We start from the raw sequence: 72,089 nt of genomic DNA on the forward strand, positions 1-72,089 counted from the left end.
ATTAGGTTATTGGGTTATTGGGTTATTGGGTTATTGGGTTATTGGGTTATTGGGTTATTAGGTTATTAGGTTATTAGGTTATTAGGTTATTGAGTTATTAGGTTATTAGGTTATTAGGTTATTGGGTTATTAGGTTATTAGGTTATTAGGTTATTAGGTTATTGAGTTATTAGGTTATTAGGTTATTGAGTTAATAGGTTATTGGGTTATTGGGTTATTGGGTTATTGGGTTATTAGGTTATTAGGTTATTAGGTTATTAGGTTATTGAGTTATTAGGTTATTAGGTTATTAGGTTATTGGGTTATTAGGTTATTAGGTTATTAGGTTATTGAGTTATTAGGTTATTAGGTTATTGAGTTAATAGGTTATTAGGTTATTGAGTTATTAGGTTATTAGGTTATTGAGTTAATAGGTTATTAGGTTATTGAGTTATTAGGGTATTGGGTTATTGGGTTATTAGGTTATTAGGTTATTGGGTTATTGGGTTATTGGGTTATTGGGTTATTGGGTTATTAGGTTATTAGGTTATTAGGTTATTGAGTTATTAGGTTATTAGGTTATTAGGTTATTGGGTTATTAGGTTATTAGGTTATTAGGTTATTAGGTTATTGAGTTATTAGGTTATTAGGTTATTGAGTTAATAGGTTATTAGGTTATTGAGTTATTAGGTTATTAGGTTATTGAGTTAATAGGTTATTAGGTTATTGAGTTATTAGGGTATTGGGTTATTGGGTTATTAGGTTATTAGGGTATTAGTTTATTAGGTTATTGAGTTAATAGGTTATTAGGTTATTGAGTTAATAGGTTATTAGGGTATTGGGTTATTGGGTTATTAGGTTATTAGGGTATTAGTTTATTAGGGTATTAGTTTATTAGGGTGTTGGGTTATTATGTTATTGGGTTATTAGTTTATTAGGGTATATATATACTATTTATAAATAAATATATAAATATATATATATAGGACATCTGAATGCAGATTTGAAAATGTGAACTCTTTATTTATATGAATTTAGCTCCATGAATGTCTTTAAATGAGTTTAAAGTGATTATTATTGAAGATTATTATTGAAGATCATCCACAGTTTGTGCAACAGAGCACCTGATGGCTCTTTGTTGTTGTTGTTGTTGTTATCATGGCTTGAACTAAATAATTAACAAAACTGTCACGGGGCGCTACAACAACAATTTAGAGGATGGCTTAGCGAGGAGTTCATTTTCACCACAGTGTGTACGAATAGGAGGTGAAACAAGGTGTGTGTGTGTGTGTGTGTGTGTGTGTGTGTGTGTGTGTTGATTCAAATATGTGCACAAGACTGAGAACTTTAATAAGTTTGGAGGAAAAGTTTCAGGTTCTGAGGGTTAAAGAAAGAAGGACGAATAGGAGGGGAAACAAGGTGTGTGTGTGTGTATACGTGTGTGTGTATATAAGTGTGTGTGTGTGTGTGTGTGTGGAGCTAGCTACCAGAGAGTGCAGCACCCAGTTCCAGGAAGTGGAGACGGTGAAAGCTTTTCTTTTATTGATCTTGTCTGAGAGTGTGTGTGTGTGCGTGTGTGTGTGTGTGTGTGTGTGTGTGTGTGTGTGTGTGTACGTGTGTGTGTGTGTGTTATTAGCCTTTTGAGTAACTGCCAATGTACCAAATCCTCACTTATACATCCCGCATGACCAGAAACAAAACGTGTTTCATATTTATTAATTATTAATCACTCATGACCAGTCATGATGCGCGTGCAGTTGAAGCGTCTCTCCACTAGAGGTGCTCTTCTCTCCGCAGAGCTTCAGCACCTTCTGGGGGCGGGGCTCTGTGACACAGACGGCCAGCTGAGCCCAATCACAGCACAGCTCTATGCCGCCTCTTCCCTGTGGGCCAATCGCAACGGGCCAGAGGAAGCCAATGGGAATGAGGCGGGTCTGCTGTTAGCCAATCAGGAGAGAGGAGTGGCGGAGAGCGACAGTTCAGGGGGTAAACCATTTTTAATACGACAAAAGAAGTGCACACTTTGGGGCGGCAGTGTACTCCAAAATAAATAAAAATGTGCTTTTATCTGATTTATGTCACATTTACAGTTGTTAGACACCTAGTTATGGGAATAAAATTAGTTATTAAATGGAAATAAGACAAAAAATACGCAGCAGGCAACCAATAACATCTCACCAAGAGGCGGTGCTTCTGTCATATTCAAAGTCATTTGGAGTACATTGTTGGCCCTAATACACACACTAAATACACACAAACACACACACACTAGTGTTGATATAACTGACATCATAACCAGCAAAAACCATATTATTTTTGCTCAACTACAAAACGTACAATTTATTTTTCTTAATTAAAGTAGCACTAAAATATATATATAAATATATATATACCTATATATTTTTATATATATATATTTATATTTATATATATATATATATGTATATATATATATATATTTATATATATTTATATATATATATATATATATATATATATATATATATATATATATATATATATATATATATATATATATATAAATATATATATATTTATATATATATATATATATATAGCTCCATGTTTGTCGGATGACATAAGTTCATTCGTCTGTCGGCTCGTTTCCGATCTCTAGTCAACACAACGGGATGAAAGCAGCTTCAGGGTTCTTTAAGCATTCAACAAAAAGATACGAGTTAAAGCTTAAAATATGGCCTTAAAAGTTAATTACATCTACAACTTTCTGAAAAACACACACACACACACACACACTTCTAATATGTGCTCATTTCCATAATAATATTCTGTACATCTCCTAACAGCACTAACTCCTCTCTCCTCCCTCTCTTGTGGCTTTTGCATGATCTCTTCAATCACCCCCCCCCCCCCCTCCTCCCTCCCTCCCCCTCCTCCTCCCCCCCCCCCCTCTTTCTCAGACTTGTCATGTGACCACAAAAAGGAAGCTTCCAGTCCCGACTCCGTCTCCCGATAGCCACCGTTTGTCTCTCGATAACCAAACTCCTCCCCTTTTACTCATCTGATCACAAATACTGTGTTTCCATTGGTCAACAGCTCTCCCTTTCACTCACTCACTCACTCACTCACACACACACACACACACAAGATTTTAGTTCAACGTACCAAATCAATCAAAACCTGAATTCCCGTTAGGTGAGGCTTCGCTGTGAATAAAGATGAATTATATTGAACCGTTGGCTGAATGTTGAGTATTCTTCATCCTCGAGGGGTTTTAAATCATCGATTTTTAAGAGTTTTGTATAATTTGGTGGGTTTTCTTCTTCTATACGCGTTTATGGAACAGAGCTTGATTAATTTTTTTATTTTTTAGAGTAAAAAACAGCATGAGAAGTGAACACTGACACACTTTTTAAAGAGTTTGAGAGTTTCGATGTCACACCATCTGAACACTGAGTCCATTTATTTGAATTCCAGGAAAACCTTGAAATATTTCGGATTAAAGATATGAACTTCTAACGTCAACGGCGTGTTGAACGTTCCTTCTCCGTCCTTCAGTGCCCCAAAAAAACTAAAACAACAATAAAAAAAAAGTGTTTTTGTTTGTGCGGCATGTGGCCACAGAGGGTATTGCACCAGAGACCGTCATGGGGTTGTTTATCCATCCATCAATACCTTTTTTAAATCATATTTAAAGTAAATAAACTCACGCGTTTACTTTCCTGATCTTTGGCGTTAGCATTTCCTGCTAATTCGATGCGCGTTGGACCTTCTAACTGCTTTACTTTTTATCTGTAAACGTTTTAGGATTTAGTGTTTAGTTTAACGTGTTCACTACGATTTGATTTGTTCAGAAAGGCATTTAAATGTACGTGAATATTTACTGAATTACAACACAATTTAAAAGGGGCTTTTTTTAAATGTGTGATAACAGTTAAGAGAACTTTTTATAAACAATTTATTAGCAAAGACACCTGAAGCGCCCTGATGGGAAATTAAAAAGGAGAAAGGGCAAATTACTCGTGGAATAATTAAGGACGTGAGCCACGAGGTGAGTCCTTCATGGAGTGTTTCTGGCATACAAATAGTTTAATTAACTGTCTATTTACAAACGTTTGAGTTTACAGAAAAGCGCTATATCAATTCAAAGTATTATTATAATATATATATATATAAATCATTAATCCATTCATTCATTTTAGTCCCGTCTGTGTGCGTAGGGAAGCTGAAGAGTGCCGTACCCGAGGAAGACGAGGAGGAAGCCGACCTTCAGGACGACTGATTCGGCACAAAATGGCGGCCGATCTTTTGACGATCTCGACAACAACAAAAACAACGTTCCCTCTGGCGTCCATCTCGAGCGGAGAACCTCCCAAGACCCCCGGCAGCCACCAGGGGGGCGCGTTTCTGGAGCCCGACGTTTAGTTCTAGAGGGCGTGAAGAAACCAGCAGGAAGCGGCGTAACGACGCACGTTCAACGTCAACGTGACTCCGCCTTTAAATATCAAACTCGTCACAATAAAAACCTTTTGTTAGTTTAAATATGGCGGAAGCATATAACTTCACCTTTAAATGTATTACGACTCGCCGTCACGACAGTTTAACCTCCGAATGGACTTTAACACAACGCACGCTGAACCTGAAAGTTACATTTCATATTTGGTCTACGAGCTACTAGTTTAGCCAGGAACAGCTAGTTAGCATAGGCTAACCGATGGTTAGCTAGTTAACTGAAACCAGGACCAGCGCAAGCTAATTCAGTCACAGATAAACAGCTAATTCCTTGTTTACTCTACATTAAAAATGCAATAAAACAGTAATATTGACAGTTAAAAAAACGATATACTTAAACTAGCTGATTGCTAACTACTTACATGACTGTTACTGCGACGGCTCACCGGAAGAAATATATCGCAGGTTTTTTCTAGAAGTCTGGATCCAGGATCTAAACCAGATGATTGTGAGTCAACAGCGTATTTTCAAGGTCGTTTCTCTCCCCAGATTTTCATAAACGTCCCCTCTGAAATTCAGGAATTTGCAGGCGAACGCCAAAAAAAAAATACTTTTTGATGAAAATAAGTAATGCAATAAATACAATAGCTAATTAATGTCCATTCATTTTTCAACTAATTGTTATAGCAGTTATGAGTCGCACACGTCGTTGTCCTGAGGTCAAAAGCATCTGCTGTGAAAAAGGTTTTAATGATCATAAACGTGTTCTCGTTACTTGTTTTTCCTCCCCAACATTTTTTGTTTCTCAACTTTTAAATATGCAACGTGAAATATCAGTTTTCAGTTGACCAGCACAGGGTTTTACTCATTTTTACTGAATTTTATAAATCGATTACTTCAATGTATTTGTGTTTGTTTCTCCAGCTTCTGTTCATCTGCACGCATGTAATCTCGTTTGTCGCAATAAAATGTCAGCGTTGATTTCTACACATAACTGATATAAAATGTAGGATGCATTAAGTTTTCGTGTGGTGCCCCCTGGTGGTGGTTCTTTATAATTCTATCAGACAAATTCAGTTGCAGCTGCCAGCGGAACAAAACTATTTAGTGTAATGAATTAAATAAATAGGTGATATTGAAGTAATGAAATCCTCCCTTACATGCTTAGAAATTAAGAATAATGTATTGTATTAATATTGCATCCTATTAAAAAATACTCCAGTAGACAATTGAATGTATTAAATATTTTTTAGGGAACAGAGAGAAGATAGATTCTCAATAAAGAGGAAAATAGGAGAAAGTTGAAATAATCTTCCTGGAAAGAAAGTTTTTCCAGGACATTTTCTTTGACTAGAAAAAGGTATAAACAGTTTTCCAGGTTTTCAAGGACCCCTTTGCACTTCTTACAATCCTCTTATTAATATCTCAAGACACACAAGCTCAGGTCCAAACAGCCATAAAGTTTAACTTTTTATTCATTAATTTAAGTTACAGAGGAAATCGGGGACACAAAAAAAAAAAAGGATAAAAGAGAAGAAGAGGTTAGAAAGACAAACAGCTATCGTTCCACGTCAAATGGCAGAATGTGTGCGCGGGTCTGTCCGTGCACGACGCGCACGGCCGACTTCGATACGCCGCAGGAATCAGACCTGGGATCTGCTGTAAAGTGCAGACGCGTCTCTTCGGATGTTACCGGTGCTGAAGAGGACGACCGTACGAGCCTTCAGACGAGCGCCCTGGTGTTAGTGACCCACGAGCAGAGGGGCGGGCCCAGGGTGTGTGTGTGTGTGTGTGTGTGTGTGTGTGTGTGTGTCATTACGGGAAAAAAAATAGATAGATGTATAGAACTCAGACCGCACTTTGTAAAAGTCATCCGCCGGCCCTAAAAAGGTCCCCGTACAACCACTGAATATGGAACGTGTATTGAAGGATGTGTGTGTGTGTGTGTGTGTGTGTGTGTGTGTGTGTGTGTATATACATTTATTTAGTGGTCTTATTGTGCAGACTTTCACAGGTCTGAGATCAGTTAGGATTTACTTGTTTGGTCATTTGAAATGCTCCTTTTTTTTAACGTTAAATACCGAGACATTTATGGAGGTGTTGGACCGCCAACCGCTGCTGTTACGGTGCCTTTGAGCAAGGCACTACCCCCCCACCCACCCACCCACCCTGCCAGCACTACACGACTGCAACTAAAAAAAAATAAAAAAAAATAAATGTAACAGAGAAGCAACATTTCCCAACTATAAAGATATAAATGTCGTCTTCTTTCTGCAAGAGATCCTATAAATTAATGTCGTGTTTACACCAATAAGAGAATAGCACCTACTGGACCTTCACTTAAACAACAGCTGTGAGGAATATTTGCAGACTGTAGTATTAATGCAGTACTTGGTGTTTTGACCCCCCCCCCCCCTTCTGTTCACCAGTCAGACCGTCCCACACTTAAAAAAATGGCATTTCATCCATTAACATCCATTAATACCCAAACACTCCACCACTTCCTGATTACACAACTTTTTAGTGTCAACACATTTGGCAAATAGTCGTCATCGATGTCGTCGCCGTGAAAAAAAATAAAACATTGAGTTCACAGATACAGATATTATATCTTTACCCACGAAAAAATTCAAGTTACGACAAGCTTGAAAAAAAAAAAAGTAAAACATCACCATGTCATACAAAGTGTGTGTGTGTGTGTGTTGAAAGGTTAGCTTAGCGCGTAGTTTATCCGTCTGTGTGTAGAGAAAAGTCTGTAAACTTACGAGGACACGCAACACGTCTTTCATCATCAACACAGGAATCCTCCTCCGTAAAAGAAATAAAAACATTTAAAAAAATTATAATCCACATCACATCATTTTTTGCATTCCCAAAATAAAACAAAGTAAGCATCCAAATAAATCCGTCACCACATAGAAGTTTGTCAGCTGGCCATTCATTGGAAAAAGAAAAGAATATTTTAGTGTCAACTATATATATACTATATATTTATATTTTTGTTCTTTTATACCAATCAAAACATATGGTATATCACGTGTTGCTATGGTAATGGTCCCCGGCAACGTCAATGAAAAAGTACAATGATTAAAATAAAAAGATCCCCCAACTTCACCCAGCTCGTGTTTGTTTGTTTGTTTGTGTTTTTGTTTGTTTTTTTACTTCAGCGTCTTGGTGCTCTGAATTCTGGGAGTCTTTCTACGTCGTTTAGTGTTTTCTTTCGGTTTTATTTTAGCGCGTCAACATTTTATTTTAGTGTACAAGTCGCTCCGATGCCTTTTTTAAATTTTTTTTTATTGTCGGAATATTAACATTGAGGCATTGTAGGCGTGGTTTAGTGTGTTTTTAGTGTGCGTTGCAGTGTGTTGTTTGTGTCCACGTGGCGTCGTCTACGCGTTGGCGCTGATGCTCTGTTTGTAGACGGCGTGGTAGGCGTTCCGGAGCAGCACGTAAGGGAAGCAGGACTCCAGCAGGTCCATCGTCAGGAAGGGCGACTCCTGCACGATCTGAGACACACGAGGCTTCATGATTATATGAATATGAATGAGTCAAGAACTCAGACTCAGTTTTAGTTCCACTCTTTTGGAACAAGAGGAGAAAACAACATGGCCGTCGTTTCTCTCGGGCACTCATTTCAACGACAGCTCGTCTTTTAGTTTATCTTCAGACGAGATAAATATACAGAAGATATTAAAGTGACGCATGAACCAGCGTTAGATTCACCCGAATGGGTCCAAGTGAAGTCTGTGGAACATCGTCGGTTCTCCTCTAATAAGGAAACGCAAACTGGACCACAACCAAAAGGGCAATAATGTATATTTTCTCCCTCTAGTTTGGACAACATTACCAGAATATAGATATATGAATATGTATATATAAATATATACAAATATATATAAATATATATGAATATATATAAATATGTATACATAGGAATATATATATGAAAATATATATATATATATGTCTAAATAAATATATATATGAATATGTATATATAAATATATACAAACATATATAAATATATATATATATATCTAAATATGTATACATAGGAATATATATATGAAAATATATATAAATATGAATATAAATAAATATATATATACATATGTCTAAATAAATATATATATATATATATGAATATATAAATATATACAAATATATATATGAATATATATATAAATATGTATACATAGGAATATATGAAAATATATATAAATATGAATATAAATAAATATATATATATATGTCTAAATAAATATAAATATATATATATGTGAATATATAAATATGTATACATATGAATATATATATGAATACATATTCATATATGAATATATTCCTCTCTCTTTCTCTCACCATGTCCAGAAGCAGGTAGACAGACTCTCTGTTACGCGTCGTCATCTTGTCCGTCTCCTGGCCGATCTTCAACAGGCTGGATGAAGCCAGCTGCACACACACACACACACACACACACACACACACACACACACACACACACACACACACACACACACACACACGTTACATTTCCAAAATGTCTCCAACCACTTTTATGCAAACGCAGTAAAAAAGGGGTGTGACTTGATTATAACGTTGACGGCGCAGCAGTAGCTCCGATACATCCTGGCATTTCATTACCGGCTGCCATTTAAAAAAATATATAAACAACATCATAAAGCATAGAAAAATAAATCTTTTCATCTTACAGCCAGGAACTCCTTGAGGCGGTCCTCGATGCTCCCCTTGTGGATGGTGAAGAGAGCAGCGGCGATCTGGTTGATGGCCTTGGCCAGGCAGTGGATGTTGTTACAGTGGCCTGTAGGGGGCAGCAAACACACGCCGGTGGTGATATTGCATAATCAATTAACTCCGGTTTAAATCGTGTGTGTGGAAGGAAGACCCCCACAATTAAAAATAAATGGATTTCCTCTTTTCGTATTTCATGCAAATCAACGCCATTAAGTGTGTGTGTGTGTGTGTGTGTGTGTGTGTGAGATGCACGTGAACATTAAGTGTGTAATTATAAGTTCACACTTTGGATGGCGTGACTGCACCGGCGCCATATTTTAGAGACGCGCTGCCGGAAAAAGAAAAACCCTGGCCAATACGCAGTGTGCATACTAACAATGGTGGAGCACATTGCAACTCATTATGTATCTTATTAACAATGGTGGAGCACATTGCTACTCATTATGTATCTTATTAACAATGGTGGAGCACATTGCTACTCATTATGTATCTTATTAACAATGGTGGAGCACATTGCAACTCATTATGTATCTTATTAACAATGGTGGAGCACATTGCAACTCATTATGTATCTTATTAACAATGGTGGAGCACATTGCAACTCATTATGTATCTTATTAACAATGGTGGAGCACATTGCAACTCATTATGTATCTTACTAACAATGGTGAAGCACATTGCAACTCATTATGTATCTTATTAACAATGGTGGAGCACATTGCTACTCATTATGTATCTTATTAACAATGGTGGAGCACATTGCAACTCATTATGTATCTTATTAACAATGGTGGAGCACATTGCTACTCATTATGTATCTTATTAACAATGGTGGAGCACATTGCTACTCATTATGTATCTTATTAACAATGGTGGAGCACATTGCTACTCATTATGTATTTTATTAACAATGGTGGAGCACATTGCAACTCATTATGTATCTTATTAACAATGGTGGAGCACATTGCTACTCATTATGTATCTTATTAACAATGGTGGAGCACATTGCAACTCATTATGTATCTTATTAACAATGGCGCCTCTCATTTCAAGGTCCGTTAAGAGGAAGCGTCTTGATAATCCTCGAGTGACGAATCAAAAAGCCTCCATTACCTTGAACACCGTGTCGGGGTTATTTCCCCCAACGCGTGTTCTTAAGGTTCAAACTGTTCACAAAAAGGTAAACCGACCTTTAAAAAAAATAAAAATAAAATGACGATGTAGCTCTCGAGCGCACAAATGAATCCATCCGAGGGCGTTTTATAGTTTCAAGTTGGTAAAAAGAGAGCAGAGGAGCCTACCTTCGATGGCCGGGCTGTACTGTGACATCACGTTGCTGGCGAGCGTCGGCAAGGAAACGGCCACGAACACCATCAGCAGACAGGCGATCTTGTACTCCTCCTCCGGGCTGATGTTCTCTGCACAGACGAGCTCTTTTCAGACATGGATTACGTAACATTGCTTCCATCTGTCACAGTGATGTCGTCACGACACCGAAAATTATGACTCCTAAATATCTTGACACCAATAGTGAAACTCATAACAACAACAAAAAAACGGAATAATAGATGACAGAAGATGGGAACCTGTGAAAATGTAAACATCTATTAATTAGCAGCGATCTGATGTTTCTATACGAGAAATAAATGTGATTTCGTTGACAGTTCGTTTGATATTTGCAACGAAATATCACTTGTCTAATAAATAATAATAAAAAATAAATAAAATAAAAAATAAAAAATAAAATAAATAAAATAAATAAAATAAATAAAATAAATAAAATAAATAAAATAAATAAATAAAATAAATAAAATAAATAAAATAAATAAAATAAATAAAATAAATAAAATAAATAAAATAAATAAAATAAAAAATAAAAAATAAAATAAATAAAATAAATAAAATAAATAAAATAAATAAAATAAATAAAATAAATAAATAAAATAAATAAAATAAATAAAATAAATAAAATAAATAAAATAAATAAAATAAAATAAATAAAATAAATAAAATAAATAAAATAATTATTAAATGCAATATTTTCTGCCCGGCTTTATTATATTGTATATATATAAATAAATATGTATTGTATATATGTAAACATGTTTACTGCTGCTTCACTAAATTTCACCCTGGGGGATGAATAAAGTAATATCCTATCCTATGCTTATTTTTGTAAAACAGCGCCCCCGCAGTTCAGGCAGAGGGTGGTACTGCAGAACAAATGACAGTAAAATTAGATGAAGTTCTGTGAGAAAAATCAGGAAGTGACTCAAGACATTTACTTTTTAATGCGTGCGTTTGTGCCTCACCGCTTTTCTGCGAGGACAGAGCCACCACCAGAGCCGGGTCGATCTCGCAGGGCAAACCCGCCGCTGACGACAGCTCGTAGACGTTCATGGCCACCTGGAACCAGACAGACTCATACATAAGCATGGGGGAGGGGGGGGTTAAGAGGTCGGGTTAAGAGGTCGTTATATTTTCACCTTCATGTCCGTCTCTCTGGGGATGTGGTCCTTGAAGTCCTCCACCGAACTGACCAGGAAGGGAATGTGACAGGACAGCACCTGGAGAGAGAGAGAGAGAGAGAGAGAGAGAGAGAGAGAGAGAGAGAGAGAGAGAGAGAGAGACACGGTCGAGTGAGCAGGTGGTGCAGCATCGGAGCTCGGGAAGAAATATCCTAAAATATACAACAGTGTGACATTTATGGTGCTTTTATGTCCAAAATCAGACGAGAACAAGTTCATTTTCCGTACGTTTTTTTTTTTTTTCCTGAACTGAATCCATCTACATTTTATTTATTTAGATTGTGTGTGTGTGTCTGTGTGTGTGTGTGTGTCTTACATCTCTGAGGGCCTCCTGAGCCAGGGAGCGGAAGGACAAGATGACTCCAATGATGGTCATTCTCTTCAGCACGCTGTCCACAGCTACAAACACACACACAGTAAATATCACACAAAGGAAACACTGTGCAATGGTACTAAGCAGGTGTGTGTGTGTGTGCGTGTGTGTGTGTGTGTGTGTGTGTGTGTGTGTGTGTGTGTGTGTGTGTGTGTGTGTGTGTGTGTGTGTGTGTGTGTGTGTGTGTGTGTGTGTGTGTGTGCGCGCGCTCACAGGTGAGTTTCTTGAAGAGGGCGGCCATGTGTTCTGGTTTGTCAAAGCTCGTCCTCATCTGGGTCAACACCTCCATGTTTTCTACCACCAGTTTCTACACGGAGACAAACATCATTTTATAATGTTCATACATAAAGATTATTATATCATTATTCCGTGTACATGTTCCTCGATTTAAAAAAAAAAAAAAAATTGTGCGTGAACACACCTTCAGCTCAGCCACCTGTGACGAGATGTGCCACATCAGACTCTCGCTGAGGAACTTCATGCCGTACGGACCCAGAAGCTCAGACAGCGAACGCATCTCTGCGGAAGAAAAACAAAATCACTCCATTTAAGCAGACGAGCTAAAAGAATAGCGACGAGCGATTAGCATTAACGAGCGGGCCGAGGCCGCGCTGCGGGTACCGGAGATGTCGGAGTACTCCTCGGCGTTGAAGGTCAGCTCGTTCTCCGTGGGCAGGTTGACGAAGGCCTTCATGGCGGGGAAGTAGGCGATGTGTCCGTTGCTGACCTGACGGAGCAACGTCTCCAGGTACCTACACACACACACACGCACACACACACACACACATTACTTCCTCAGTATCACAAGTCCTCCATTTGATTAGCGATAATCATCTTTCATAAATAAATTGTAATCATGTTGCCAGATGACTTTAAACCATCTGTGGCAAAACTAAGCTCAGTGAACACACACACACACACACACACACACACACACACACACACACACACACACACACGTGTATATATATATTTACATATGTATATTTACATATATAATAAAAATATATCCATATATATTTGTTGTGTTCAATCCAGAAAGAGATTTTCCTTTTTCTCCCCCAATAGTTAAGCGATAAAAGACCACCAATGGATACAAGACATTCATTTTATGTTTATTATATAATTTTTATTGCGTCTGGATAACGAGACTTTCATAGTGTTTTATTCGACCGCCATCGTAGTTTTTTTTTTTCCGGGTCAGTAACGTTTACAACGGATAAAGTTTGTGTGTGTGAGCTGTTCCTTTAAACACGATGCAAACAGGTTTTAATGTTTGTCTGTTATTTAAATAGTCAGAATTATGGCTGTTACCGAGAAGCATAAACTCGCCCCCCAAATAAAGAAATATCATTAAAAAAAATTTAAAAAAAACTCTAAATCGTATAACAATAAAAATTATCTCCTTCTGTACGGCGCAAAAATGTACGAATGTGCTGGTTTCTCCACGTACCAGTTGGTGTACAGACTGGTGATGGTGGGCTCCCCGTGGCTGTCCAGGTGCTGCGTCTGCTGCAGCAGGACGTTGTTGAAGACCCGGGTGATGTCGATGGTGACGTAGTTCTCGATGGACTGGAGCACCGTCATGTAGGCGCGCACGCTGGTCAGCAGCTCGCTGGGCTTGGCGATCTCCTGGGTCGCCTGGTTGTACATCGTCATGCCGACGATGGACCTGCGGACGGGGGGGTCAGTTTAAAAACCCTGTTTTAACAGTTTTAATCTCTTTTAACTTTGCATATAGATTAGAAAATAAAAGCTCAGCAACTAGGACTGTCCTCCACCAAAAGAATCAAAAGAGAGTCAGAATTTCTTGGAAATGAGTCATTCAGCATGAAAAAGAAGAGAGCATAAAACCCTAATAATTGACCGAATTAATCTTTTTATCTGAATTGCACCACGATAAGCCGACGGTAACTCTGCGTGTGCCGGTGCTCACTTGGTGAACCGGATCTCCAGGTGCGAGGTGAGGTACTCTCTGGGTGTGAAGGTGTGCTCCCAGACCGCCAGGTTGGGAACGTAGTTGATGGAGAAGCAGAGTTCAGAAAGTGCTGTGTGGAGTTTATCCAGACTGTGGAGGAGGGGAGAGAAGAACAAGAAAAAGTTAATAAGATGTGATGGAACTTATGAGTGTCTGACAAACGGAAAGTTTACACACAAAAAAGGAGAAAAAAAACTCCACTTGTTAAAAAGAAACCAAAGATTTAATAGCTATTGTAGATATTCACGTAGTAGAAAGTCATCACAATACCCTGCAGTTAAAAATACCCTTTTTCTTTATTACTTGTACATTACAGTACACAGTGTCCTCATGAGAGGTGTATTCATGAGTTGACTAACTGGTCACAAGTTAAACATAAATATATATATATATACACACATACACACACACATATCTACATATATATATATATATATATACATACACACACACATATCTACATATATATATATACACACACACACACACACATATCTACATATACACATATATATATATATATATATATATACACACACAAAAAAATATATATATGTATATACATATATAAATATACAAATATATATAAAGAAATATATATAAAGAAATATATATAAAAAGAACAAAAAAATGATATATATATATATATATATATATAAATATTTAAAAACAAAATATATAATTATACAAATATATATAAATATAAATATATAACCACCGAAGCACATGTGCAACAGTGATAACAGTTTATAAGACGATAAACTATCGCTGACATCCGCAGGAACAAAGATGGACGTTTAATGGCGTGAATTCGTAATTCAGTCAAACCAACAATTAAAACAAGGCTATTAATCCATCATTAATGATTCTAAAAGAAAAATCATTAGTGACTACTTATTGACGTCAGCGTGAAAATAAAAAATGGAGGAGCAGAAACTAACTTGGTGACCAGGAGTCGGTTCTTCCTCATGCTCTCCACGCCCGGCTTCTCTCGCTCCGGCTCGCCCTTCTTCCCCGTCGCCTTCTTGCTCTTCTTGTTCACCGCCTGGCTGATGGTTTTCGCACAGTGCTTCGGAAGCAGCTAGCGAAACGAAAGAGAGGAAGAGAATTATTAGACAGACGGAGGAGAAAGAAAAAGAGATAAACAAGAGATGGAGGGAAAGGAAAAGACAGATGGAGAAAGAGCGATTATCTCCGGTCTGGCTGATGTTCTTAGAGAGAAGTGGAACCAGCAGACTGATAGAGATCAATTTAAGAGGCTTTTAACTACACGCATCAACAAAAGGACTCACAGCATCAATGTGACAGCAGGGAATATTATGCAAATGGACGGTTGTTTCCGCCAAATATTCTGGCATTAGAAAGTTTGTGAGCATAAGAAAACTTTTAAGGACTCTAATAAAACAAAATACTTTTTTTTTTTTTAAAGAGCCGTTTGCTCTTCTTTGTGATAATCGGTACAATAAGCCGGAGAGTTAGATGGATCTTCTCACCCAGCTCTCTGCGAGAAAGCCTGGGTGTGTGTGTGTGTGTGTGTGTGTGTGTGTGTGTGTGTGCGCCCACCTGGTCGCTGAGTGTACATTGTTCAGTGCAGATGTCAGTGATCAGGTTTCTGGCCTGTTTGGCCATTTCATCCAGAAACATGTTGCACAACGAGAGGCTCCGATCCCCGATGTGGTGACGCTGTGGAGGAGAAAAGTCATTATTCTGATGGACGAGACGAGATTTCACACGTTTCTGTCTATGTGTGTGTGTGTGTGTGTGTGTGCTTACCTCCTCAGGACAGAGCTCGTGTGTGCAGGACATGAAGTGTGTGCAGAGCAGAGGGAAGCAGATGGAGTGTCGGCTCTGGGATGGCAGCTCCAAACACTGCTGGAACATCTTTTCAAACGCACGGCTGTAGAAGCTGCTACCACAAATACACACAAACGGACACAAAAACACACACACGCACACACACGCACACGCACGCACACAAGGGGGATGGATTAAATACGGGGTACACGCACACTTCATGAATATATAAAAACGCATTCAAAGTGAGCGCATCTCACCAGAAGATGGACAGGTCCGACGTCTCCACCAGCATCTCCACCAGAGAGTCCACCATCTTTGTGTGGAAGATGATGGTGTTCATCATTTTGCCGAGCTCCTTGTGATCGGCGATACCGAGGCTGGCCTTGGAGACGCTGGTGTAGGCCTACGGGCAGGGACAGTATCCTAATTATATTACTCCACCACGTTTGAAACATTTAGGGGGACATGCAGACTCCCGGTTACCCCCCCCAGTGTGAGATCAAGACTTAAACTACTGGATTTGTTTGCACACCTGCAGTCTGAACCAGTCCAGCCTCAGGCCTCTGAAGTCAAACACCTCTCCGTCCTCCACTAGGATACAAGAGGTACGAATAAAGTCACCATTGTGAAAAGATAACAGAAAAATAAGTACAAATATAAACACATCTTTACACAACATTATATATAGTACAATAAGTATTGAGTGTAAGAAGTAACACCGATACCAGAGCAAAATAGAATAGCCATAGGAGTAAGTAATAAAAAGAAACTACATCAAAAGATTACAAATATAAAGTGTATAAGAAGTACTAATGATCTTGTAAAGTTATATTGTAAATGCTATACTAAAAGTAATATTTAAAGCACAACATTGATAACCAACCAACTGTGTTACAAGCGCTTGTTAAATTACTGCAACGACCCCCTTTACTATCAATACAGCCACAACGATGCTGCTTCACCTTGTTTGACACTCAGAGACGTCATCGTGTTGACAAACGAAGACATGATGATGGACTCGTCCTCCGGACACACAGACAGGTTCTATCAGATAAAGACGGGAGAGGAAACGGGTTAGAAACACATTCTCTCTCCTGACCACCAGGGGGCGACTCCTCTGGTTGTATAGAAGTCTATGCTTCATGTGTTAAAGCTGCATTCTCTCTCCTGACCACCAGGGGGCGACTCCTCTGGTTGTATAGAAGTCTATGCTTCATGTGTTAAAGCTGCATTCTCTCTCCTGACCACCAGGGGGCGACTCCTCTGGTTGTATAGAAGTCTATGCTTCATGTGTTAAAGCTGCATTCTCTCTCCTGACCACCAGGGGGCGACTCCTCTGGTTGTATAGAAGTCTATGCTTCATGTGTTAAAGCTGCATTCTCTCTCCTGACCACCAGGGGGCGACTCCTCTGGTTGTATAGAAGTCTATGCTTCATGTGTTAAAGCTGCATTCTCTCTCCTGACCACCAGGGGGCGACTCCTCTGGTTGTATAGAAGTCTATGCTGCATGTGTTAAAGCTGTATTCTCTGTCCTGCCTTTATATTTTGTGTAACAGCATACTTTGTCTGTGCACCTGGAGCGTGCACACATGTTCATACCTGCACCAGCTCGTTCAGCACCACGGCATCAAACCCCGACAGGTACTGGACGTAGTAGCGCTGCATCACCGGGCCGTACTTCCTGACGTGCGCTCTGAGCTCCTCCATGTAGAAGATCAGCTCTGCTATGTGTCTGTAAAAACACACGCAGCCACATATCAGCAAGGCAGAGGAAACAAGCATGTTATGGTTGTGTTGCTGGAGGTGTGAACAGGTGTGTGTGTGTGTGTGTGTGTGTGTGTGTGTGTGTGTGTGCGTACTTGTCTATGAAGTCATCTGTGCTTTTCTTCTGGATGTTGTCAGCGTGCCGAAGCAGCCAGATGATCTCGTCGCGTGCGAACGACAGCGCCATGAACACGAACAACGCCTGGCGGGAGCGAAGGAGGCCAAAGGAGAGACTTTTTAAAAAAAATGTTTGTTAAACTCCCAAAGATAAATAAATCCCAGATAAATCACAAAGAGCACGTCAATCTCACAATATGTTCACCGAGTCGGTTATACATGTATGAGGGTCTCCATCTGGCCAGAGGAACCTACAAGAGGCTTTAAGGTGGTAGAGATCTGTCAATCCTTATTTAAGGTGGTATTGCATGTTACATTAGCATTTATATGTCCATACAGGAGCTAATTCCCACAACAGAGCTGCATCTTATTTAAAAAAAGGGAACATTTAAATTGAGACCATGAATGTTTTAAGGTGGCATTTAACTGGATATTGTGCACAACATAATCCTGTGGGGTCTGACGGTTGTCCTACATCTGTTTTTGTTGTTTTAAATGGAGCGGGAAATTGCTGAAAATAATAGATTAAATATAATTTTAGGTGCCAGTGGTGAGTTAAAACTGTAGCCAACTCTGTGGGAGCTAAACTGAGAGACTGAAAGCTGCTTACGTGGTAATTTAGTGTCGAGGCACTGTAATCTCCTCTAGGCCCGACCTGTGTTTCTATTTGAGCATGTGAAGTTATACATTTGTATTTGTAAATAAGGTGGTATTTTTACTTGTTACGATGATACTACCTTAGGTATTGCTCACCCAGGTAATTTAGTAGTGTTCATCTACTACTAAAACTGAATATAGGGTTATTTAAGGTGGTATTTTGTATTACCTTAGGGCCCAGTAGGCCCGGCTGATCGGCTAAAACAGTGGCCAACTCCTTCAGAGCCGATCGGAGGAACTTGCGCCTCTCTCTGTGCATCGAGCCTCTGCGGAGACGAGAGCAGAGCATCGAAACACCGGCATCACGATTTAAATGGTATTTTGACATTTGAGGATAAAAGTACGTAGACGACGGCAGGAGAATGAGAATGAAGATGAAAGCGGGGGGGGGGGGGGGGGTGGGGGTGGAATACGTGACGAGGATAAAAGCAGAGAGAAGAGACAAAGACGCGAGGATGAAACGGGGAGAATGAAATGAAAAACTGAATGAGGGATAGAGAGAGGAATTAAGTGAAGTGAGTGAAGCTTTTGAGAGAGAGAGAGAGACTAAAGGCAGCAGAGCAGCTCTGACATTAAGGTTGAAGATGGGAAGTAGGAACATGAATCAATAAAACAGAGAATCTGGGAAGAGTGAAATAATTCATTAAATGTGAACTATCGGCGGAACGATGCGAAGGAGGGGTCGGCGAGAACGCGCTGTACGTACGCATGAGACAGAGCCTGCTCTTTGCACTCTCGGATGTCGTTGATGCGTTTGTTGTACCTGGAAAACAACAAGAAAACACAAGCAGAGAGGACGTGTTAAAAGAGCAAAGACGTACAGCGTATAATGTAATATAAGATCTGGGATCTGAGAATATGGCCTCATGTCGGGTGGAAACTTCTTCAACTTCCTGGTTTAGCCTAAAAAGCTAAAAAGATATTTAACTAACAAATGTATGAAACTAATAAAGAAGCAAAGCTTCATTTCTTGGAGTATCTTTAAAGTGCTTCATATCCCAAAAATCTGTACATCCGAAGCTATAAGTTCACGCAAATCACTGTAAATAACCCATAAATATTTATAAAAGTATTTGAAATTGAGTCATAATACAAAACGATTACAAAAATAATAATCTTATTTTTTTTGTTTTGACTAAATAAAAGAAAAATTAATTGATGCAAATATATTTCTAAATGGATAAACATGAAAAAAAATATTTCTTTTAAAAGTTTTTACATTTTAAAATGTATGCAAAAAGTGTTTTTAACAGTTTCTTCTGCAATATAAATATTTCCCCTGTACTGTGCTAATAACTGTGATGTCACATTTCTGGATGTAAAATAACGTGCATGATATTTTTCAACATTAACATTATTTTTGGAAAGACGTGCTCATAAAAAGCACCGATTGTTTGTTGATGAAAGACGGAAAAGCCTCAGCGTGATGTTTTGATGTTATTATTGATTTAAACTAGATGAAGCCAACAACGACACTTTTATTCACAATAAAAACAAACGTCCGTGCACGGATGCTCGTACCCTCTGATGTTCACGAACAGATCCTCCGCGGCCTTGTGGATGTGGAACACCTCGTCCCTGAACAGACACAGGCAGGTGGAGCTCTGCAGGGCCAGCTTCCACAGAGACAGCGCCGCGGCGTCGCTGTTCAGCACCGCGTGACACAGGATGAAGCCAACTGGAGAGAGACGGAGAGGTCACAGGAGGAGACGGAGAGGTCACAGGAGGAGACGGAGAGGTCACAGGAGGAGACGGAGAGGTCACAGGAGGAGACGGGGAGGTCACAGGAGGAGACGGAGACAGGGAGGTCACAGGAGGAGACGGAGAGGTCACAGGAGGAGACGGGGAGGTCACAGGAGGAGACGGAGAGGTCACAGGAGGAGACGGAGACAGGGAGGTCACAGGAGGAGACGGAGAGACGGAGAGGTCACAGGAGGAGACGGAGAGGTCACAGGAGGAGACGGAGACAGGGAGGTCACAGGAGGAGACGGGGAGGTCACAGGAGGAGACGGAGAGGTCACAGGAGGAGACGGGGAGGTCACAGGAGGAGACGGAGAGGTCACAGGAGGAGACGGAGAGGTCACAGGAGGAGACGGGGAGGTCACGGAGAGGTCACAGGAGGAGACGGGGAGGTCACAGGAGGAGACGGAGACGGGGAGGTCACAGGAGGAGACGGAGAGACGGAGAGGTCACAGGAGGAGACGGAGAGGTCACAGGAGGAGACGGAGAGGTCACAGGAGGAGACGGGTAGGTCACAGGAGGAGACGGGGAGGTCACAGGAGGAGACGGGTAGGTCACAGGAGGAGACGGAGAGGTCACAGGAGGAGACGGGGAGGTCACAGGAGGAGACGGAGAGGTCACAGGAGGAGACGGGGAGGTCACAGGAGGAGACGGGGAGGACGGAGAGGTCACAGGAGGAGACGGAGAGGTCACAGGAGGAGACGGGGAGGTCACGGAGAGGTCACAGGAGGAGACGGGGAGGTCACAGGAGGAGACGGAGACGGGGAGGTCACAGGAGGAGACGGGGAGGTCACAGGAGGAGACGGAGAGACGGAGAGGTCACAGGAGGAGACGGAGAGGTCACAGGAGGAGACGGAGAGGTCACAGGAGGAGACGGAGAGGTCACAGGAGGAGACGGGTAGGTCACAGGAGGAGACGGGGAGGTCACAGGAGGAGACGGGTAGGTCACAGGAGGAGACGGAGAGGTCACAGGAGGAGACGGGGAGGTCACAGGAGGAGACGGGGAGGTCACAGGAGGAGACGGGGAGGTCACAGGAAAAGACGGGGAGGTCACAGGAGGAGACGGAGAGGTCACAGGAAAAGACGGGGAGGTCACAGGAGGAGACGGAGAGGTCACAGGAGGAGAAGGAGAGGTCACAGGAAAAGACGGGGAGGTCACAGGAGGAGCAAGTGGTAAGAAGCCGAGGGACAAAATATAAAAAACTGTTATCTGGACGGGAGAGGGAACCAGTTCACTTACAAACAATCCACTTCTCCATTGCGTCCAGCGACAGGTATTCACACGGCATCTAGAGACGAGACAGACCGGATCATCAAGACACTTCTCAGAGTTAAATTAAAAATAAATAAATATAAATATATATCTGTGTGTGTGTGTGGACGGCGTCGTGCTAACCGTGTCCGACTGTGCAGGGTTGAGCATGGTGGAGGGAGCAGAGATGAGCGACAGCAGCTGGGCGTTCCTCCACTGGTCAGCGGACAGATTCCTCCTGGGATAGACCATCTGGAGGCTGATCAATGCATCCGACAGGGACTGGAGGGGAAGAGGGTGAGACGGGAATGCAGAGGGTGAGACGGGGTGAAGAGGGTGAGACGGGGAGGGGAGTAACTCAAGAGAGAGCCGGAGTCACGGTCCTCTCACCTTTCCGTGGGGAACAAACTCCTCCATCAACTTCTTCAACGGGTTCTCGTAATCCACGATCATCTGGCCCAGCCTGGGGTACTCGCGGTCACTGCGACACACACACACACACACACACACACAGTTAGCACGTGGACGGTTCACCATTAGTGTTCATGTGCGTGTTGTTCTCCAGTCACCTGGCTCCGTGCGTCATCTCGTGGGCGTAGTTGTACAACCCGATGATGGCCTTCCTCTCCTCTATGCGAGACAGTATCGTCATCAGAGTGGTGTACGTCACCACCAGGTCCAGGTAGTTCTTGGTGAGGTCAAAGTTCACCGTCTGACGGGGGGGGAAACAAAAAGCATCAAATGTCTGCTGAGGTAAATGAGACCAACAGTTTGATGAGCACCAGCTACAAGCAGGAAGAGAAACCTCCACGCCGCCTTCAAATAAACATCTTCTCAGAGAACCACAGGTGAATATAATAATAATAATAATACATTTGTTTTATAAGGCGCCTTTCAAGGCACTCAAGGTCGCCGTACAACATATTTAAAAATCTGACACAATTTAAAAAGCAATATTGTGTTTGTTTTGTTCTCTCGTGCAATAAAACCATGAACGTACGGCAATACGTTTGTTATAATATTGCCGCGTGACATTAAAAAGGACACGAGCGCAATTTAATGCAATCAAACACAAGAAAAGATCTTCCCAAAAAAAAAAAAATACATTCACATTTAGGAAGTTTTTTTTTAGCACTTACAATGTCAAAGAAGACTTGGCAGGCGTCGATGGTGTTCAGCAGCTCACACACGTGGTCCTGTTGAGGAAGGAGTCAAAGTCAGTACCCAGAACACTGCTAACCGTGTGTGTGTGTGTGTGTGTGTGTGTGTGCGCGGCTTCTTACCTTGAATTCCATGACATCCACGAAGGTGAAATAGTAGAGCGCCAGGTTCTTCAGGATCTCCGACTTCTCCTTCTGCAGCTGAGCGAGCTGTTGCTGTGGACGCGGCAGCACACGCACAGTTTTACTCTGACCGCGGTCGTTGATATGGAATATACGGAGTATCTGTTATCGTTTACTGCGTCTCTCTTTACGTTTGGGTGTATAAAGACTGCGGTTTTGATTCTGTGGAGCAGAAAACTCTTCGTGCAGATGCTAAATATTCAACTATAATAAGTGGTGCATCAAATTTATCGGCTTGAAGCTGTTTTCCCCATAAGAATTTAATTTTCTTCCACGTTACACTTTTAAAAAAAAAGAAGAAAAGATGAAGTTATTGGAACGCACCCTTCTCTCTCTCTATCTCTAAAATAAATGTAATTACTGAGTTTCCCTTCAGGGATCAATACAGTTTATTAAATCTTGTTCAAATTAATTTTTTTTTTTTGCGTTTTTTGACTAAATTAAACAGCAAATGGATATAAATTAGATACCGTTGCTGAATAATTCAGTGATATTGGAGCTGGTCTAAAAAAAAAAAAGAGAGACGCACAGATAACGAGATACAAAACAGATTAAAAATGTATTTTCACTTTGGTCAAACGTTTCCTTCATTTTTATATTTGTCGGGACATACAGGAGGAGAAATACTCCTGAATGCTGTGAAATTATTCAATTATTTCTCATGTTTTTTTCTCCATTCTATAAATAAGATTTGTTTGTTTGTTTGGAAACAAAATCAGAATATGAACAAAATTTAAAAAAAGAGAAAGAAATGTGTTTGACCAAAGTGAAATCTGACTATCAAAGCAAAGCCGGACGCTCTCGACTGCGTTTAGAGACAGAAGAGAGAAAAGAAACAAAAGCACCGAAAGAAAAGAAAAATACAAAATTAAAATAAAATAAAACTTGTCGCGTCAATCTTTTTTAACGAGCTGGAATGTGAACTCGAGTGTTTCTTTATTCACATGACAGAAAAGGAACCTGTATGTAAATTTAACACCGTTTCAAGTCAGAACTGTAACTTTAACCAGTTCAACTGCACAAGATGACGTGGGAAGAAAAGGAATGACCAGAACACGGCTGCTGCACCAAGGAGTTACCAAGGAGACCATTTTAAGACATTTGGAAGGTGATGAAGGTCTTTTCTTCTTCATCATAATAATAATACTAAATCAGTGCATCAGCTCTGTGACACTCTTTGGCGCAGCCAGCCACCTAAACAGGCAGTCGGTCATCAAGCCCTCGAACCAACCGACAGGCGGCCGGTGGACCAGGCGGCCGGTGAACCAGGCGGCCGGTGAACCAGGCGGCCGGTGGACCAGGCGGCCGGTGGACCAGGCGGCCGGTGAACCAGGCGGCCGGTGGACCAGGCGGCCGGTGGACCAGGCGGCCGGTGGACCAGGCGGCCGGTGAACCAGGCGGCCGGTGGACCAGGCGGCCGGTGGACCAGGCGGCCGGTGAACCAGGCGGCCGGTGAACCAGGCGGCCGGTGAACCAGGCGGCCGGTGAACCAGGCGGCCGGTGAACCAGGCGGCCGGTGAACCAGGCGGCCGGTGAACCAGGCGGTTAACACAGTCACTCAGTGGATGAAGGGTGGAGAGTAAAAGCCAGCGGAGAGGAGGGGAAAGTAGAGCAACGGCAAAAAAAACAAAAAAAAAAAAAACACTCCAAAACACAGCTTTAAAAAACAGGTAAAAAAATAAAATAAATAAACGTATGTACGTGAACTAAAATACAAAAACTTACCAAAAAGCACAAGTCCGGAATAAGCCGAGTTTAGCATGCAAAACACAAACAAACACAGAAACAAAGCAGAAAACAACGTAAGGGACAATTTTTTGCACAGTTATACCGAATAAAGCAGTTAGCTTGACACACACGCGCACACACACGCACGCGCACACACACACACACACACACACACACACACACACACACACACACACACACACACACACACACACACACACACACACACACACACACACACACACACACACACACACACACACACACACACACACACACACACACACACACACACACACACAATTTGCTCAATGACAGTTTGACATAAACAGCTAAACTAACAAGTAAAGCTGAAAGAAACATTTGATGAACACACACTCACACACACACACAAATAAAAGCACGCACGCACACGCAAATCTGCAAAAATGTAATTTCGTGATGTCACTTGATTGTTCAACATTTTTTGGGGGTGAATCCGTCAACAACAACAAAATAGGAACAGTACATTCGTAAGTTATTTATTGTTATCTGTGTAACAATACACAGTGTGTACATAACACACTGTGTCACACCAAGAGGGGGTCCCTCTTCACCGATACACTGCTGTAACGACCTCCGTCTCTCGCTCCAGTAAATACAAATAAATAAATAAATATATAAATTCAGTATTTCGGTTTGTCAGATTGAGTCAAACAGAGTCAATATTCCAACTTACGGCTTCGGTTACCATGTGGTGCAGGTTTGTGATTATTTGTGACATTTAAATGAGTGAATAAATAAAAACAAACAAATCAAATAATAATGAATATTGCGATTGATGTTTTTCTAAGTTCCAGACGTTCAACATACGGACACAGGACTTACGTTATTGTTCCTCGTCTCCACGGCGGGGAACTTCCTGACAATAAATTTAACGGCGGACTCCAAGTTCTTGTCGACCAGGTAGGAGGGCTTGGCCTTGGGATCGCCGCATGCCTGGAGAGGAGACGAGGAGAGGAGACGAGGAGAAACAAAAACAAAAAACCACGGTGAGCACACGGCTGTTTACTAATAAACATAAATAAACTAGGCTAAAATATACAGATTCCGATTCCGTTGATATTAAATCTAACATTTTCCGTCCTCGCGGTCGGGCATGTTAGATGTGAGGTCATCACGGAGGAAACATTTAGAGCTCACAGTGAAAACTGGTTTATCCCGGAGGGCGTATTCAAAACATGAAAACAAAAACACACAAACGCGCGCGCGTACGTACACACATACACACACACACACACTCACAAACTTGATTTGCAAGTGACCCTGTGCGCGACAACGAGGAGGTTCCAAGGTTTTGCTGAATTAAGTTTGGAAGTCTGTGGTTTTCATGTTTTGGATAAACCAGCCCGAACTGATCGGTGGTTCTCAACTGGGGGGGGGGGGGGGGCGGTGGAGAAGACGTCAGATGGGCCTAGCACAGGTGCCGGGTTCAAATACACCAAATTACACTTTTTTTTTTTCCTTTGGGGGTAAATGCATTTAAGCATCCAATAATTTATTTTCTTTGCTAGACGTTCTCCACGACACACACACACACACAGGGAGGATGAGAACCACCGAGAGAGTCCCCAAGTCACGAGAGGGCTTCAGTTTCAGAACTGAAGCGTCTCTGAGCCACCGCTGGTTAGTACCACTGCATGACGGGCAGAGTGACGGACGGGTAAGATGAAGAAGGGGTTGAATGAAACAGAAGAAGGGGGGGGGGGGAGGGGGGGAGAAAAGAAAGGGAGAACTCATGTACAGAGAAAGAGACAGATGAGTGGCCAGAGAGAAAAGCCCTACTTCTATTATTTCACTCCACCTACAGATCTGCCTCTTTTATATTAACGCTCATCTGGGTCAGTGTCTGAAGCAACAGCGCTCATGCATTATGGGTAGTGTAGTCGTGAGGAAGATGTGGCGCATGCATGTGCCATGAACAAGAGTGAATGTGCAGAGTTCGTCCAATCCTAGAAGAAGTCAGTGCCTTTGACCGCTCTGAGGATTCAGTTCCACATTTTAAAAAAAGGCCATAAAAAAAATAAAAATAAAAGAAAGTAACAGTTACCAAACACAAGAGACTACGCGGCAAATGTGCACGTTTCTACCCAGCAACGACGCGACGCAGCTAATGGACCTGTACTTCGGTTTGCGTGACGTTTCTAGCGGTCACACGGTCTCGTTCCTAGCGGTCTCGTTCCTAGCGGTCTCGTTCCTAGCGGTCACGTTCCTAGCGGTCTCGTTCCTAGCGGTCACGCGGTCTCGTTCCTAGAGGTCTCGTTCCTAGCGGTCTCGTTCCTAGCGGTCTCGTTACTAGCGGTCTCGTTACTAGCGGTCACGCGGTCTCGTTCCTAGCGGTCTCGTTCCTAGCGGTCACGTTCCTAGCGGTCACGTTCCTAGCGGTCACGCGGTCTCGTTACTAGCGGTCTCGTTACTAGCGGTCACGCGGTCTCGTTCCTAGCGGTCTCGTTCCTAGCGGTCTCGTTCCTAGCGGTCTCGTTCCTAGCGGTCACGTTCCTAGCGGTCACGTTCCTAGCGGTCACGTTCCTAGCGGTCTCGTTCCTAGCGGTCTCGTTCCTAGCGGTCTCGTTCCTAGCGGTCACGCGGTCTCGTTCCTAGCGGTCTCGTTCCTAGCGGTCACGTTCCTAGCGGTCACGTTCCTAGCGGTCACGTTCCTAGCGGTCACGCGGTCTCGTTCCTAGCGGTCACGTTCCTAGCGGTCACGTTCCTAGCGGTCACGTTCCTAGCGGTCACGTTCCTAGCGGTCACGTTCCTAGCGGTCACGCGGTCTCGTTCCTAGCGGTCTCGTTCCTAGCGGTCACGTTCCTAGCGGTCACGCTACTAGCGGTCACGTTTCTAGCGGTCACGTTTCTAGCGATGGTGCTGAGTGCGATACGCCCGCTGTGACGATCGGTGCGACCTTCAACTCGCAGAGGGCACCAAAATAGGTGTTCTGCCATTTAGGATTAAAAACGTTGAACATCCAGCTAACGTACAGATTAGCTACGGCCGCTACAGAATCACATCAGAGTCCCGAAAAAATAATTAAAAATGTAAAAAATAGGTAAATTATCCAGAGGATTAAAAACCAGCTAAACAATACGTGTCCCGCTAGCTACCAAGCCTGTTCAGTCCGTTAGCTGAAGCTAATTCACTCACTTAAAAAAAAAAAGAAAAACAGAAATGGGCACGCTGACTTTTTGTTGGCTCTTAAACGCACCGACGACTGCAGGTGGACACTTAGAGGGAGGGGGGGTTGGGTGGGTTGTTGACACATAAAAATAAAAAAACCACCACCAATAGGATTTTAATACCACACACACACACACACACACACACACGTCACTACATTGGCCGCTATAAATGTAGCACTGTGCGGTTATTTACATAACATTTGGTATCCTGAATAAAAAGGACTATACAAGTGTTTTACACGTTTTAGCCCAAACTCTGAATCTTTTTTTTGTTTTTGTCTCAGGTCTGCGCTGATGATTTGCGCTTGTGTTTGTTCGGCGTACGGCTCTCCGCGCTAATTTACGATGCTTATACTCTAAATAAACGTTGCCGATCTACTTACTTACTCGACGGTGCGTTCGAATGATCGTAGGAAAACGCCAACTTCCCCCGGAGAAGCTACCAACAGCTAAGAAACTACCGAAATCGCATTATTCTAACCGCGTGGTTTTGATTAGACGTGGATGTGACTTTTACAAATGTCGGAAATTCCCACCATCACTTGAAAGCCACATAAAAAAAACAAAAACAATGTCTGGTCTCAGAACTGCATTGCAGGGGACAAACGAGATAAAGGGAACAACACATTGACAAACATTCAATGTAAACACCTAGTGCTTTTGGATAAGCGGTGGCAGTAATACAGAGTAATTTATACATGAGTTGTAATTAATGGACTAAAACATGCAAAACCGTGTTCCTGCTACACTATAGACCTGGATTATTGTTGTTTTTGTAGACGTCTCACCAGATGATTCAGCTTCAACTGGGCTACTTACTCACTAGTCATTATGTTTGCTTTCAGGAGGACAGACTGTGTGGTTGCGTAGCATCACGGAACAAAAGCATGAAGATTTATTAATCATTCTCTCTGGCACCGTCCATTAGTGCTGGTGGTGGTGGTGGTGGTTGGTGCATTAAGCTGGCTGGCTGGGTTTTGGGTGGAGGGGTGGGTTTGATGAAAGGATGGATGGAAGGAGGGGGACAGGGCATGGGAATAAACCCAGTGGTCAGGGGAGGGGTAAGGGAGCTGTTGCCTGGATACCAGAACAGACCTCAAGTCTCACCTCCGCCATCGTTTCCTCCACTCCGGGCAGCGATTAACACAAAGGGTCCTCCGCATTGTAACATACGGCGAGGGGGGACCCTCGACTACAGCACAGGGCCAGAGAAACCGACATCCGAAAACCAATTACGGTCGCTAATTACTGGATGAAATATCCCCCCCCACCTCCCCGTGGCACCTTAATAGCGTTCCTTCAGAGTCTGCATAAAGCACAGCAAAAAAAGAAGAAAGAAGACGCGTCCTCGCTGAGATGAATTAGTTTTTATCTCCTCGTTCCTCACATTAGAGGAGCTCTCTCCTGTTTTCCAGAGGAGGGATTAACTGCTCCAAAGAATGAATGGTTGGACGTGATTAGCAACAGAGCCGCTAGAGAGCTGGACGTGAATCTTCCCTTCATTCTTGTGCACTTTGCACTTTGTTCTCCAAGTACTTAAAAAAAAATTACTTTTTAGGATCAAACCGGCCTCTAAAAAAAAAGAAAAATATGTAAATGTCAGCGATAAATCGACTGGAATGTACATGAAGTACATTTACTTAAGCACTTAAAGTATAAAATTATAATATACGTATAAGAAATTGAATAAATACAATTTTGACATACTTGTGCAAATATTGTATATATATTTTGTTTTTTTACTTCAATGCATGTATCTGACAGCTGAAGTAACTAAATACTTTGCAGATGTATCTTATCAATACAAAATACACAATTAAAATCATAAATTATTACCAACATTATCATGATTTAAACATTAAAGCGACAATAGAATAATACAAATATAAAAGAAATTATTAATACTTTGAAATTGGCCATTCTGCATAATGAGTACTTTTACTTTTGGCTCTTTAAGTATATTTTATTGATAATATTTGTGTACTTCAGTGCGGGGCTAAACACTGTGGTATTGTTACTTTTATTTATGTAAAAATATCTCAATACTTCTTCCAAACCAGTTAATTTATGAATTATACTTTCTGCATAATTGGACAATAGAAACAGTAGTTGGTGGATATATAATCAACAATACAAACAAGATAATATTGAACTGACTTTTGTCAATATCAATATCATTTCTATGGCTCATTAAAACAAATATATATTTATGTTATTAATATTTTTTAACTATCGCCACCATGTGGAGGGGCTGAGAGTCACACTGTAGCCACAGCCACTCTGGATAAATAGTATCTACTTATTTATTCAGATCAAATATATATAATATTAAAATACATCAGTGAAAATATTAATTAGTATATTTAATTAGTTTCTGCAATTCACAAATCTGCTTTTCTCGGCGTTTGTTGCCCCGAACAAAACAAAGTGCACGTGAATGCTGAGTCACGAGCACTTTGATTTCCATGACAGTGAATGGAGCTCGGCTTTTTTACTCTCAGCATTGCAGATTCAGACATGAAGAGGAGGGAGGCACAACGGAGAGGACCAACAGATTAGTACAGGTAGCCAGGAGGAGGAGGAAGAGGAGGAGGAGGAGGAGGAGGAGGAGGAGGAGGAGGAGGAAGGGGGTGGGGTTTCATCAGTGGAAGGTGATAAACTTTGCAAACCTTCCAAACTTGTCCTTGCTGCATAGGAGAGGGGGGGAAGCATTGGAACGGAGAGAAGAAGAGAAGAAATCAAAAACAAAGAGCCCACCAGACAAACTGCTGGATCACTGGTTCTACACACTCGCTTACAAACACACACACACACACACACACATGCATGTCTTAAAACAGCTGCTCTCATACAGGTGTTATCTGCATACCTAAGAGTTCATTTAAGGACAGCCATTCTGTCTTTTTTTTTTTTTTTTTTACACAACACATACAAAAATTAAATGAAACTAAAACAACACATGCTGCGCCGACATGTGATCATGTTAACACTTGTTTTGACGCGCGCTGTTTGCAGAGTAACACAGAGTGTGGCATCCCTACCTACGTGTGTGTGTGTGTGTGTGTGTGTGTGTGTGTGTGTGTGTGTGCGTGCTGAAATAATATGTCCGTCTTGAATACAGAACGGTGAAGAAGACAAAGTTTGGCCCTGCAGTTTTGTTTTTTTTTAATCCCCACCGGCTGCAATATTTGCTCCACATTTCCGTGGCTGTTGCCTAGCAACTGACAATGCAGTGTTCCCTCATCGCTGGTGATGAATGTTTGGTCGTGTCGTGGTTTACACAGGGGGGGGGGGGGGGGGGGGGGGGGGGGGGGGGGGGGGGGCTGGGGGGCCCGCGCACACACACACACACACGGCAGCGCGACGCACTTATTTCTACTGGATTCCAGAAGCACTTTTAGGGGGATTCGGTTGTTTAGCCGGCTGGTGGGGAAGAGGCCAAAATAAGGTGTTGTGGTTCTGGAGGACTGAGCCAAAGTGATGTTGACAGGTAGAGTGTCAGATAGTTATTAATGTAAGTCTATGTAGACATATAATCATATATATATATATATATATATATATATATATATATATATATTTAGTTAAGAGGTCATAATTTAAACATTCTTCCTATTTATTCTTGTCATTATCTACTCAAGATCTTCCTCGTCGCCGGTGTTTTGGTACATTTTGTAAAGAAAAAAAAAGATGTTTAATGAAATCTGAAACACCAAATTATGGTTTGCATTTTAAATAAATAATATATATATTAGGCGAGTGTGTCGGACGATTGGTAACAAGAAACTATGGAAATGACTCGTGAATCAGTTAAATATATATTTTTCAACTGTAATATCTCCTACTTATCAAGATTGTTTGATTATGTTGTGTGCTTATGTTTTATAAAATTGTGTAAATGTATTGTTACGCGATACTGAAATATTAATATCAGTACCGACCTCAAAAACCTAAATATCTGTCAGCCGAATTCTACCAATACGATAAAACCCATCAGATCAGGATAGCGACCTTTACTTAGTGGATCAGGTTTAGGACAGATGTGAACGATCCACATTAAATACGACTGCTTTAATAATGTCACTATCATTTTTTTTTTTTTTTTACATGGCAGGTATCAAATCGGTATCAGGGGAGAAAAAAAAAAGCATCTATTCTCATCATATGGTTGCATAGTTTACAGAAATGAAAGCCCGGCCCCCTACAGGACCCCTGGGGGACTACAGCACAAGATGAGCTGGTTAAAGCAATGCACTTGTTTTTGTTTTTTAATTATGCAAGTGAGGTAGCAGATACAGCAGAACCATACAGTGCCGACGGGGCCGCGACCAGTTTAACTCTCAATGATTCGAGTGAAGCGTAACTACGCATCGTCGATCGGTCCCTTTCCTTATCTGCCGAGGTGTTCTTCTTTTGGGAGGTCGAAGAAAAAAAGAGGAACAAGAACAGTTAAGGAAAAAAAGGTCAGGGAGAGAAAATGCGTAGAATTATTAACGCGACAATCATCGCATTTTTATTTTATTTTTTACCTGCATTTAATTCTTCTGACGAGTTTTTGGGCCATAATTTGGATGACTATTCAACGTCGACTCTGTCGGTATTTAACCGGCTCTGCTTTAAACTGACACTGACTCGTGTGTTTCCAACAGCGTGCATTACGTGACAGAAATCCCTCTTTATTTATGCAGAGTCACGCTGCATGAGAAATGGAGGATTCCCTCAGCAAACCTTTAGGCTGCCGTGTGAACCACAGTGGAGGGACGAGCCAACGCTACAGCTACCCGACATGCAAAAGGAGGGACTCGGCACCTGGTGCAGACTCGCAGCCCTCTATGGCACGACTGCCCATTTGTTACCCAGGTTTACCCAACTTTACCCAAATAAATGTAAATAACCGCCTGATAAAACTCTGTTTGTACTGCAGAGTACAGGGGAACACAAGCCATTTTGATTCATGCGAATTTGATGGGAGGTCTCGGGGAAATTTGACCCTAATAGCGCATAAAATAATGTTTAAATGGAACAAATGTGTGGTAAACATGCCCCTCGTAATCAGGGGTGCTTTTCATTAAATGTCCACCTGTAATTATTTCCCCCCAGTAGGTAATTATTCATGTATTGACTGCAGCTTTTGTCCCCTCTGAGCCACCGTAGCTGTAGGCCGTGGCTTATTACCGGGCCACTGTATTCTGGGCAACAACAAAAATAAAAAAAGAAGAAAAAGAAATGCCGATTTTGTCGAGCAGAAAACAGGTGTTAGACGTGTGCGGCGTGAAGAGGTAGAAAAAGTTGCCGCCACACAGACAGGAGAAGAAAAATAATCCTGATCTCACACAAACCACTTAAGAAAAACTAAAAACAAGAAAAACAATCAGTGTCGTAAAAAGAGTTAACAGGAAAACTGAACTAGTTGGACATAGAAAAGGGGAAAAAGGCAATAAATCAGTACAAACACAAGTATAATCGCTAACTTCTAAAAACTGTGTCACAGGGGTGTTTATTTCACGTACTGAAGGTGGTTTCTGCTGCAGGGCTTTAACACCTAACTGCATTAAAATGCACAGCTCGTCATGTTGTTGCACCCATTGTGGATACGACTGATGCTCCAGATGATCGCACTGCTGGTAATTAAACAACATCCAGTCCAGTGCAGAGACCATGTTGTTGTTTTTTGACTGCAGTCGTTATACTTTTTTTTTTTTAATTATATTTTAACCTAACTGCACAGTAGCTTCGGAGCCTATGGGGGGTTTCCTGAGTGTAAGCAAGATTAAGAAAGATAAATACTCTGGAAGTGCTGTGTGCAAAAATATGATGTTAGCAGGTCCACTGGCTGAAAGATAAGCACAGCAAACAAAAAGAAAACTTTAATGCCACTCAGCCAAGATTAATTGGAGGTGAATTCTTTTTTTCTTCTGCACAGTGAATGGTGTGTAATTAGTGAATATGCTTTGAGATGAAAAAGAACATTGCTGTGATCTTAAGATGGTGATTTTACTGTTAGTGAGCATGAATTACTTTCTCTCCCAAAAAGGTAGAAACAAGACAGCCAAGTCTGTCTCCTGTGTGTTCATTGAGAAATATAATTGTTGAATTAGAGACACTTTGTGAGCGCTACTTCAGCGGCGAAATTTATGGAAGGAATTTTAGGAATTAAAAGATCCAAATTGCCATCGAGGTTAGCAGAATGAGCCCACTGATTGCATCACAGGTTACAGTCCTTGGCTCCTTCATGTCTAGCTTTGGGATGAAGTCGTTGCTGGTAGGTAGTAAGAGAGTTTTCTCATATCACAAGGTTCAAATAAGGAATAAGGAACGAATGAACAGCATTCAGAAGCCTTATGGTGAGGCAGATCAGGAGAGATGTGAAGAATGATGGGACAGATCAAAAGAAAAAAGGAAGGAAGGAGGGAAGGAAAGGAAGGGCGTACTAAGGAGAGTAATCGGCAGCAGAATCTCTATGATTGTGTCTGACTGCTCATACTGTCGTATAACTTACACAGAGGATAAAAACACACAGATGTGTTCACCACGTAAAGTAAAAAGTTTACATTATGCTATGTCGGTTCTTCTGATGGCTAATTATCTGATATTTTAGTTGGGAATAAAATGATCTGATGATCATCGCCTTCATTTCCTGGTACTTACAAAATAACTACTGTGTACAGTATAAGGCAATTAAAATGACAATAAATAGGAACCATGGGCTTCCAGAGAGTTTAACTTTGGATGTGACTGACCTCTCGTCTTTTTTTATTCATCATACACACTGAGGCCCACAGGCTCGTCCCACACAAACAGAACCACTATCCTCCCACACACAAAGCACAATGTAAGACTCTGTAACGTTAATAGACGTATATATATGTGTGTGTGTGTGTGTGTGTGTGTGCATCACTGTGTCTACTGCACTGTAATGGTGTAAACTGAAGCAGCAGATGTCATGTTTATACCACTGAGAGGGGCTTAAAAGAATAAACTATATGTGTATATATATATATATATATATATATATATATATATATATATATATATATATATATATATTTGAGCTGAAACCAATTAGTTTATCTAATTAATTGAGAAGTTTATATTGGATTACATAAGACATTTAGCAAATGTAAACAGCCGTTTGCCCTTCCAGGGTTGTTTTAATGTTATATTTTAATACATATAGAGGGGATTATTTGTAGTCATCATACTGGAATATTTAAGTATTTTTTAATTAAAACACACACACACTGTGACGTTAACGCTACACATAGCTGGCTCGTTGTTATCAACACTAATACCTGTTGGCTTCAGCCAGCAGCAGAGACGACGCCCGTTAGCTTAGCCTAGCATAGCTTAGCCTAGCTTGGCCGCCGCCATTACCAGCCGACGTTAGCTTAGTTTTTTTGGGGTGTTTTTTTTAAACTGACGGGAGGTTGTTTTTTTTATATACCGAATTCGGGTCAGGTGAGATACATTTGACGGTTTCCGTTCACGCTTACTCGATTTTAAAATGCACTCTCCGGTCCACGCGCGTGTTTAAACCCCAACTGAAACGTCCGTTTTCCCGTCTCAAAACGGATCGGGGGGGGGGGGGGGGCGCGAAGCTAACGCGATAAGCTCGCGGAGCGATACACGGGACACATTTAGGATAAAGGTGCATATTTATATAGATATATACATATATACATTAACCTATTTAAAAAATAAAAAAGGACATAATAACAGTGGGTATTATACAAAACAGCAGGGACACGTTAAACCGATATATAACCTATAGATAGAAACCATCAAAGCTAGCTAACCTAATCAAGTATTCACACTGCGTGTCGAGCAATACGTGTAATTTGAAGGATTTAATCATGTGCGTGTGCGTGCGTGTATGTGTGTGTGTGTGTGCGAACCTTCTTGATATTGTAAACACGGGTCAACATCCCGATGCCTCGGTCGTTGAGGATGGTGAGCTTCTCCGCCAGCTTCTGCTGGCTGGGCTGGATCACTCCCCGCGACATCTTCTCGCTTTATCGGGTTAAATCTTCCAATTCAATCCGGAGGAGGACAACAACAATATATATATATATATATATATATACCACAAATCTCCGCAGCTTCTTGGGGTTCGTAGTGTGATTTAAGCCGGTGTTAGATTGTACCCATGTTCGTATTCGAGGGGACAGCAGCTTCCTGTACTCCACCCACCGTCTCCCTGCTGCTGCTGCTTTTTTTTTTTTTTTTTTTTTTCTCGGTCGCAGGGACGATGAGGAGTTGTCCTGTTTTTTTTTTTTTTACGGTGCGTTCAGGGGCCTTAGTTAATAGTAAACCTCAGAGTCAAATTCGCTCCCACTAGAATCAGATACTCTTATTATTAAAACGCGTTAGTCCATTTTTAAGTATTATCAAAGTGTGGTATTTCTACTGTCACTTGAGTGAAAGGAATACTTCTTTGTTATACTTTAAATACCAAAAGTAAAAGCACTATTAGTATATTACTCATTATGCCAAAAGTAAAAGTACTCATTATGCAAAATTAGTAATATTTGCTCTACAGGAATCAGCTTCTTTATTACAGCGGTGTTTAAATTGATTTTCACTTACAGTATTATAAAATTGTGGTATTTCTACTTTCACTTGAGTAAGAGAAATACTTCTTCCACCACTGCTAATACGTTTGAATACTATTGTAATATTTCCCCTTCCTATACTGATATAAATACTGTGTATAAACTCTTTTAAACACAGTGAATCTATCCTATAATGTAGTCATGTATTACAAATATACTTAAAATGACAAAAGTAAAAGTATTAATTTTGTCAAATGGCCAATATCAGAATCATGTATATGTATTTATTTATTTACAGGATTATAATAAGTGATGCTTTATGTGTTGCAGCTGGTAACTTGTATTAGTTTCTATACTGCAGGGTTAACCTGTATAAATACATCTTAATGTATTAGTTTATTTATATTTTGTATTTAAAAAGTAATGAGGATCTAAAAATATAAAATTAACTTAGTGCAGTAAAAAGTTAAACCTGGTGGTTCATCGTGGGCATTCTTTCAGTAATGTGTCTTATGTCCGCTTGTTTGTTATTGTATGAACATTACATATAAACTTGCCAACTTTCTGTCAAACTGCATATCTGATAAATATATACACAGCGAGATAGATTAGTTAATAAATAAACCAAATTAACAGCATTACCAGCCACACCCTGAGCGCACTTCCCGGTTGTAGCCGTATGCCCGACTTTCTCTGTTACCACTGAACGCACCGCATTGTTGACGCAGCTTCCGACTCAGCTGTCAGTTCTGTGTCAAAGCCTTCAACGCTGCCTGCTCCACGCGCGGTGGAAACCACACGATTTGTATTGTATACTTTAAATACTGTAGCTGTAATAAATAAGTAAAACATAAATAAAGGCATCAACACGTTATGGTCGGCTTTTAGGCTGCCTTATTAACTGTAACTGTAAATCCACTGAGAACTAACACAGTTAAAGGGTATATTATTCTGAGAAATGATTCTTCCAGTTTGATGTACCTCCACATTACTGGATGTAAATACAACTACCGCGCCCTGGTTAACCTCTCGGTCTTCGGTTTGTTTTCAGCTTAAACCCCGGCGTGATGCATTCGCTGTCTCAGGAGATCCAAGGCTTCTCCAAAGGCCGCCTGAAGAAACAGTGCACGCGCGTCACCACCGTGATGGGCCGGAGGCTGATGGAGAGGAGGGGTGATGCAGGGGAGGAGCAGGTGGAAGAGCTGGAGGAGGAGGAGGAGGAGGGGGCATGTGGATTCGTAGAAGATAAAAGTCTGGACCTTCAAGTTGGGGTTGTCAGGCCCTTTCTACTGCTGGGTAATATAATACTTATACTACTACTACTATTACTACTACTCCTACTACTAGTACTACTAATGCTACTACTACTACTACTACTACTACTCCTACTACTAGTACTACTAATGCTACTACTACTACTACTACTACTACTACTACGAGTGCTAGTCTACTGTTTATTTCAACATGTATTTACCATACATTAACACTGAACCAGCATATTTGTTATTTCCACTGTTATTGTTACAATCTGCAGTTATCGGGACATATTTACTGCAAATATTACTATACCCATAATAGGCCTGTCACAATAACTGGTTTTGGTGGACAATATATTGTCCCAGAAATAATTACAATACATTATATTATTGTCATTACCACCTCTATAACTACAACCACTACCACCTCTACTACTACAACCACTACCACCTCTATTACTACAACCACTACCACCTCTATTACTACAACCACTACCACCTCTATTACTACAACCACTACCACCTCTATTACTACAACCACTACCACCTCTATTACTACAACCACTACCACCTCTATTACTACAACTACTACCACCTCTATTACTACAACCACTACCACCTCTATTACTACAACCACTACCACCTCTATTACTACAACCACTACCACCTCTATTACTACAACCACTACCACCTCTATTACTACAACCACTACCACCTCTATTACTACAACCACTACCACCTCTATTACTACAACTACTACCACCTCTATTACTACAACTACTACCACCTCTATTACTACAACTACTACCACCTCTATTACTACAACCACTACCACCTCTATTACTACAACCACTACCACCTCTATTACTACAACCACTACCACCTCTATTACTACAACCACTACCACCTCTATTACTACAACCACTACCACCTCTATTACTACAACTACTACCACCTCTATTACTACAACCACTACCACCTCTATTACTACAACTACTACCACCTCTATTACTACAACCACTACCACCTCTATTACTACAACTACTACCACCTCTATTACTACAACTACTACCACCTCTATTACTACAACCACTACCACCTCTATTACTACAACCACTACCACCTCTATTACTACAACCACTACCACCTCTATTACTACAACTACTACCACCTCTATTACTACAACCACTACCACCTCTATTACTACAACCACTACCACCTCTATTACTACAACTACTACCACCTCTATTACTACAACTACTACCACCTCTATTACTACAACTACTACCACCTCTATTACTACAACTACTACCACCTCTATTACTACAACCACTACCACCTCTATTACTACAACTACTACCACCTCTATTACTACAACCACTACCACCTCTATTACTACAACTACTACCACCTCTATTACTACAACTACTACCACCTCTATTACTACAACCACTACCACCTCTATTACTACAACTACTACCACCTCTATTACTACAACTACTACCACCTCTATTACTACAACTACTACCACCTCTATTACTACAACTACTACCACCTCTATTACTACAACTACTACCACCTCTATTACTACAACCACTACCACCTCTATTACTACAACTACTACCACCTCTATTACTACAACTACTACCACCTCTATTACTACCACCTCCATTACTACAACCACTACCACCTCTATTACTACAACCACTACCAGCTCTATTACTACAACTACTACCACCTCTATTACTACCACCTCCATTACTACAACTACTACCACCTCTATTACTACCACCTCTATTACTACAACCACTACCAGCTCTATTACTACAACCACTACCACCTCTATTACTACAACCACTACCACCTCTATTACTACAACCACTACCACCTCTATTACTACAACCACTACCACCTCCATTACTACAACCACTACCAGCTCTATTACTACAACCACTACCACCTCTATTACTACAACTACTACCAGCTCTATTACTACAACTACTACCACCTCTATTACTACAACCACTACCACCTCTATTACTACAACCACTACCACCTCTATTACTACAACTACTACCACCTCTATTACTACAACCACTACCACCTCTATTACTACAACTACTACCACCTCTATTACTACAACCACTACCACCTCCATTACTACAACCACTACCACCTCTATTACTACAACCACTACCAGCTCTATTACTACAACTACTACCACCTCTATTACTACAACCACTACCACCTCTATTACTACAACTACTACCACCTCTATTACTACAACCACTACCACCTCTATTACTACCACCTCTATTACTACAACCACTACCACCTCTATTACTACAACCACTACCACCTCTATTACTACAACTACTACCACCTCTATTACTACCACCTCCATTACTACAACTACTACCACCTCTATTACTACCACCTCCATTACTACAACCACTACCACCTCTATTACTACAACTACTACCACCTCTATTACTACCACCTCCATTACTACAACCACTACCACCTCTATTACTACAACCACTACCAGCTCTATTACTACAACTACTACCACCTCTATTACTACCACCTCCATTACTACAACTACTACCACCTCTATTACTACAACTACTACCACCTCTATTACTACAACTACTACCACCTCTATTACTACCACCTCCATTACTACAACTACTACCACCTCTATTACTACCAGCTCTATTACTACAACCACTACCAGCTCTATTACTACAACCACTACCACCTCTATTACTACAACCACTACCACCTCTATTACTACAACCACTACCACCTCTATTACTACAACCACTACCACCTCTATTACTACAACCACTACCACCTCTATTACTACAACCACTACCACCTCCATTACTACAACCACTACCAGCTCTATTACTACAACCACTACCACCTCTATTACTACAACTACTACCACCTCTATTACTACAACCACTACCACCTCTATTACTACAACCTCTATTACTACAACCACTACCACCTCTATTACTACCACCTCTATTACTACAACCACTACCACCTCTATTACTACAACCACTACCTTCGCTGCTGCTCGTACTGCCACTAGTTTCATCGTGTCTCCATCACTTCAGTATTCCAGTCCGCTCAATATCGATATCAATGTGGTTCATTTAGACCTCAGGGTGCTTGGTGACCTCCCTTTTAGCCGGAGGACGCCGGTCGACACCCGCACATGTCAGCAGGCATCCGTCCTGCCGAAGTGCCCTTGAGCCCGACATTGAATCCCCTCGCAGCTCTGCGGTGCCGTTTCGTGGCTCGACCGCACTACGGGAGAATGTCTCCGCGGGGATCAATAACATATTACATCTGTTGGGCTCGATAGAGGTGACTCTCTCCTGTAAAGCGGGTCACTGCTAACAGCATCAAACGGCTCAGGGCTCTGTTACCTGACAGGATCAGACACCTTGTTGAACGTCTGACAGGTTTCTCTCATATTAATATGCCTCTTTGTCTTTGGAGATTTCATTACACTTGGTAGACATATATATATTGACTTGCAGTACAACGAAATTCATGAAGTACTAATGAAGAATAGATGAGAATATTGCAGGCTGGTCTCATCCTGCATTCCTAAACCTAAATAAGTATTTCACGATCTTTTCCTCAACCTAACTAAGTATTTCATGATCTTTTCCTCAACCTAACGAAGTATTTAACAATCTTTTCCTCAACCTAACTAAGTATTTAACGATCTTTCCCTCAACCTAACTAAGTATTTAACGATCTTTCCCTCAACCTAACTAAGTATTTAACAATCTTTTCCTCAACCTAACTAAGTATTTCATGATCTTTTCCTCAACCTAACGAAGTATTTAACAATCTTTTCCTCAACCTAACTAAGTATTTAACGATCTTTCCCTCAACCTAACTAAGTATTTAACGATCTTTCCCTCAACCTAACTAAGTATTTAACGATCTTTCCCTCAACCTAACTAAGTATTTAACGATCTTTCCCTCAACCTAACTAAGTATTTAACAATCTTTTCCTCAACCTAACTAAGTATTTAACGATCGAAAGCAAGAGGCAGGCTTTTGTCGAGCGAGTAAAGTATATCTTTTATTTCTAAATATATCATTTAAACCAAGTTAATACGTTGAACGTGACTGAGATCTGGCATCACGGGGGAAAGTGGATCGGCCACCGCTGCAGAGCGCTAGTATAGCTACTTTGAAGGCGAGTGAGCCGCTGCAGAGCATCCACCGTGTAAGCCTGGAGGAAGTCCTGCCGTCACACTTCCTGCCCATGTGCCTCGCTCACATAATTACCCCCCAGCTCCTGCTACTCATGAGGAGTTATCGGACAAATTGAAAGAGACCGTTCCTCGTTCTGCTTTAACTGTCTCCTTCAATGATCGTGTGCTCTCTCTCGGCCGAAAAACAGACGCCACCGGTCGGCTTTTGCTGTATTTTTTTTCTAATTGTATTCCCTCCATTAGTCTCCGACCTGCGTCCTCGGCTGCGTTTGTCATTCTCGCCGTTGCCATGAAAACGCATCCGCTCGCTCTTTTCATGAAAATCCGTCCCTTTTTTCTGCAGATGCAGATAGTATTGTGTGTTTATATCTGCGGCTTTCAAGTCGAGTGCCACTCGACAAATCATATGCCCGACTTTTTTATTTCCGTGGCTGTAAGCCTTTTTAATGTTGGTTTCCGCTGACTGATATCCCCCCCCCCCCCCCACCCCCCCCCCCCCCCCCCACCCCCCCTTGTTTTCAGCTTTTCTTCTTAGTGATACAGCTGATATGATGCAGCATTTGCTTCCAGCTGCTAAAGTTTTTCGCACCTGAATTGACTGTTTTATGTGTGAGGTTTCGTAGCTTTCTTTGTGAAACACTGGCAGAACTAGAAGAAGTAAAAATAGAAATACTATTGTCTATGAATTATTCATAAAAGTCCTGAATATAAAATGTTACTCAAGTAAATGTACAGTAGTATTATCAAAAAGAGTACATTCTAGCACGGTTCCCTTGTTTAAATGATGAGGAAATAAGGCCACAGGGAAAATAAGTTATTTCCATTATCCTTTAATCCTTTGATTGTGTTTGTGATTAAGCCATTTATTGTCTATAAAATGTCAAAAGAAATACAGAAAAATGCCATCTTCACCCGTTCATCCTCGCGTAAAAATTCTAAGAAGTTCCCTCATGAAATATGGGACACAAGTGAGGTCGCGGTGACTTTGACCTTTGCCCTTTCACTTCCAAAATCTCATCAGTTCCTTCCGGAGTCCAGGTTGACGTCTGTGCCAAATTTGTAGAAATTATCTGCATGCGTTCCTGAGATATTCTTGTTCACGACGACGACAGCACACACACACACACACACACACACACACACACACACACACACACACACACACACACACACGCCTGCCACCAGCGAAGCGTTTGTCTCTTTAGTTTTGATAAACGACTTAAAAGATAAATCAATGTTTACAGTTTGAACAAAACCAGCTGCATCGTCATCACAACACTTGATTGTACTGTACGGCCGGATTAAGCTGTTTCTCTCACGTCAAACGGAGACGCAGATGTATAATATATATTATATAAACATAAATATTCATGCAGCATTTGATCATTTTTACAACAGGGGCAATTACTGTCAGCCTGCAGGAAGCGTTATGAATTTATTTGTATTTGTAGAGGCGTGCCCTCTGGTCTATTGTCTCCTCATCAAGTTGTTTCTGCCTTTCCAGCCTCTCAGGATGCAGCCCACGACATTGACACCCTGCAGAGATATAAGGTCAGTGCGGGCCGATCGATGCAGCGGGCCGTGCCCTTGCCTTGTTGCGATGGCGGTGACACGAGATTAGAGGCGACCGTGCAGGTGTCTGCTGTCCCCCCCCCCCCCCCCCCCCCCCCCCCCGCGGGGTCGGCAGCAACCGATGCCGATAGCCGGAGGGGGCCCTCGTGACTCGGTGCAGTGACCGTTCGGCTCAGTAGAGGGAGTAAATGATTACACTCGGTCTCCACATCACAGGAATGTGAGTACTCCTCTCTGCAGTGGCCGTGAGCATATTGCTGCCTGTGCAGTGTCGGGATGATGAATTGGGGAGGTTACAAATACCTTCGCTTCCTATTTCTGGGATGAAACCCGGACTGCTTGATAACCAACAAGCAGAAACCGGGGTTTTCTCAGATAGATATTGTAGCTCGGACATGACAGTGGGCTCAAAAATGATGATGTTTGAGCCCACTGGTTGTATAGAAGTCTATGCTTCATGTGTTAAAGCTGCATTCTCTCTCCTGACCACCAGGGGGCGACTCCTCTGGTTGTATAGAAGTCCATGCTTCATGTGTTAAAGCTGCATTCTCTCTCCTGACCACCAGGGGGCGACTCCTCTGGTTGTATAGAAGTGTTAAAGCTGCATTCTCTCTCCTGACCACCAGGGGGCGACTCTTCTGGTTGTATAGAAGTCTATGCTTCATGTGTTAAAGCTGCATTCTCTCTCCTGACCACCAGGGGGCGACTCTTCTGGTTGTATAGAAGTCTATGCTTCATGTGTTAAAGCTGCATTCTCTCTCCTGACCACCAGGGGGCGACTCTTCTGGTTGTATAGAAGTCTATGCTTCATGTGTTGAAGCTCCCAATCCCGTTATTGCACCTTTAACATCTGGCAATTTACAACAAAAAATGCTTTTTTTGGTCTGTTGATCAAAAAGAATAGTCAAACTACTTCTAATCAATTCCTTATAAATGAATACATAAACATATATCCAGGTTTTTTCTTCATTAGTGATGAAATATGATCTGTACCAGCCTGTCTTCTTATGAAAGAGAACGTTATTCTGTCAATAAATCCCATGAAAAGACAAAAAAACAACAACAAAACAACAATAATGTGTCTTTCTCTCAGTCGAGGACGTAAATGTAAAATAGGAAAATGCTATTCAAATAAATAGTGTATTTGTTGGGGGATTGAAACACACTTGGTGCAGCAGCACAGTGTATCTGGGATTCAGCATGAACGACAGTGTGTGTGTGTGTGTGTGTGTGTGTGTGTTCATAGTAATAAAAGAGCATGTACAACAGTGAGACTCATTGATGTGTTTTCAACACTTTTAAGACAACAATAGAGCTCTCCGGCCCAGAGGAAGAAGACATATCAGGCTCTAGATACACAGAGACATTCATTATTAGTTTTGGGGTCTTTTCATGGCGTTTGTTGTCAATTCGAAACATCAAAAAATATCACCGGATGTATCCTTCAACTCGTGAAATAAAACGGACTGTGCCGTCCCCTTTCTCCCATCGCCAGGTGTCTCACGTGTTAAACGTGGCCTACGGAGTCTCCAACCTGTTCCCAGATCAGTTGGTTTACAAGACGCTCCAGATCCTGGACCTCCCGGACACGGACATCACTTCCTACCTCGGGGAATGCAGCGCCTTCGTAGATGGGGCACGAGAAAAGGTACACATCTACAAGGTCGCAAGAAGGTCATTCAATGACTTGTTGAGTGCGCCGTATAGGCAGAGGCAGGCTAGCTGTTGCCCTCTGTTTCCAGCCTTTGTGCTAAGCTAAGTTAGCTTCATATTTACCAGAAAAACGTGATCAATCTTCTTATCTCAATATTTAACATCATGCACAATATAACTTTTAAATGTATCTCATCTCTTATTTATATTCTTTGGTTTTGCACTTTCATTATATTTTTCATCTATTGTTTTTTTTCTCCTTCTTGTTGATCAATCACAACAATCTCCTTAAAGGATCAATAAGGTTGCGTCATATCTCATCTCAACTCTGCAAGAAACACAAATCAAACTATTTCTTTAATTAAACAAAATCAGGAAGAATGATCATCATCAAAATGTAGCTTAAATTGAAAAGTATTAGCCTCTTTCAGTTTTTAAGTGTTTGTGTAGCATTAATAAACATGGATTATTAAACGTAATTCTAATAAATACTTTTTGATTCTGATTATTTAAAAGGCATTTATGTCGTTTGTTGAGATGGAACTCATTCTTATATATACTGTTGCATATTATACACAAAATAATATTCAATCTGCCCGCTATATGTTTTTAAAATCATAATCTTTGGAGTATCTAGTAAACAAAGCAACAGACACACACACACACACACACACACACACAGACAGACACACACAGCTGAATGTTTTTTGTTACCAGATAAGAAAATGCATTAAATCTCTTTTTTAAAACATTTCTTTCATCCCAATCCGTCTGATTCAACATGTCAATGTGCGCTCGCTGCCGTTCTGCCTCCATTTACATCCGCAGCCAGTTTATCTGTAACTCAGCACAAAGGAGAGGCGGGCGGGCGGAATACCTAATGAAAGACCACGCTGGGGTCATTTAATGTAAGAAAGTCAACATGTACACCCCCCCCCCCCCTCATGTGCTGCATGTAATACCTTTTTTTTTTTTTAAGGGATTATTTCCCAGCAGAGCATTATTTCCTGTGTGTGTGTGTGTGTGTGTGTGTCTGGAGATTTGACCGTAAGCAGACCATAATGTGATGTGAGCAGCGATATGAAAACAAGAAACCAAATCAAGCCTCCGTGTTTCGCATCATATCGCTGAGTTTGTACTGCAGAAGTCTTTTTGTTGTTGTTGTTGTTGTTGTTTTTTACTAAAGGGAAGAAAAACAAGCGCTGATGTGTGACTGCAGACACCAGCACACGTAATATGAGGAACCCCCCCCCCCCCCTCTTTGATTGATGGAAACGTATTAAAGACCGATGTCATTCTCTCTCCCCGGATGTCCCGCTTCATTTGATTGTGTTCCCCCCCAGAGGAGCTGCCTGATTGGGTCGCCATCTTGAAAAAAAAAAAAATGAAAGCAGCGCGATAACAGCGATAACACGTCAATTACACGGCGGACAGAAGAAAAAAAAAAAAAAAAAAGGAGGCGCCGCGAAGCCACCGGCCAATTTAAAATCTCCGGTGACGCACGCGGTGGGTATTAATTGAGGTGCACGAAATAAATAAATAAATAAAAATGTGAGGAGAGACTTGTATTATGGGATGTGAGGCGAGCGTGACAGTATGCTGAGCTTCGGGGTTCAGGAGCCGGGGGGGCCTATTGTCTAAAGATCTGGCTGGAATTTAAAAAAAATATATATATAATAATTTCCTGCACCGGCACTTAAGGTGGTAAAATAATTACGTCGACATTAATATTAATCACACCGCGAATTTTCGACACGCACAAAAAACCCGCAGACAGACGGATTTATTCTTGCTTCTCTTTAATGCCGCTTTTCAGAGGTGATGGAAAGTTGGAAATTACAGATTTTCACCAGGATTTGAACGTGTTTTAACATTTTTAAATTATATATATATATTTTAAAAAAAGTGTTAGTCTGAAATGTCTGAAATTACTCCAAAACAACAGAGTTGGATGTTTAAATGTCAATTTAAATGCTTTGAGCACAACCAATTGAATCCCATTTGCATGTTAAGATAAACTATGTTTCTTATATTCTTCTAACACCAAGTGACCTCTTTATATATATTATATACTAGTTATCTTATGTGTATATATATGTGTGTATATATATATATATATATATATATATATATATATATATATATATATATATACACACTGGCTTTCTCTGTCCACAGGACGGTGTTGTGATGGTTCACTGTAACGCGGGCGTATCGCGCTCCACCTCCATCGTCATTGGCTACCTGATGTTGGGGGAGGGGCTTTCGTTTGACGATGCGTACAGCCAGGTGAAGATGGCGAGGCCCTCAATCCGCCCGAACCCCGGCTTCTACCAGCAACTACAGAGCTACAAACCTTAAAGCAGCTGAAACAAGCTTTAAATATATATATATATATATATATAAGCTTTAAACAATATATATATATATAAATATACACATTTACGTTCATTTTTTGCTCTGTTTTTGGGCTCCACCAACTCCTAAAGGGAGTATCTGGATCTTTAGCTGCTAATTGCTCCACTATGTTCACGAGCTCTTCTCCAGACTGTCATTGGATGCTGAGCAGGAAGCGTACAGTTGGTTTTTAAAGGCTTTTTTTGGGGGGACTGAGAAAGTTGAACCAATGAGCTGAAAGGTGCTAAAAGAGGAGCTGCAGATTTGAGTGATATATCTCTGTGGGGTTTTGTCACGGGGACTCTTATCACATTACACCCTCTTTTCTCTTACCTGTGGTTTAATTTTTCAACATTTTAATTTTTTTTTTTTTTATAATGAAAATGTCAATGGCTCAATCTCATCAAATTGCTGCGGGGAAGATGATTTAAAGGGGTTTTAATGTCTCGCTCAAACACACAGAAATAATGAAAATGTATTTGCAATAAAACAATTAAATGTTCAACATAAAGGTCAAACTTCATTGGCTGCCAAATGTATGCTTGAAGCACTTGTATGCACGCGTTGAGTGTGTAATTTGTCTAAAAATGGAATAAGTACGTGAAAAAACCTGTGTCTGCCACACTGATTTCCCATTAGATGTGTTCACTCTGGAAACACTTGTTTTCTCGGCAGTATAGATTGCGTTCTAATTAAAGACGCACTTCTTTTTTTTTCCGGAGGATCAACTTGATTTCTTTCTCAGCTACACGACGCAGTACGCACCCTCCATTATAACGACCGTCTCTATCAATTTCACAACTTCGCAAAGTCGATTGCGCTAAACCTCGACTCCCTCGAAATAATTAGCTTGTAATTAGCGCGTTAGATAATAGGGGGGGGGGGGGGGAATCCATTCGGCTCACATGCTAATCAACGTGCGCCGCTGGGACTCGCAGCACGCGAAGGTATCGCTTTGCTCATCTTCACTGCTTAAAATGGAGATAAGTCTATAGGGCAGGTGTGTGTGTGTGTGTGTGTGTGTGTGTGTGTGTGTGTGTGTGTGTGTGTGTGTGTGCGTGTGTTTGTTGTTCACCGGGCCGAGAGCATTCGCTGATTGTTATTATGCTCATAAATGTCCCGTGTGCTGGAGTTAACAGTCCAATCCATAGAAGAGGAAACGTTCTGTGTGGAAAACGTGACCTAAATACATTCTGGATTCATAAAAGAAAAGAAAATATAACACGCGTTGGGTTTCGCACCGTAATCTGCATTGTTACAGGGAAATAAATTTAAATAAAAAAACGTGTTAAAGCTGCATTCTCTCTCCTGACCACCAGGGGGCGACTCCTCTGGTTGTATAGAAGTCTATGCTTCATGTGTTAAAGCTGCATTCTCTCTACTGACCACCAGGGGGCGACTCCTCTGGTTGTATAGAAGTCTATGCTTCATGTGTTAAAGCTGCATTCTCTCTCCTGACCACCAGGGGGCGACTCCTCTGGTTGTATAGAAGTCTATGCTTCATGTGTTAAAGCTGCATTCTCTCTACTGACCACCAGGGGGCGACTCCTCTGGTTGTATAGAAGTCTATGCTTCATGTGTTAAAGCTGCATTCTCTCTCCTGACCACCAGGGGGCGACTCCTCTGGTTGTATAGAAGTCTATGCTTCATGTGTTAAAGCTGCATTCTCTCTACTGACCACCAGGGGGCGACTCCTCTGGTTGTATAGAAGTCTATGCTTCATGTGTTAAAGCTGCATTCTCTCTCCTGACCACCAGGTGGCGACCCCCCCGGTTGTATAGAAGTCTATGCTTCATGTGTTAAAGCTGCATTCTCTCTCCTGACCACCGGGGGTGACTCCTCTGGTTGTATAGAAGTCTATGCTTCATGTGTTAAAGCTGCATTCTCTCTCCTGACCACCAGGGGGCGACTCCTCTGGTTGTATAGAAGTCTATGCTTCATGCGTTAAAGCTGCATTCTCCTCTGGTTGTATAGAAGTCTATGCTTCATGCGTTAAAGCTGCATTCTCTCTCCTGACCACCAGGGGGCGGCTCCTCTGGTTGTATAGAAGTCTATGCTTCATGTGTTAAAGCTGCATTCTCTCTCCTGACCACCGGGGGCGACTCCTCTGGTTGTATAGAAGTCTATGCTTCATGTGTTAAAGCTGCATTCTCTCTCCTGACCACCAGGGGACGACTCCTCTGGTTGTATAGAAGTCTATATAAATGACTCTACTTCTCTTGATGTATTCCCTCAGTAAACATTGTAAACATTAGTTTTTGGTCTCAATCTCTAGTTTCAAGTCTTCTTCAATACAGCGTGATGTTCATTTAGTAAATTATGGACATTTAGAGTCAAACAGACCATAAAGCAGAGGATGCTTTCAGGCTCCTGTGATTGACAGGTTTCTACCATCGACGTTGTCAGGTCTGGCAGTTATCTGGGTCCTTACGGTCGTATAAAAATGTCTTATTCAGGGTCAGTTGTACTTTGCTTCATTCTCTTTTGTCAATTCGGTTTTTGTACTCAGAGTTTTCCTCCATCGCCGTCTTCAGGTCAAATTATGATAGGGAAGGGCCCAAAAACCTGCAGTTCCTCAAATGGCCACTTGTCGTAAACATTTTTTAAAAATTCCATCCCCGTCGACCTCCATGTTAAAAATGATTTACAAAAGAAATAAAAGCCTGGCACATTTTTTATATAACTGACTAATAATAATAATTTTTGCTGTCTATTTGTGATGTTTGTATTAAACGTTAGCTAAAAAAACAACATTACTAACTGATTTTCTTATGCTAAATGCTAAAACAATTAGCATAAAATATATATATATATATATATATATATATATATACGGTTTAGAATCAGCGAGTTTGGATCTCCACCAATGTATTATTTTTTATTGCACCCAGAGACATTTGTGCTGCATTTTGTCCCCTGTTTTGTTGTTGTTGTTGTTGTTTTTTGGCAGCCTGTGTCAGCCGAGAGGTGGAGGTTTGGTCCTGAGCCAAGCACTTGGGGGGGAGGAGATAAGTTTTGCCAAATTGGTCACAATTCCTACCCGTCCTATAAAAGGTCATAGATTATTTAGGACGCCTTTTCAGAGCCGGTGGACTGATTGCAACGGAGCAGTAAATACCCCCCCCCCCCCCACACACACACACACACACACACACACACACACACCCCTCCAATAAATACACAAACATGGCAAATAAAATATGGCGCCGTGTGCGTAACTCATGGCGACGTTGGCCTTTTCTTTGGTTCTGTTCGACGGCGTGAACGCTGCGATGCCAACCGGGTGCCCCCCCCCCCCCCACCCCCCCCCCACCCACCCCCCCAACCCCCCCCCCACCCCACCCAACCTGACATTTTTGTGACATTTCGCCGTCTGGATGTGCCGGCCCACAGCGTGGCACAAGCTGTCCCATCTGCGGGGGGGGGGGGGGTCTCCAGGGGTCCGAACCCACCATCTCCACGTGAGAGGGGGGGGGGGGTCACAACTCAGGGCTGTTGAATAATTCCCCCCCCCCCGAAGCGGCGCCACCGTCGCCTCTGATTACATTTGATGAACAATGGAGGGTATAACAATAAACATCGATATTTCTCTTCCTCGTGCGCCTCTCATGTGCGTTTCTTGACATTGTGAGCGCACGTGCACGCCATCTGCATTCAGAAAAGTGCACATTAGCGCATGTAAATTAAACATTAAGTGTTGCGTAAGATTGCATTTGATTAGGGGGAAGTGTTGCTCTCGCAGTGTATGTTTATTTAAAATTAAATCGTGGTTTTGTGAGGAAAACTGCCTAGCAGACACATTTTTTTTTAGCAAATATAGAGGCGGGGGATGAATTTGAAGAACGAGTGGAGAAACATACCAAATGCAGATGTTTAAAACAATAAATTGGGGTAAATATTTTGTCTGTATGGGAGTAAAGATTCAGACACGATGGTGAATAGGGTAAAAAAACATATCTCATAAAAATCGCCGTGAAACTTCCCCAGTTGATTATGGACGTTAATTCAAGTGTAATAATAATAATTCAAAGTTTTTTTTACGAAACGATACATTTGAATATTCAATGTATCATAATTTAGATGTAAACATTTTAAATATCTTAAATACTTGTCAACAAAATACATTTATGTCCTGTTTATATGTATCAGAGTAGAAACCGGAAGGAAATAGACGACGTAGTAAAAAATAATGAATTTTTTTGACGTTTTCTGAAGAAGACATATTTAGGGAAGCAAAATGTAACATTTGACGTGGTGCATTTAGTGCGTCGTCATAATTTGTCTCCGCTTCCCCCCAAAAAATAAATCATCCGCTCCTAAACGGTTTCAAACATCCGCTCAGCGAGAAAACTGCAATGAAACATTTAGAGTTTTTCATAAATGTGGAGATAAGCGAGCCATTAGCATTAATTATGTTATTAAATAAACACTCAATGTTATTATTCCGGGTACATATTTCACAGGTTACCCCCTCTTCCCCCCCCCCCCCACACACACACACACTCCATGTGTACAATAGGGGGTACAAGTGGAAACTATCCTCTGTTCATTATTCATAACAAACAATAACAAACTGATGCATATATACAGTTTAAACTAATGCACCATAACAATTGACCAGGGAGTATAGAAAGTTATATTTGTATTTGTGTAAAAATTAATCTAGCGGAGCCGACGGGAGGGTTGTTGTTGTTGTTGTTGTTTATTTTAAAGCTTATTGCAGTGTTGGATCCCGGGAACCCAAAGTAGAAGGACATTCATCAGATAAGCCTCTTACTGTGTACTTTATTTCCTCCGAACGCTCGACAACAATATTCGGTGGCTAAAACCAGAGAGAGGCTCTTGGGGGGGAGGGGTGTGTGTGTGTGTGTGTGTGTGTGTGTGGGGGGGGGGGGGGGGGGGGGGGGGGGCTTGTTCACAATTCCTCCTGGAAGAGAACGACGATGCAAATGTGATTCAGAGAGAAGCTGCGGATAAAATGACATTATTGATCAATTAATGTGAGAAAGGTGAACAGGGTTCCCTTAACGAGGGGCTGGTCATCAGGTACACACACTGTACACACACTGTACACACACAGTACGCACACTGTACACACACTGTACACACACTGTACACACACAGTACACACACTGTACGCACACTGTACACACACTGTACACACACTGTACACACACAGTACACACACAGTACACACACTGTACACACACAGTACACACACAGTACACACACTGTACACACACACACTGTACACACACAGTACACACACTGTACACACACAGTACGCACACTGTACACACACTGTACACACACTGTACACACACAGTACACACACAGTACACACACTGTACACACACAGTACACACACAGTACACACACTGTACACACACACACTGTACACACACTGTACACACACTGTACACACACAGTACGCACACTGTACACACACTGTACACACACTGTACACACACAGTACACACACTGTACACACACTGTACGCACACTGTACACACACTGTACACACACTGTACACACACAGTACACACACAGTACACACACTGTACACACACTGTACACACACAGTACACACACTGTACACACACACACTGTACACACACAGTACACACACTGTACACACACTGTACACACACAGTACACACACTGTACACACACTGTACGCACACAGTACGCACACTGTACACACACTGTACACACACAGTACACACACTGTACACACACTGTACACACACTGTACACACACAGTACACACACTGTACACACACTGTACACACACTGTACACACACAGTACGCACACTGTACACACACTGTACGCACACTGTACACACACTGTACACACACAGTACACACACAGTACACACACTGTACACACACTGTACACACACAGTACACACACAGTACACACACTGTACACACACACACTGTACACACACAGTACACACACTGTACACACACTGTACACACACAGTACACACACTGTACACACACTGTACACACACAGTACACACACTGTACACACACTGTACACACACTGTACACACACATACTGTACACACACTGTACACACACAGTACACACACAGTACACACACTGTACACACACTGTACACACACTGTAGACACACAGTACACACACAGTACACACACAGTACACACACTGTAGACACACAGTACACACACAGTACACACACTGTACACACACAGTACACACACAGTACACACACTGTACACACACTGTACACACACTGTACACACACTGTAGACACACTGTACACACACACACACTGTACACACACTCTACACACACAGTACGCACACTGTACACACACTGTACACACACAGTACACACACAGTACACACACTGTACACACACAGTACACACACAGTACACACACTGTACACACACACACTGTACACACACAGTACACACACTGTACACACACTGTACACACACAGTACGCACACTGTACACACACTGTACACACACTGTACACACACAGTACACACACTGTACACACACTGTACACACACTGTACGCACACAGTACGCACACTGTACACACACTGTACACACACTGTACACACACAGTACACACACAGTACACACACTGTACACACACAGTACACACACAGTACACACACTGTACACACACACACTGTACACACACAGTACACACACTGTACACACACTGTACACACACAGTACACACACTGTACACACACTGTACACACACAGTACACACACTGTACACACACTGTACACACACAGTACACACACTGTACACACACTGTACACACACAGTACACACACAGTACACACACTGTACACACACTGTACACACACTGTACACACACACACTGTACACACACTGTACACACACACACTGTACACACACAGTACATACACTGTACACACACAGTTTGCACACTGTACACACACTGTACACACACTGTACACACACAGTACACACACAGTACACACACAGTACACACACAGTACGCACACTGTACACACACTGTACACACACTGTACACACACACACTGTACACACACAGTACACACACTGTACACACACTGTACACACACTGTACACACACATACTGTACACACACTGTAGACACACAGTACACACACAGTACACACACAGTACACACACTGTAGACACACAGTACACACACAGTACACACACTGTACACACACAGTACACACACAGTACACACACTGTACACACACTGTACACACACTGTACACACACTGTAGACACACTGTACACACACACACACACTGTACACACACTGTACACACACAGTACGCACACTGTACACACACTGTACACACACAGTACACACACAGTACACACACTGTACACACACAGTACACACACAGTACACACACTGTACACACACACACTGTACACACACTGTACACACACAGTACACACACACACACTGTACACACACTGTACACACACAGTACACACACACACACTGTACACACACTGTACACACACTGTACACACACAGTACACACGCACACACACACACACTGTACACACACACACTGTACACACACTGTACACACACAGTACACACACACACTGTACACACACTGTACACACACTGTACACACACTGTACACACACTGTACACGCACACACTGTACACACACTGTACACACACACACTGTACACACACTGTACACACACTGTAGACACACACACACTGTACACACACTGTACACACACACACACTGTACACACACTGTAGACACACACACACTGTACACACACTGTACACACACTGTACACACACTGTACACACACACACACACTGTACACACACAGTACACACACTGTACACACACTGTACACACACAGTACACACACTGTACACACACTGTACACACACACACACACACAACACACACACAGTACACACACACACACACCCTTTGGATAATTGATGATAATTGATGATAATTGATGATAATTGATGATAATTGATGATAATTGATGATAATTGATGATAATTGATGATAATTGATGATGATTGATGTGATCTCTCCCGCATCTCTCGATTAATCTGTTCAACCAAACTTTGATGTGACTCATTCTGTATTTATTTAAATGTTTCAGTGAGTCTTATTGTCTTATTTATTTAAATGTTTCAGTGAGTTTATTGTCTTATTTATTTAAATGTTTCAGTGAGTTTATTGTCTTATTTATTTAAATGTTTCAGTGAGTCTTATTGTCTTATTTATTTAAATGTTTCAGTGAGTCTTATTGTCTTATTTATTTCAATGTTTCAGTGAGTCTTATTGTCTTATTTATTTCAATGTTTCAGTGAGTCTTATTGTCTTATTTATTTCAATGTGTTATTTCTGGATGTGTCTCGTGAGCCTTTTTGTGCTCGTGGCCGTGAACAGAGACGAGTTCTGAACGTATTCGTGGAACGTTGGCAAATAAATCATGAAGAAAATATATATATATATATATATATATATATAAAAATAAATAAATATATATAACAAAAGCATCAAAAATCTTCAAAAAAATAAAGAAACAAAAGAAATCCATTGTTTGTAACTCCCCTTCAGAACGACATATTTCATCTTCATCGTGACGAAGTGCTTCAAGTCAACAACAACAAACACTCCTTTACTTTTAGTTCAAATGACTTTTAAGGACATTTTGTTTTCACGTTTTAAAATAATAAACACGCGGTCCGAAGAAACCAGACGAACATCCGGCTCGCCGTCCAGACTCTGTTTAATAACATCATCTGACTTCCTGAAACAGTTGATTATGATTCGGGGGGGTTGAGGCGTCCGTTCCAATGCCTGAAGCAAAACGACTTCCTGGTCATAACTCTGATTAAAGCTTATATATTTATTATATGAGTATATTTGTATACTTAGCTTTGTATTTTAAAACCTTTCCACCTATTAAAACACTTCAGACCTATTTGATAATCAGAAATATACATATAATATATACATATTTAAATGTAAATCATGTTGATAGACCCCTTGGTGATATATTTGGGATTCTCTCGTCCAGTATTTGCAGCTCCTGCTCCGAAAAAAATAATACGCATTAATTTGTGGATAACCCCTATCTTATATTTGAAAAGGCCGTACGCAACGAGCCGAAAATGACCCGTTGTTGATGGCTTTTTATAAGAAAAGGCGCGAAAAATGACACTTTTAGTTAGATAATCATACGAATTTCAAATTACGAGTGTTTTACTTCTTTACGATACAGCACAATCTTATAATTGAGAGCAAAGTATTTCGCGGATCCCCAAAATAAATTAGCATCATTTCTTCCGTAATCTTTCTCTTAAACATTTATATCTGCAGTTCGGCTTTGAGCCACCAGGGGGAGCCTGAACGTTCGCGTTCGGAGCCGACTTACAACGTTGAATCTCAGATGCAAGGAAATGAAAGCTATGAGATGCATTTATTTGATTAAATTCATAAAGTGTTTAACGTGTTTATTTGTTTTTAACGACACGTAAAAGACAAAGTTGTGATTTATCAAACGTGTATATCTTTTTAGAACGTGTTCAAGATAATATAAGTTGATTTGGAAATCAGTAAATTCTCTCCTCTCATGATTTATAGATGGGGTCTACTGAAGCATATATTCAGCATGCGCTTTATGCCCAAAAACTGAATATTATCGCTTTTATCCGCATGTTTTAATTTAATTAATTAATGTACAATGTGGACTCCAACTGGGAATATCCAAATGCAATATGCTGTTTAGATAACGCTCATAAGAAGCAGAATATTGTGCATGAAAAGGAAGATTTTGATCAAGTGAAGTCAGTTAGGTGAAAATGTGAATGTGTACGTTTATAGTTGTTTTCTCTTTGTCTGTTAAATATAAAAACACGAGCAATAAAACTTACTTTTCGGTGTAGAATTGTTTGACAAGTTTTTGTGATTTTTTCATCTGCCAAAGACGGTCAAGTTTAGGATTATGGTCAAAACCCTCGTCGACTGATCGGGAGGAGACAGGAAAGTCTGGATCTGGGTCTGGAACAAGGTCCCTGAAAGCTGCCGGTCTGCAGAGACCCTCAGGGTCCCTCAGAGACCCTCAGAGACCCTCACAGACCCTCACAGACCCTCACAGACCCTCGGAGGCCCACAGAGACCCACAGAGACCCACAGAGACCCTCACAGACCCTCACAGACCCTCGGAGGCCCACAGAGACCCACAGAGACCCTCACAGACCCACACAGACCCTCACAGACCCTCGGAGACCCTCAGAGACCCTCGGAGGCCCACAGAGACCCTCACAGACCCTCACAGACCCTCACAGACCCTCGCAGACCCTCACAGACCCTCAGCTCCTTTGAATCCAGATTGAAGACTTTTCTGTTTGCTCTTTCCTGTTAATTAATGTTCTTAATTGTTTTTAAGTCTTGTTTTCTTTTTGCATTATGTTTTGATGTTTTTAATGTTTTTATGTTATGTATTTCCCAGATTTATATACACATTTAAATGTCCATTAAATGACTCAGAACATGTCATTATAAAAGCCTTAAGAGTGATACAAGGTATTATAAGTATGGTTTTAAACCACAAGTGACTTTTTAACTGCAATGATTATACCTGTGTCCTCGTATTGTATTTTATATATTGTTGTTGTTTTTGTGTTTGTTGCTTTATGGACTCATGAGTCTGAAATAAAAGAAATGTAATATGTGAAGCACCATTGAATTGCCTTGTATCAGGTTGTTCTTGTGCTCTTCTTTTCAGTTCTAATTGGGGCAAAAACCACCAAGAAAAGAAAAAAGGGCCTGAAATGATTAGATTATGGATCCTAAATCAATAGTCTCCGTTACTGAGAGTATTTATAGTTGTTTCATGCCTCGCTCTTCGTTAATATGCCTCCTTAGTTCTATTCGGACGTTCTCCACCTGCTTCAGTGTGTGTGTGTGTGTGTGTTTTCTTTTTGGAGAACCGGGTTGAAGCTGAAGTGCCCTTGAGCAAGACACCAAACCAGCAGCAGCTCCCCGGCGTGTAACGGAGGACGAAGCTCGGGGAGGCGTTACAGATCTCTCTCTCTCTCTCTCTCTCTCTCTCTCTCTCTCTCTCCCCCTCTCTCTCCAGTAGGTGGAGCTTTCCTCCTTCGGCTCGGGGAGAGAGGGAGATGATTAAAGAGAGAAGAAAGACAGCAAGAGGCAGAGAGAGAGGGAGGGATGGAGAGGGAGGGATGGAGAGGGAGGGATGGATGGAGAGAGGGAGGAGAGAGCGAGCGTCAGCACTCCATGCGTTAAAAGGGCAGATGGTAACCGCGGGTAACTGAGGAGCAAACCACTCTGCTGGCCACGGAGCAGGAGATCAGCGGAGAGAGAGAGAGAGGGAGAGAGAGAGAGGGAGGCGAACACATGCAGCGGAGGAGAGGAGCGACTGAGAGAGAAGCCGCACACAGAGAGAGAGAGAGAGAGGAGGAGAAGATGAGCACTTCTTCATCTCCTCCGCACTAACAAGGAGAGGAAGACGAGGAGAGAGGAGAGGAACAAAGCCAGGAGGCAGGAGATCTGGAAGAGAGTGAGAGAATATAGATATATATATATATATATTTATTTTTGTTTAAAGTATCCCTCCCTTTTTACTTATTAAGGGAGATAGGGAGACAAAAGAGGGAGCGTTGTGAAGTGAGGGGAGAGCGAGGCAGCGGACGGGAGAGAGTTGAGAGGAACTGCAGGACTGATCAATGAGAGGCTGAGATTTCAGGAAGAAAATTCGACTCAGCAAGAAAGGGAGAGAGAGAGGGAGAGAGAGAGAGAGAGAGAGGGGGAGAGAGAGAGAGAGAGAGAGGGGGGGGGAGTCAATGACAAGGAAAGATTGATGAATGAAAGATGGGAGCAAAACATCTGGAGAGAGAAAAAAAGACTTAAAGGGAGAAATATTTAAAAGGGGAGAGAGAGAGACCAAGAGGGAGGAAAGAATTTTTTATTATTTTTTATTTTTATTTTTTTTGTGGGGGGGGGGGGGGGGGGGGGGGAGAGAGAAAAGAATAAAAGATTAAAACCAGTTAAGGCAACGACGAGAAGATGAGAGCGGAAAGAAAGGAGGAGGAGGAGAGGGTGAAATATTTAAAAAGAGACATAAGCTAAAGGAGGGAGGAGAGAGAGAAGGAAACTTAGAGAAGAGAGGGAATAAATCAAGAGCCGTGGTCTCATTTCTTCTGTCCCTCCTCGACTTTATTAAACAAGAGGAGGAGAGGCGACGATGAGGAGAGCCGGAGAGAGTTGAAGAAGGAGGAGAAGAAGGAGGAGAAGGAGGAGGAGGAGAAGGAGACTTTTTTTTTTTTTTTTCCTCCATAAAGACCAGACAGACGTTGGAGTCCACGAGACCCGGTCCAACCCGATGGCGTGCTACTACATTGTGATCAGTTCCACTCACCTGCGTGACGGACAGCTGAGGAGCATCAAGGGCGTGTTCAGGGGACCAATAGGAGCGGACGGCCAGAGGAACAAGGTAAACAAAAACAAAAACAAAGCGCTCTCGATTTGAAAAGTTCGGCTCCGTTTCCCCGTTCAATGCGGAGTGCATGTGTGTGTGTGCGTGTGTGTGTGTGTGTGTGTTTCTTTAAATTTAATTTAATTTCCCTGCACTTTATGAAGTAAGCCATTACCTCTAAATCAGCGTGACTTAAGCCCCTCCCACTCGGTTGATTGGCAGTTCCGTAATCACTGTGTTTGCCGAGTTAATTAATTGCCACTTCCATTAGGTTAATTGACTTGATATTGGAGGCAGAAAGCTCCAGATAGGGGGGGTTGGGGTCCCCTCCCCCCTTCTTCTTCTTCTTCTTCTTCTTCTTCTTCTTCTTCTTCTTCTTCTTCTTCTTCTTCTCCTTCTTCTTCTTCTCCAGCTTCTGTTTTCTGTCTTTTAAGTGTTCAGCGTTTGAAGTCAGGAGCGTTTTCTTTCTTTCTTCTTCTTCTTCTTCTTCTTCTTCTTCTTCTTCTTCTTCTTCTTCTTCTTCTTCTTCTTCTTCTTCTTCTTCTTCTTCACGTAGACTGTCAGCCTTTTAGTTTGACGTGAAACACACGCACGTTCACTCATAAGCGCACGTTTTGCTGCACATATTTGAAACTAATCTTTTCACAATTCCTCCTTGTCAACAAATTTGTAATGAGCTGCTAAAAATAACACACACACACACACACACACACACACACACACACAAAACAGGATTCCCCATCTGATTAGGCACTTCTTCTTCAACCCAAAATACTCATCCGGCGAATTTTTTTAATTTGTTTTTACTTTTGGTTGAACCGGCGTTTTTGATTAAAATCTGAATGAAAATGAGCGGAGAGCAATAAACTCGTGTAGTCCCGGAGCCGCGCGGCAAAGACTCGAGGGCGAGTTGAGATGAGTCAGAGAGAGAGAGAGAGAGAGAGAGAGAGAGAGAGAGAGAGCTTCTTTACTTTTGACTCTCGTAATCTAAACTCCAACTAAAACCTCGAGCCTCGTTCTCCCCGAACGTTGCAGGCCGAAAACATAATTACGGTGTGTCGTCGTCGTCGTCGTCGTCGTCGTCGTCGTCGTCGTCGTCGTCGTCGTCGTCGTCGTCGTCGACGCAGAGAACAAAATAAGATTCCAACGCTCCGGCTTCAAAGAGAGACGTCGGCGTGCGACGCCGCGAGGTCGCGTGAGGTCAGAGCCACAGCCGGGGGCTCGTTACACGCTTTAAAAAAAACAAACTCAAATACAAAAAAACAAATGTAATCCATACGCAAAAAAAAGTCTGAACGATCGTAAACTTTAGTGTTCATCGTTAAGAATGGATTAAAAATCGCTTTCGACGTCTTATAGCGATATCGGCGATATTTTACTCGTGTCAATACTTTTAATAAGGGCCTGTGGGTCATAAATTATGGCTGCGTGTCACGGTGATTGGGGGGGGGGGGGGGGGGGGGGGGCTACAGGTCTGAGGGAGTAAAATCAACAATGCATCCGACTTAGTCTGCAATTAGCCGGAAGGCGTCGGCGCCTGCAGCTGCACTGAAGAGCTCTGCAGCCGTTGCTGCCGCTTGATTTTCTTAAAACGGCGTGAATATATTATACAAAAATGCTGCGTATTTTATTGGTTTAAAAACAAACGATGGTGCAAATGATGAATCCAGATTGGTGAGTAGAAGCCACCAGACATCAGGTCACACTGTAATCTGGTGGCCGTGCACACGGCTGTGTGTCTTTTGAGCCTTTGGGTACGTTTGCAGCTCTCGAGGTGTTAATAAAAGATCTCGGATCATATTTTTTTTATGGACTGGAGTGCTCGGCGGCGGCGGCCACTTTCACAAAAACAAAGTCAGTATATAAAAAATTAAAAAAAACACTACCTGTGTTCGTGTCTCGGGTGCATTTCGTTTTGGCCGACAGACCGTAAAATAATGACGTTCCTGTCAGTCACGTTTTGGAGTGAAACGTATTTTTTTCCGGACAGATTGCGTTGGTGACCCCGTGGGGTCAAACCAACGCGGGATGTAATCCGTCGAAATGTAACCGGGAATTCATATCACGATTTCATTTGTCTCTCCTCCAAAACTGATTTTATAAAAGATTTTTCACAAATCTTTGTGTCAGGATTTAGAATATATAACTATTCATACTGTATATATAAATATATTTATGATAGCCTTGTGCATGTAATACATTCTCACCGTGGTCACATTAATAACCATGTTGGGGAACCATTGTGGTTAACCACATGTAACCATATGAACATATGGGGCAATAAAGCAGGAACGTATAACATGTCATGTGATTACTGAGAATAGTTTCTATTTCCATAGTAATAAATAAGTTTCTAACGCTGCATTCTCTCTCCTGACCACCAGGGGGCGACTCCTCTGGTTGTATAGAAGTCTGTGCTTCATGTATTAAAGCTGCATTCTCTCTCCTGACCACCAGGGGGCGACTCCTCTGGTTGTATAGAAGTCTATGCTTCATGTGTTAAAGCTGCATTCTCTCTCCTGATCACCAGGGGGCGACTCCTCTGGTTGTATAGAAGTCTATGCTTCATGTGTTAAAGCTGCATTCTCTCTACTGACCACCAGGGGGCGACTCCTCTGGTTGTATAGAAGTCTACGCTTCATGTGTTAAAGCTGCATTCTCTCTCCTGACCACCAGGGGGCGACTCCTCTGGTTGTATAGAAGTCTATGCTGCATGTGTTAAAGCTGCATTCTCTCTCCTGACCACCAGGGGGCGACTCCTCTGGTTGTATAGAAGTCTATATAAATGACTCTACTTCTCTTGATTTATTCCCTCAGTAAACATTGTAAACATTAGTTTTTGGTCTCAATCTCTAGTTTCAAGTCTTCTTCAATACAGCGTGATGTTCATTTAGTGAATTATGGTCATTTATAGTCAAACAGACCATAAAGCAGGGGATGTTACTGCGATTGACCAGAACTCTACGTCACTCCTCCGACTCCTGGTCTTCTTCATTTCACTGGTTGCAAAAATCCAAGATGGCGACGGCCAAAACCGCAGAACTCGAGGCTTCAAAACGTCCGTTCGCAAAACCCCTCTTGCACGGCGACTTCTTCCACTTCGTATATCCAGACTACGGTCTCGTGGCCCCTTTTCGACATAACTGGGCGTAAATTTCATCAATTATGTTTTCTTTAGTGCTTAATCAGTGTTTTCGTTACCTCAGAATGAGACGTTTTCATGGACAGAACCGGTTTTCTACAGTAGCCCAGAAAGGACAAACATCAAACACCGCCTCTAAGATAAGAGGCAAGACAAGGCAGACAAGGGGGGGGAAGACTTCACAATATTTCCTCCTTATGGACACGAGTCATAATTACTACCTGTTGAAGAAACTCACACTTCATCTTCCTCATTAAAGTCCGTGGACGTAAAAGTAAAAAAAAGACGTTCCCCCCTCTTAATTAATGCGCCTCACGAAGTAGACGACAAAACTAATGAAGCCATTATCGCACCTTGAGCAAGTTCGAGCTTTTCCAACTCGTTAAATGAAACACGAGGTAGAGTTTCCACCCCGCGAACACAATACCGCGAACGCCGCGCTCTCTCTAATCACCCACTCAAGGAAAACGCAGGCGTTTTTTTTTTTTTTTTTTCAGAGGCACGTCTTTCGTCTCTCTCTCCGCTCGTCACCTCGTCCAGGAATAGAAAAAGACACATCAAGGAGGGGGTTTAATTTGCCAACACAACCAACCACACATGACGATCCCCTCGAGTCACCTTGGATCCTCACAGAAACCTCAGAGCTAATTTTATCTCCGAGCAAAGGTCTGATGAAATGGCACGAAATAGATCGCGGTCTTAAAAAAAAAAATATATATATATATATATATTCAAATAACATGCTCCGCGCATGGGGAAAACGAGAGGATTGTCGGTCTGAAAAGCCAAAATAGAGTAAATTTTTACGAGGGCGTGGAGATCTGTGGGATGGATGAGTGTCTGCAGCTCTCTTTCAACTCCGGTGACTCAAGTTTTATGTTTATTTCAAAGACGTTTTTTTCATTTTTTTCAGCAACTTTCTTCACTTTTTCCCCACAAAGTTTTACCTTCAGTACATATTAAAGAACTTTATGGTTAATAAAAACCATATGAACACAAGGCGGGAGGGTGTGGTGGGGTATTTATTTAATGTTCCAGGCAGCCATTAGTATAATAATGGGGTTTAAATGGAGATTAATGGGAAAACTTGGCACTGAATAAACTATTAATTGTGTGTGTGTGTGGGAAGGAAACTATACGAGGGTTGAATTGTGAACTTATTGGAAGTCACTTTGGACAAAAGCATGAGAGATTTACTCAAGATGCAAAGCATGCGTTGGAATTAATAGAAAAATATGTTAAAATCCCTCAAAAACATGGTTTGCAAGTAATAATTTGCTCTGATTTTAAAGTGTGTGTGTGTGAGATTTGTGTGCTAAAATATGCAAAATCACACTTTAAAGGACGAATACTGTAAATATCCCCGAGTTAAAAGGCGGGACTTGAATAAAGCAGGAGAGGAAACTTTACAGATACAGATGCTCGTACGCAGGTGTGCGACAACCTGGTGGAATTAAGCCAATTGTGAAATGGTGAAATTAAGCCAATTAGCACGCCTATCGCGCTGTGTGACGAGCGTAATGATGCAGCGCGGAAGCGTTTTTTGACGATAAATCTCGTCCACGGAGAACCAGGACCGTGAATATTCTGCTTCCATGTACCCGTTTATTATCCAGTGCCTTTAATATATTGTGATGCTACGACTAATTTGTTAGATTAAATAAACACGGACAAAACCACGAGGTATCGTTGGTGACAGAGAAACATTATGGGAATAAAACACCTTAAAGCAACATCACAAGGTCCTTTGAATAAGGAGCTGCTCTGGAGCTCATTTGAATTATTTTGGCCAAGTTTGTGCCGAAATTGAAACCCTTCGTTAAGTCCCGCCTCTCGAACGCAGACTGGCCAATCATGGCGTAGCGGTTCGACATCCTGAAAACGCATATTCTGGATCCTTCTCTCTGAAATCCTTTTTTTTTTTTTTATCCAAAAATGTGACGATATCTCTCGGATGGTGAGTGCGGTTGGTTGACAGCGTGGTCTCCATGGCAACGTAGCGCCGACAGCTTGATGCAGTGGCAGCAGGGGGGGGGGGGGGGGGGGGGGGGCTTAGAAAAAGGGTCAATTAAAGACTTCTTAGCTTAGAAAACGGGAAAGTGAGCTGAGCTTCAACGACAATTCTTCACCTTGGAAAGCACCTTGGAAATTATTTCTCTTTCCTTTTTCTTTTTTTATTTGAGTGCACTGGCCCTTTAAAAATGCATCTTCAGCCAACAGGTGGATATCACCATCAACCCTTCTCACTCCATAAATCAAACAGGGTTTCTTCCTTATTTTCTCTCTTTCTTTCTTTCTTTCTTTCTCTGTAACTTTAATTGCTTCGAACGGTGCCAAAGATATTTGGACACGTCCGCCCGCGTTACTATTCCTACTCGTCGGCTCGGCTCACCGGGGGAGGGGGGGGGGGGGGTCCAGAGTCTTAATTTATATGAACAAAAAACAACATTTAAAAAAAAAAAAGAAGCCATTCAGCAACGTGCCTCCTCCGCTCGCCATCTCCCGAGTCTCCGGTCGCGTGGTCTTCGTAAACCTCGTCGTTCATCATGGCCCCCCCCCCCAAAAAAAAAGTTTAAAAAAAAGTCTAAGTTACGTATGAATTTTCTTTTGGAGGCTTTTTTCTTTTCGGATGCGTTGCCATTTGTTTTTAGACATAAAACAATTAAAAGGGACTAGTTAACTGTGGTTTATTCTCTTCGAATGAGGTTTGTATTTAGTGTCGAGTGCTTTCAATTAAAACCACAGGTGCTGCCGACGCGCTCGTGAAAGCAATAATGTCCTTGAGCCGCAGGGTTGTGGTGCAATATTCTCACTCGGCGCTATCGGCTATTTGACATGAGGCCTAACAACACCCATGACAATACTACACGATAACCTACCGCCTCTGAGCCCTTAATGCTTTAAACCCGCGTGTGTGTGTGTGTGTGTGTGTGTGAGAGTGTGTGGCTAAGTCGTCAACAACATGGCTCCCCACTCCATAAATTAGCACTGATGAGGACACTGGGTGCATGTGTGTGTGCATTTGTGCATTTGTGCATGTGTGTGACTGAGTGACTGTACACGCGCGACTGTGCGTGTGTGTGTGTGCGTGTGTGTGCCTGCATCACTGATTGTGTGTGTGTGTGTGTGTGTTCAACAGTAGCGGCCGGTCCGTCTGGGCTCGAGCGGTTATGCGTGTGTGCGTGTGCAAGCATGTTTCTCCGTGTGTGCAGTGATGGCATGAGACTGTGTGTGTGTGTGTGTGTGTGTGTGTGTGTGTGTGTTCACTAGTTGTGAGTACATGGTGTGCTTCATTGATGTGTGAAACATCAGCTATGACTGTGGAGCCATCTGCTCCAAAGGGACAGATAGAGTGCAAGTGTGTGTGTGTGTGTGTGTGTGTGTGTATGTGTGTGTGTGTGTGTGTGTGTGCAACACACATTTTCATGCATGAGTGTGTATTCGTGACACAATTTCTGACACAATCTACAATCACAATGACTACTTAGCTGAACCAACAAGTTTTCAGTGTGAGTGTGTGTGTGTGTGAGTGTGTGTGTGTGTGAGTGTGTGTATGTGTGTGTCATTTGGGACATCATAAAGTTTCAGAGCTTTAAAAAATTCCTCCTAAATACTTTCAAACCCTGTTTCTGTCGACACGTTAACATTTACGTCAGCCGCTTTTTAAATTTTTTTTTCATGAATCGTTTATATTTCTTTGATCTCATTTCAGTTCCAGATTCCTTCAACACACACATTTACGGATGGATGATGAATTAGTCGACACATGAGAAAGTACATCAACCAAAAGCCATTTACAAAACAAACTATTGGCGAAATCCTCCGTTTAGATTTTCAGAGAGTCTGTGAATGAAGTGACACTTAATTAATGCTGTTAAACGTGAACGGAGGAGCTCCTCGAGGTCAAAGGAGACGTCTGAAACGTCACATTGAGGTTCTCACGAAGGTTTCCGTTACAGAACCCAACGCTGCAGAAGAATAAATAAATAATTCAAGCGACGCTTTCATCAGTAATGGATTGTGGTGATATTTCATACATATTACTAATGTTACATCCAGTGCATCGTGTTGCGTAGGTGCATTTGTTTTGTTTTACTCACACAAGCTTGAAGGTGTCACGTGAACGGCCTCCTCGGAAGCTGCAGCCGCCAATCATGCGGGCAAATTATCATAAAAAAACGTTGTTCCTTGGTGAAAGCGCTTTTAACGTTTTTGGACCCCCTGCTCTGAGCTACAGAGTCATCTTTGAACGGGATTATTCTGGAAGCCTTTTTAAAAAGGCTTTTGGTATCAGGCGGTTCTCAAACAGCGTCCGTAGCCACCAAATCAATTTGTAAATAACCCACGTAACCATGAGAGCGTGGGTATAAAGACGACGACAAACCCACACTCCGTCACGTAACTTCTGTACGCGTCCGAACCGTAACATCTGTACCGTAACGTCCGTACCATAACATCCGCACGTAACATACCGTAACATCTGCCACGTAACATCCTCACCGTAACGTAACATCCTTACCGTAACATCTGCCACGTAACACCCTTACCGTAACGTAACATCCTTACCGTAACATCCTTACCGTACCGTAACATCCTCAACGTAACGTAACATCCTTACCGTAACATCCTTACCGTACCGTAACATCCTTACCGTAACGTAACATCCTTACCGTAACATCCTTACCGTACCGTAACATCCTCAACGTAACGTAACATCCTTACCGTAACATCCTTACCGTACCGTAACATCCTTACCGTAACGTAACATCCTTACCGTAACATCCTTACCGTACCGTAACATCCTTACCGTACCGTAACATCCTCAACGTAACGTAACATCCTTACCGTAACATCCTTACCGTAACATCCTTACCGTACCGTAACATCCTCACCGTAACGAAACATCCTTACCGTAACATCCTCACCGTAACGAAACATCCTTACCGTAACATCCTTACCGTAACGTAACATCCTTACTGTACCGTAACATCCTTACCGTAACATCCTTACCGTACCGTAACATCCTCACCGTAACGTAACATCCTTACCGTACCGTAACATCCTTACCGTACCGTAACATCCTTACCGTACCGTAACATCCATTAAAACAATCCTAAACCGCCTGGAGACAAGGGACAAAATAAAATTTTACATCTTCCTTAAATGTAATTGATCAAATGTGCAAACAAATAAAGGGAAATGTTTAATACCCACTCTGATTTTAGAGCACGGCATGCAGATTACAAACAACAGAGAATCTTAGTGAAAGAACCAGAAGATTTGTAAAGATCTAATCCGGGTAAAGAGGAGAACCGTGTTCCTGCAAAAGGATTTCACTTTCATCCCACGTTCATGCGGCTTTTGCATATATATATATTTTAAAAAATGCATTGAAGATGCGGAGCGAGTTATGTGATCACGTATTGAAATGCAAACATTTCTTTTTTTACCAGCTTGCCTATTTTCTACGCTTAAAAAGCCACAGAAAGTACAAAACCCACAAGTCCAGGCACAAGAAGCCTCTAACAAATCAGCTAACAAAACAGCTAACAAAGGAGCTAACAAAGGAGCTAACAAATCAGCTAACAAATCAGCTAACAAAACAGCTAACAAAGCAGCTAACAAATCAACTAACAAATCAGCTAACAAAGCAGCTAACAAAGCAGCTAACAAAGCAGCTAACAAAACAGCTAACAAAGCAGCTAACAAATCAACTAACAAATCAGCTAACAAAGCAGCTAACAAGGCAGCTAACAAAACAGCTAACAAAGCAGCTAACAAAGCAGCTAACAAAGCAGCTAACAAGGCAGCTAACAAAACAGCTAACAAAGCAGCTAACAAAGCAGCTAACAAATCAGCTAACAAAGCAGCTAACAAAACAGCTAACAAAACAGCGAGAACCCGTGACCCGAATACATTAACACCCTCACATACTTTTCTTTAGAATTACCTAAAAATGAGGTTTATGTAAAGGAATAAACATTAAAAAGAACATGTTTCATGCAGGCTCAAAGACTAAAACAAACTTTTAAACCATGCCAAATTAAAAAGATATTTTATTGGACACCTCGATCTTTAGGCTCGCGCGTCACCATGAAGACTTATTAATGAGTGACGTAAACAAACATGTTTTTTGTAAAAATCCACAAGCCATCTGCTAATAATAATAATAATAGTGTTAGACCAACAGGATAAAATGACAGCGTAGGACCAGCAGGATGCAGCAGCAGTGTGTATATTCACAGGCAGAAAACTCCAGAAACATGCTCGCCTGACTTGAATCTTAAAATATTGGGTGTGGAATTTTTTTCGGTTCAAAACGAGACCAAACTTTTTTTCTATGAATGTTTAAAAAATATATATTTTAGTCTGGTTAATTGCTTGTTTTTTGTTGTCTTTATACCCACTCGCTCATGGTTACGTGGGTTAGTGACACATTGATTTGGTGGGTATAGCTAAGGACTCAAAGCAGGGGTCCAAAGAGGGTCCAAAAACATTAAAAGTGCAAAAAAAAACCATTATCTCCCCACAGTAGGACAACAAAAAAAAAGGTTGAAAAAAAAGGTTGAAATCAGTGATAAAAGATGCTCAAAATATCCAATAAAATAACATGCTGAAAACAAAACCACTGCACGCCTAAGATGAATAACACTCTTTATTATTCCATGAAGATGGAGAGACGTAGTGAGGATAAGTTACATGCTAATCCATTTAGAGGACCTTTATAAATAAATGCTTCTGAGAAAAATCAATTTATGTGAAAACTCATTGATATACAGTAAGGTACAAGAGAGAGGAGAGGGGGGGGGGGGGGGGGGGGGGTTCAGCCACAACATATTGACCGATACCTTTTTTAGCACATGAAACCGCCCTGAAAGAGTTATTAATATCACAACGGAAAGAAGCTTTTATACACAAATAAGCTTTTGTTCTGACTCTCTTGCGGGTTGTGAACTAGAAAAATGTGCTCTTGCACTCGTAACCCCCCCCCTCCCCCCCTGGGGGTCGCGTTTACCATCACATCACGCTTCGGCGGAGCAGCTCCAGCTTTTTTAAAATGTATTTCTTTATTCATTTTTTATTTATTTCACATGCTGGCACCACCTCACGAGCTCTCCGTGCTTCTCACCCAAAAATTAAATTAAAAAAAAAAAACTCCTTGTCGTGGCCCTTTAAGAAGAACAACATCCCCGAGAGATGAATCTCTCATCCGAGGATGTTCTTAATGAGTTTGTGGAGTGCCGAATGTTTAAAGTATATATTTATGTAGCGCGGTCGCTACTCGATTACCATGGAAACTGAGGTAGCATGTTGGAGGTGAGTGGGCGTCAACGCGACTTGGATGAACCCTGCGAATGTGGTGGGAGGGACGGAGAGAGAGAGGGAGGGAGAGAGGGAGAAAGTGACAGAAACAGATGGAGAGAAAAGTAGGAATGAAACGCTGAGATTCATTTTTGTTTTTTTTCTTCCTTTTTTCATCTGCAATCATCTTCTCATGTTCTTTCTTTATTTCTTTTTGTACACGTTTTAAAGGAAACATGCTTATTTCCAGGTTCATACTTGTATTTTTTTTTTGGGGGGGGGGTTTCATACTTTAATGCAAATGCATTTTCTCACAAGTTTCTCTGCATTCACACAAATGCACAAAGACTGTGCTTTTAGGGCGGAGCTTACTGTGATTGACAGGTCGTCCCTACACGGCGTACGCCACCGCCTTTCCAAATATGGTATGATCCGTTATTGGTTGCAAAACTACCCCCAAAAATACATGGGGGGGGGGGCTGTAATCCAAGATGGGTTGTGTGCCTTTTGATCCTTTTTACAGTATAAAGACGTTGAAATGTTATTTAATTAATAGTTATTTATTCACTTTATGTCATTTAATAACAAACGATTTACGCCTTTCAGCAAACCTCGAGGTGTCAGTGTTTCACGACGCGTTGTTGACATTGTTGACGTTGTGGACATTGTTGACGTTGTGGACGTTGGTGACGTTGTGGAAGTTGTTGACGTTGTGGAAGTTGGTGACGTTGTGGAAGTTGTTGACGTTGTTGACATTGTTGACGTTGTGGACATTGTTGACGTTGTGGACGTTGGTGACGTTGTGGAAGTTGTTGACATTGTTGACATTGTTGACGTTGTTGACATTGTTGACGTTGTGGACGTTGGTGACGTTGTGGACGTTGGTGACGTTGTGAAAGTTGTTGACGTTGTGAAAGTTGTTGACGTTGTGGACGTTGGTGACGTTGTGGAAGTTGTTGACGTTGTGGAAGTTGTTGACGTTGTTGACATTGTTGACGTTGTGGACGTTGGTGACGTTGTGGAAGTTGTTGACGTTGTGGAAGTTGTGGAAGTTGTTGACATTGTTGACGTTGTTGACATTGTGGACGTTGTGGATGTTGTTGATGTTGTGGAAGTTGTGGAAGTTGTTGACGTTGTGGAAGTTGTTGACGTTGTGGACTCCAAAAAAAGATTGCGGTTCGTGTTTAAACGTTAACGTTTACCAGCAGTGTGTTGTTGTTGATGTTGTTCTCCTTCTCAACTTACGGTTCGGGGACGATCACGGTCGTGCTTTTTAGAAATAAAATAAATAATTCAATGTTTTTTAAAAGAGGAAAACGTTATTTTTTAAGACCCGCCCACCCAGACCCGTTGTGCTTCGTTTCCTCATCTTTCTTCCTCTTTCCTCTTTCCTTCTCTCCTCGCCTCCTTTCTCCTGTCGCCTCAACTCTCCTCCCTTTTCTCGCAAACTTTCATTCTCTCTCCTCCTCTTCCTTCATCCATCCCCTTTGCTCCTCCTCCTATACCTCCATCACTTCGCTCCTCCAGTTTCTTCTCTTCCTCTCTCGTTCCTCCCTCCTCCCTCGCTTTCTGCTCATCTTTCCATCCTTCTATCACTTCTGTCCTCCACCCTTCTCCCGCTTCTCATCTCCTCTTCCTCCTTTCACTTCCCTTCTCCTCGTTTAGCCCTTTTGCAACCTTGCTTGCTACTCATCTTTTCCTCTTTTTCTCTTTTCTTTTCTCTTATCTCCTCTCCTCCTTCCTTCACCTCTTTGTATTTCATCTTTCTTCCTCCTCCCCCTCTCCTCTGCCCTCCTTTCATTAATATTTGTC

The 72,089-nt window shown here is 41.7% G+C and overlaps 3 protein-coding genes across 18 annotated transcripts in view; 2 read left to right on the top strand and 1 right to left on the bottom strand.

Annotated features, from left to right (window-relative positions):
* The window catches only part of LOC117743793 (protein phosphatase 1 regulatory subunit 1C-like), a 9,947-nt gene extending 5,302 nt beyond the window's left edge, over nt 1–4,645 (top strand). For both annotated transcript variants that reach the window (XM_034551646.1, XM_034551647.1), the window contains exons 5-6: nt 1,777–1,965; nt 4,179–4,645. In XM_034551646.1, the coding sequence (XP_034407537.1) occupies nt 1,777–1,965; nt 4,179–4,240 (251 nt within the window). In that variant the 3' untranslated portion in view covers nt 4,241–4,645. The remainder of the gene's footprint in view (nt 1–1,776; nt 1,966–4,178) is intronic.
* A 2,169-nt stretch (nt 4,646–6,814) lies between these two features.
* On the bottom strand, nt 6,815–35,870 carry nckap1 (NCK-associated protein 1). Of its 13 annotated transcripts, none has more exons than XM_034551548.1 (32): nt 35,553–35,863; nt 30,327–30,344; nt 25,310–25,420; nt 22,655–22,741; nt 22,511–22,567; nt 21,941–22,083; nt 21,762–21,852; nt 21,516–21,653; nt 21,360–21,408; nt 19,901–20,057; nt 19,086–19,142; nt 18,549–18,645; nt 17,701–17,807; nt 17,441–17,573; nt 16,804–16,885; nt 16,374–16,432; nt 16,099–16,244; nt 15,818–15,953; nt 15,608–15,727; nt 14,986–15,125; nt 14,003–14,134; nt 13,520–13,738; nt 12,688–12,818; nt 12,488–12,585; nt 12,280–12,373; nt 12,010–12,092; nt 11,652–11,732; nt 11,451–11,571; nt 10,467–10,598; nt 9,123–9,232; nt 8,773–8,862; nt 6,815–7,916 (listed from the first exon to the last, which is right to left on the bottom strand). In XM_034551548.1, the coding sequence occupies exons 1-32, from the start codon at nt 35,658–35,660 to the stop codon at nt 7,800–7,802; spliced, it is 3,444 nt and encodes a 1,147-aa protein (XP_034407439.1). In that variant the 5' UTR covers nt 35,661–35,863; the 3' UTR covers nt 6,815–7,799. The 13 variants fall into 13 exon arrangements, with proteins under 13 accessions (XP_034407439.1, XP_034407438.1, XP_034407443.1 ...); XM_034551547.1 differs by having other exon boundaries at nt 15,818–15,950; nt 22,655–22,747; XM_034551552.1 differs by having other exon boundaries at nt 10,467–10,583; nt 11,478–11,571; nt 22,655–22,747.
* LOC117743790 (dual specificity protein phosphatase 19-like) lies at nt 34,961–47,835 on the top strand. 3 transcript variants are annotated; one of them, XM_034551641.1, is made up of 5 exons: nt 34,961–35,115; nt 37,261–37,505; nt 43,220–43,266; nt 44,783–44,935; nt 47,119–47,835. In XM_034551641.1, the coding sequence occupies exons 2-5, from the start codon at nt 37,277–37,279 to the stop codon at nt 47,299–47,301; spliced, it is 612 nt and encodes a 203-aa protein (XP_034407532.1). In that variant the 5' UTR covers nt 34,961–35,115; nt 37,261–37,276; the 3' UTR covers nt 47,302–47,835. The 3 variants fall into 3 exon arrangements, with proteins under 3 accessions (XP_034407532.1, XP_034407533.1, XP_034407530.1); XM_034551642.1 differs by lacking the exon at nt 34,961–35,115 and adding an exon at nt 36,943–37,014; XM_034551639.1 differs by lacking the exon at nt 34,961–35,115 and adding an exon at nt 36,944–37,150.
* The last annotated feature ends 24,254 nt before the right edge of the window (nt 47,836–72,089 follow it).

This window comes from Cyclopterus lumpus, chromosome 15, assembly GCF_009769545.1.
Source record: "Cyclopterus lumpus isolate fCycLum1 chromosome 15, fCycLum1.pri, whole genome shotgun sequence".
Lineage (NCBI taxonomy): Eukaryota > Metazoa > Chordata > Actinopteri > Perciformes > Cyclopteridae > Cyclopterus > Cyclopterus lumpus.

Bases quoted from the DNA above. Each gene is read 5' to 3' on its own strand.
- LOC117743790 (XM_034551641.1), top strand. From the start codon at position 37,277: ATGCATTCGCTGTCTCAGGAGATCCAAGGCTTCTCCAAAGGCCGCCTG. The intron at 37,506-43,219 runs GTAATATAATAC...CTGCCTTTCCAG, and splicing joins CAGGCCCTTTCTACTGCTGG to CCTCTCAGGATGCAGCCCAC. The intron at 44,936-47,118 runs GTACACATCTAC...CTCTGTCCACAG, and splicing joins TAGATGGGGCACGAGAAAAG to GACGGTGTTGTGATGGTTCA.
- nckap1 (XM_034551546.1), bottom strand. From the start codon at position 35,660: ATGTCGCGGGGAGTGATCCAGCCCAGCCAGCAGAAGCTGGCGGAGAAG. The intron at 22,084-22,510 runs GTAAGTGCTAAA...CCCCCCCGTCAG, and splicing joins GCCAAGTCTTCTTTGACATT to ACGGTGAACTTTGACCTCAC. The intron at 7,917-8,772 runs GTGAGAGAAAGA...CGTGTGTCTCAG, and splicing joins TCTACCTGCTTCTGGACATG to ATCGTGCAGGAGTCGCCCTT.